This window comes from Lissotriton vulgaris, chromosome 3_1, assembly GCF_964263255.1.
Source record: "Lissotriton vulgaris chromosome 3_1, aLisVul1.2, whole genome shotgun sequence".
Taxonomy (NCBI): Eukaryota; Metazoa; Chordata; class Amphibia; order Caudata; family Salamandridae; genus Lissotriton; species Lissotriton vulgaris.
The window spans coordinates 2,070,446,794-2,070,518,882 of record NC_141689.1 but is presented as its reverse complement, the minus strand read 5'-3'; positions in this window follow the sequence as shown (position 1 = coordinate 2,070,518,882).

Genomic DNA, 72,089 nt, shown 5'->3' with positions numbered 1-72,089 from the left:
AACTGTATGTGGAAAAGATTCCACATATCAGCTAAATTAAAACGAAAGACGTACCGCTAAGGCAGCTGATTCTTGTTGGTTTTCTCAAGGGGTGTGCCAGATTCCTTTAAGAATACCTCCTATTTCAACATGTGGTCCTGAGGGGGTACACATGAAATGGGATTGTTTATTTTGAATCACAGAGAGGGTGCTGGCTGTTAAAATTCACAGTATCTGGTTAGAGTGGGGGAGTAATTATACCTTCAGGTTTGTTTGTGGATGGAAAACTTCTATTGGTTTTTTTTTAAGTGTGCTGCTCAGGATCCCAAGGATGCCTTGGTGTTTAGCCTGTATGGTAGCTACACATTTATTTTGAGACCATCTGGTGGATTCAGTCAGGGTCCTGTTGTGGATAACAAGGAAGCCTTGTTACCTGACTTATGTGAAGGCTAGAGGTGGGTGATGTTTTAATTATGTGAACCCCATCGCCAGCACTGTATTGGGGTTGTGTACTCAGTATGTACATTGTGAGTGTCCCTTTAGGCAGTGTGAGTGTCTCCATGTGAGTTTCTAGCAACCTCATGTTTGGGGGCATAAACACATGCTCATATAAATTGATGGCATCCTCGTGATTGGTGGAAGCATGAATACCTATGTGACTGTGACAGCTTAGGAGGCCATTGTCTGTGTGCCTTGTTTCAATTTTCTACTTTCTTTGCACCTCAATTTACACAGTTATTTTAGGGTAGTTCAAACCTGTGTCTTTCACCTTGCTTTGTACCAACTTCTTGTTTGATCTGATCTGAATCTTCAACTTCTTCTAGCACTGCATATGTCCATTTAGGAGCTGTGTACCTTTTATTTGGAACCCTTTTTCTTCTTGTCTTTCTAACTGTTTCTTCTTCTGATTCAATTTCTTCAACCTGATCTGATACTTCTGTTATTGTCTCTGGTGATTTCTGTTTCAGAGTGTATTTCAGTATTTTAACTCCTTTTAGCCACACATCACCTTTTCTTGCTCGTTTAGCCTGTACTGCCGCTTCTGCCTTGTTGTCAAGATTGTAATTTCTTTTATTCAGTTCTTTCTCTTGTTGTCGTACTTGCTCTTGATTTTCATTCAACACTTCTCCATTGTTACCTTCAACAGCAGTCTTACGAGATCCAGTAGCTGGTGCCCACTTTATTTGACTTTTCTCCTGTCCAAGCATGTGTTCCACACTTTCAGAATCTGCAGCTTCAGACTCTGTAGCTTCACTTTTCTTCAGCTTCTGGCTCTTCTTGTCTCGCCACCAGTCGCTGTCCTTCTTCTTCTTGTCTTTCAAGTGGACTTGGGACTCTTCTTGTATGACTTGCGTGTATCCAATTCGGCAAGCCACCACACTTTACTGCTGTTGTCCTTACCAGTATGATCTTGTAAGGCCCATGCCATCTAGGTTCCAAACACGAATTTCTCATATGTTTCTTCACCAGGATCCACTCACCTAGACTCAAATCATGTGCTTGCTCCTGCTATGTTGTTGTTGCAATCTCTCCAACCTGATGAGACACAGAATGCACCACATCAGCCAATCCTTTGCAATAATCAAGCACTAGATCATCAGTAATATTCATCAGTTGATTTGTTAGTACTATCAGCTGTCTGATTGCTCTTCCCATCATCACTTTGTGTGGGGATAGTCCAGTCTTTTTTATCAGGAAAGCTTCCTAAACACATCAATACCAAGGGTAAAGCATCTGGCCATTTCAGTGTTGTGGATGCACACACCTTAGACAGTCTACTTTTAAAAGTGCCATTCATTTGCTCGACCACACCTAAGGCTTCTGGTCGATAGGCACAATGCAACTTTTGCTCAATTTGTAATGCTGTCCAAATCATCCAAATTATTTCATTATTAAAATGGGTACCTCTATCTGTTTCTAAAGAGACTGGAAATCCAAATCTAGGAAGAATCTCTCTCAAAAGCAGTTCAGCAACTGTTAATGTATCACTCCTTCTTGTTGGATATGCTTCTACCCAACGAGAAAATAGACAAACAACACCCAACACATATTTTAGTGCATTACAAGGAAGGGGCTCGATGAAATCGGCTTGCAACCTTGTGAAAGGTCCAGCTGGCTTTATAATTCTGCCCCAACTAACAATTGTTTTCCTCACTGGATTCTTCTGCTGTCATTTTACACATCTTTTGCACAGACTCTCTGCAATGACCTTTAACTTGGGGTTATACCATGACTGTTTGAGGAGTCTAATCATAGCATATCTCCCTATATGTGTAATTCCGTGAGCCCTAGCCGTCTGCGACAGTAAACAATCTGGCATCACTACTCTGTCATTTGTATACACCCATATTTCATCCTCGGACCTCTTTTTGCAACATGATTTGATCCAAAGTTCTTTTTCTTCTTCACTAGCTTCTTCCTGCGACCGTCTAACATCAAATGACAATCTGCATTTTTCTTTTCTGATCCTTTGATAATTGAAACTGAATTTTGTGCACAGAAGTGAGCCACTTGGTCTGTGTATCTGTTTCCACTTGTCACATAATTTCCTGATTTATGGGCTGGACATTTGACCACTGCAATCTCTTTGGGCAATTGTAGTGCATTCAACAAATCTTTTACATCTTTACTATTTTTTATTGGTGGTCCCGAAGAAGTCAGAAATACCTGTTGCATCCACAATTGACCAAAATCATGCACTACCCTGAAACCATATTGACTCTGTAAATATGGTTATTCTCAAATTATTATACAAAATATTATCTCATATAATTATACAGGCCCTGGTCAAAGTGACCAACTCATAAATTTGGGCCTAATTTATCCCTCTTATACAAGATGCTTCAAGAACCATGGCCACTGTACATACAGCATACGTAGCACGCAAAACACCTCTTTCATCCCTCAAACAGGAACCATCCACAAACATAACACAATCTGATTCTGACAACGGTACATTTGTTATGTCAGGCCTTGGTTTCGTGCACAACTCTGTCACATCCAAACAATCATGATCTGCTTTCTCTTTCACTTCTTCACAACATGATCTTGGCAACAATGTCGCTGGGTTTAGTGTTGTGCATCTTGTTACTGTCACATTTTCAGCACCCAGAATCACACTTTCATATCTAATCAAACGACTACTTGTCGTATGTTGGGTTCTGGTACGTGTTAATAGAATTTCATCAGAATGTGGCACTTATACTTTCAATGGATGTCCCATTACAATTGATTCGCTCTGCTCCAAGCTCACACAAGTAGCAGCCACTGCTTTCAAACAACCTGGCAATGCTGCAGCCCCTGAATCCAAGGTAGCAGAGAAATATGTTGCTGGACAGAGCGCTATTCCATGTGTCTGTGTCAAGACTGAAAGTGCACACCCATCTCTCTCACAACAGAACAATGCAAACTCTTTACATAATCTGGCATTCCCAATGCAGGTGCTCGACACAAACTATCTCGCAGTTCCATGAATGCTTTCATGCTTTCTTCATCCAACTGAATCAGATCAACCACATCCTTGTTAGTCAATCTCTGTAATGGCTTAGCTGTCAATGAACCCATTTATCAATTGCCTAGACTATCCTACCATACCCAAAAACATTCAAACCTCTTTCTGCGTTTTGGGAGGTCCCATTTGCAAGATCACAGCAATATGATCTTGTGATACTTTCCTGACTCCTTTTTCAATTTTGTGTCCCAAATATTGAACCTCTTACTGTCAAATCTGTAATTCTGCAGGTGAAAGTTTATGCCCACCTTCTGCCAAATGGTTCAGTAAAGCAATCATATTTGTTACACTTGCCTCTAGTGTTTTTGGTGACACCAATAGATTTTCAATATAATGGACCAAAACGGAGTCTTCTGGCATAACCAATGACTCCAGATATTTTTTGTAGGATCTGATTAAAAATTGAAGGACTCTCTGCATACCCTTGAGGAACTCGACCCCATGCCAGGACACGCTCTCCAAACCGGAACGCAAATAAATACTAGCTATCCAGATCAGATGTAGGGGTATCGAGAAAAAGACTTGACACAAATCAATCACTGTGAACAACTCCGCATCTAAAGGAATTTGATAAAGAATCACTGCTGGATTGGGCACTATCGGACAACAAGTTACCATAATCTCATTCACCTTTCTCAAATCTTGCACAATCCCATACTTCCCACTTGGTTTCTTAATTCCCATTATAGGTGAATTACATGGACTTCCAAGTATTTTCTCTAAAAATTCCTTGCTCAATCATCTGTTCAATTACAGGAGTAACTCCCTCTATAGTCTCAGGGCTCATCTTATACGGTGGTGTTTTCGGAAAGGCTGCACCCTGTTTGACCAAAATCTGTATTGGATCAACACCTTTCATCAATCTGATGTCCTTCCCTGAAAAATCCCACACATCAGCTGTCACTGTATCTTTCAATTCAATAGGCAAGTCATTTGCTGTAAACAAAGGATATAGATCATTCACTTCTGTCCCTTGCTTTGGCACATTCTCAACTGGAGTTTGAAAAGCTATACCATCCAATGTACAATAGATGGTACAATTCATCTTGCATAACAAATCCCTACCTAAAGGTTCACCTGACTGGCGTCACACACCACAAACTGATGCAAATCTTTGAATCTTCCAATATGAACCTCCATTGGTTTAGTTACTGGTTTAGTATGCTTATTTGAAACTCCCACAACTTGGATAGTTTCTCCCGAGAGGGGTAGGTTTGGAATTTCTGTTGTTCTCACAGTAGAACCGGTAGCACCAGTGTCCACAAGGAATGTAATATCATTACCTTCCACTTTTCCATCCATAAAAGGACCAGACTGATTTACCTCTAGAGATGCGCCAAGCACACACTCTTCCTTCCCCCTCAGGCACCGTCATTCAGATGAATATGAATCACTCTCAGAACATTGCAACCAATATTGCTGTACCATTTGTACATTTTGATTCTTACCAACTTGTTCACTCGTGTGAAATCCAGCATTCACACTGTATCTCTGTACTTGAGCATTCACATTATTTGGCATAGGTGATTGAGGCACTTGTACCTGTTGTACCTGTTGTACCTGGGGTATAACTAACTGTTGCTGCTGCAGTGGTTGTTGATTAACTGTGGTAAATAAAGTATTACCCTGTCATAATTTCTATACTTAAACAAAGGGTCATGTATTAAATGAGAGGCAGAGTCCGTGGTATCCGATTCAAAAGGGCTTTATTTCAATAACTCGAGTTAAGGGAGAATCAGTTCCATCACCACTAAGGTTCAGGAAGGGTCTTCTAAACTTTATTCACAGAGTACAATATTTATACATTCAATCTCGTACATAGGGAGGAGCGCTCCAGGCAGAGCAAGAAAAAGAGAGATAAGAGCATGTGGGCGTGTATGAGGGCGTACATGTGGGCGTTCACTTGAGGAGTCATAGGTGAGTCATGGGTGGGTGGATGCATGGAGGGGGTCGCATGGCCAGCTGGAACCTTTACCCTACTTGTGTGCGCGACTTGGTCATGACGTGTAATTGACGTGTAACTGGGGGAAGCTGACTTTCGGTCTAGTAGAGAGGCCTTCAGTGTCAGGACGACCTGCACGTCTGGTATTATCTGATATCTTAGGTCCGGGGATGTATTATCTGAAGCTAAGGTCGCTCAAGCAAAGGTTGCTCATCACCAAGAGCCGGTGTGGGCATATATTTCATATATTTCTTCGTTCATTGTGTGGGGGCCGTGGGCTTTCTAAGGATGTGAGCTCTGCAAATCACTTAAACGGAGACAGAAAAGCTAGGCCCTATCTCTGCAGACGGGTTCTGTTTACCTTCTTCACCAGGCAGGAATGTGATTCTGTAGAGCAAGCAGATAACTGTGTGCAAAATACTGTCTTGGCACCCCGGGCTGGGCCCCTCTCGGCTTAGACAAAAGTATGCAAAAGGTCAGGGATACGGAGCTGCAGCCCTCAGAGTGTCTGGAGGCATGAAACCTTGATTCAGGTCCTGGCTCAGGCTGAGCCACAAAATGGGTTCATCTCGATTTTGAAAGTGCACAATGCAAACACATGCAAACACATGGGTAACATAGGCCTCAGTGCAGAATTAACGTTTCTTTCATGGGAGACTTGGTAACTGACATCCTAATGTGGGACGTAAATGCAGAGGCATCATTATTACAGACATGAGAGGGAAAATGCATGGGTGACATGCATATACACTAAACGTTGGGTACACGCAGGGGACACATTGGCCATGTAAAATTTATTTTTCCTCATTCCCTCCTTGTCCCCTACTGTACCCTTCAGGATACATCTATGTTCATGGTACCGTATATCTGATCATACAGCATCATTTGTTCATCTTTGATCTTTTGTATACGTGGATGGGGAACACAGGCAGTGGCACACAGGCCGCAAATCGCCGGGCCACACTGCTGACAGAGACAGCAGCCGAATATCATAAGCAGTATCATTCCTAGGAACGACAACACTTTCCATCCCCATGCTGATATTACACTCCAGAGCCAACTGGACCAAGTCCATGTGCCTGGGTCTTGATGTATCTCGTGAGCAATCTTGTGGAGCCTTGTTATTGCTGCGTACACAGATGGCGCATTATTCGAAATGAAAACGCAACAACTGGAGCCAATCACTCTACAAGCCCCGCCCCTATATGCCAGGATGACGTCAAGAACAAGGCGGTTCTGAAGAACAACAAGTCTCATGGCAGACTGCTCCTGGGTCAAGTTAGCCAGGGCAGATGCAGTCTCATTCACTACTGCTTCTAGAGTTCTTGTCAACCTGCGTATGAGTTTACTGTTTTGGACGGGACCTATGAAGAAAAAGAATCCTCTATTGAAATCTGTATATTGCTCCCAAACTGTCTCAGTCTGATCAATCACTGGGGAATCGGTCTCCCTTTTGTGTCTAACATGCTCTAGTCGTGAATCTCGATGATAATGGGATGGGGCCAGAAAGACGGGTGGCAGCAGGAACGCTATATAATATGTCCCACTCCAGTCTAAGGGCAGATGCACATAGGCTGTCTGACCGCAAATTAAATAGGTATGGCGGGATGCTTTGAAAGAAGACTTTCCTTTATCATTAAACTCGACTACAGCATTACACTCGCTGTGTCCCATATGTACTGATCCTTTCTTTCTAACGCACAAATCACCTTTTACTGGTAGGACTGAAATAAACGGTGGACCTGTATTCTGCATGGGCTGGACATTTAGCATTGTAAAGTTAAGGGAAGCATTTCCTTGCTCGTACTCTTCATTTTCTAGATCGGTCCCCTTCCTTTGGGGGAGGCCGTCTTCGTCTGGAAAACATACCTCATTCATTACTTTATTCAAGTTTCCCCATATCCAGTCACCCTTGTAAACTGTGGACTTTCTGTCTAATGATGACATTAAGGCAAACCATGCTCCGCACGAACCATTGTGGGAGAGCGGAAAAGGGACAAAGGGCAGAACTCCCTTCGTCTTTTGATAAGGTGGCAGTTGGCCACATACCCAGCAATCTGTTGCATTGCTGGTCTGATGAGAACGGTGCAACATTCGAATGAAAGTATTGTTGCACAGGGCTAGTCGATATGACAGTTCATGGGGTGGCAGATCACTAAATGTATGCTCTACAGTGTCATTAATGGAAAAGTGTATATGTGAGGCAATAGGAGGAAAGAAAACATGTAGTATTAAGCTGATACAGATTATAGTGATGCACAAAAAAGATAGAAAAATCAGAGTTACTATACATCTACTGCGTAATATCTTGCAGTATTTTTCTTTCATTTTGCTCTTTTTACTGTTATGGCTGTTATGGTCTACGATCTTATACATGTCAGGAACCTGTCTAACTGATTCACCACCTAGTGGACTTAAACAATTAAACGCTGTCTGACTTTCTAGATCGTAATTTGGACCTGTACTCTTGCTGTGAAGTCTTTTCTAGCAAAGGGGGCTCAAAGTCTGTACTGTCTTTTGTCTTTATCAAAGTTCCAGAATCTCCAAAGTACTTTTTACAATGGTGGGCATGGAGCCATCCTTTTCTTCCTTCGACCTTGATCGCTGTCCTCGTGGTCAGTAACACTAATTTCGGCGTCTTCCAACGTGGCTCAAGGGGGCTTGATCGATCAAAATTCCGGACGAAGACGAAATCACCAGGGACTATGGCGTGCTCCTTGACTTGGGTGTTGTCAGGGAAGGCGGCGGCAACCTGGGAACGACAAGAGAGTAGTGCAGACATCAAGGAAGCCAGGTAATCTGTAAGCATGTTACTGTCAACATCAGTTATTTTCTTAGGCATAGGCGTACCCCACATATTTGGCGGTCTACCGAAAACCACTTCATACGGAGATAGGCCTGTTCTGGAATGTGCTACCATACGCATGTAAAAGAGGGCAACCGGCAATGCTACCATCCAATCCACGCCTTTTTCTGCACAGATCTTTGCTAATTTCGTCTTTATTGTCTGATTATGTCGTTCTACAAGGCCTGCTGCTTCAGGGTGCCGTACACAATGAAACTTCCAGGTATATCCTAACAGAAGTGACACTTGTTTCATTAATTCAGAAGAAAAAGGCTGACCATTGTCTGAGTACACGACACGGGGCAATCCGTATCTGGGGAAGAACTCTCGCACCAATTGCCTGGCGGTTGTCACAGCAGTATAATCTGGGACTGGATACGCTTCTGTCCATCTAGTTAGTGCACACACAACTACCAAGACATACTTGTAACCTCTACATCTGTCCATTTGGATATAATCCATCTGGAGGACCTCAAAAGGATGGTCAGGAGGATGAAATCCGCCTTGTTCCACCGGAATGCCTTTACCTGGATTGAACTGGCAACAGATCATACAAGTTCTAACTTTTTGTTTCGCTGCTGCACGTAGGTGCTTGTTAAACCAGATATTCTGTAAGCTGTCTAACATTGCTTTCTCTCCCAAGTGTGCTGGACTATGTGCTGTGTTTATAATCACTTGTACCATGGAATCTGGAAGAAACCATGTAGCTTTTCCCTTAGTCATCCAACCTTGGTCAGTCTGGACCCCTCCTTGTTCAGTCCATTTCTTTATTTCATCTGAAGTGGCATGTGTCTGTATATCGAGTACATCCTGAGAAGGATCCCTGACTGTCATACTTTTTGTCAATAATTGTACCTCTGTCTTTTTCGTGTCTGTTGGTGTCTGGGCTGTAAGTTTAGCAGTTCGGTCTGCCAGGTCATTACCCTGGGAAATGGTATCTGTAACTTTCGTGTGTGCTTTGCATTTCAGGATAGCTATGGCTGTAGGTAAATGTATTGCTTCTAACAGAGCCTGAATAAGCGGACCGTGCTGAATTTTGGCCCCATGGGAGGTCAAGAAACCTCTCTCCCTCCACAGGACTCCGAAATCATGAACTACACCGAATGCATATTGTGAATCTGTATAAATGTTCACTTTCAAGTGCTTAGCTCTTATGCAGGCTTGTGTCAGAGCGATGAGCTCTGCTGCTTGTGCTGACAGTATGTCTATTCTTTGTGTCTCTATGACTTCAGTAGCAGTGGTCACGGCATATGCTGCCACTAACTCCCCTGCACTCGTTCTCATGCATGAACCATCTACATAAAGTGTCAGGTCAGGGTCTGTCAGTGCAATGTCCGTCAGGTCTTGTCTTGGTTTCGTCACTGTATTTATTACTTCCACACAGTCATGTGGTGCAGTGTCTACTGTACTTAAGGGCAAAAGTGTAGCAGGGTTCAGAATGTTACATCGTCTGATTTCTATGTGTGGCTGAAATAACGTCAGTTCATATCCTGTCAATCTCGCTACAGTCAAGTGTTGTGTCTGTGTCCTGTTCAAGAGAACTTCCACTGCATGCAGTACCTGTACTGTCAGGGGGCGTCCCAGCACTATAGAGTCACTTTGTCTTATGGCTAGGGCTGTTGCTGCAACTGATTTCAGGCACGCAGGCAGAGCCTGGGCCACTGGGTCAAGTGTACTAGAAAAATAAGCACAAGGCTTGTGCTTTCCTGCTTGATCTTGTGTGAGAACAGATAATGCTGTTCCATCTCGTTCAGTTACGAAAAGCATAAAGGGTTTGCTGTAACAAGGAGTCGCTAAAACTGGCGCTTGACATAAGGCTCTTTTTAATTCTTCAAATGCCAAGGTATGTTCTTGTGTCCAAGGGAGGACAGTCGAAGACGCTGCCTCTTGTGTTGTCAACTGTATGAGTGGTTTGGCTAGATAGGCATACTGGGGAATCCATTGTCTGCAGTATGAAGTGAGGCCAATGAAGGCCCGTACTTCCTTTTGTGTCTTGGGCTGTGAAAGGTTAGCAATTAACTGAATACGTTCTTGTGTCAGCTGTCTACCCCTCTTGGACAGCAAGTGTCCAAGGTATACCACTTGCTGTGCACAGAATTGTAACTTTGAAGGGGACACTTTGTGCCCCTTGTCTGCCAGGAAGTGTAAAACTGTCAGTGATGCATTTTCGCAGTCTGGTTCTGATCGTGCTGTAATTAGGATGTCGTCTACGTACTGGAGCAGTGCAGTGTTGGTAGGCATATTAATACTGTCCAGCTGTCTTTTCAATGCTTGACTGTAAATGCTAGGACTCTCTGTAAAACCTTGTGGTGCTCTCGTAAATTTAAAGCTGCGTCCATTTAAACTGAATCCGAAGAGATACTGGCTGTCTGGATGAATTGGAACGCTAAAGAAAGCATTCTTCAAGTCAATGACAGTAAAGAACGCTGCCTCAGATTCAATAGCAGTCAGTAATGAAGAAATGTCTGGGACTACTGGGTACTGTGGAACTACACATTTATTCAATTCTCGAAGGTCAACAACTAGTCTGTAAACTGGTGGTGCATTAGAGTCTGTTCGTTTAAGGATAGGAATGACAGGTGAATTACATACATTCGAGTCAGTCTCCACTACCACCCCTTGTGCAATGAGTTCGTCAACAATTTTCAATAAGGCCACTACGGCATCATGTGGTAACTTGTATTGTCGTATACGTGGTAGTACTACTCCTGCTTTGAGAGGGACACGGTGTGGTGTTATGTTCATGTAACCTACATCAGTCGGACCTTGTGCCCATAGGTGCTGTGGTACATTCTGGAGTCTGTGGTCAAAATCTGTCAACACATAATGTCCCTTAAAATTGCGTAAGAACAATCGCACTCCTTCCGGAGAACAACAGATAACTGCTCCTAGTTCTTTTAATGTCTTTATACCAAGTAAGTTTTCTGGACATGATTTAGTAAGTAGCAAGTCAGTGGTACGTGACAATGGACCAACCCCCAGGGAGACTGGTTTCGATACTTCATTAACAATAGGCTTTCCTGAAAATCCCAGGGAAACATTCTGTGAGCCCGAGAGGGGTACCCCTGGAACCTCGTCATGACTGATGGTAGTTCTGCTCGCCCCTGTGTCAATCAGGAATTTTCTGTCTTGTCCCAATACACGACTATGTACATAAGGACCCTCTTGATCTACAGGAACCTCAATAAGGGGCAAGCCAACTTCCCTCTCAAGGCTGTTTCATGAGAATGCTTGATATTCTGGATAGTCTGACTGTGTGTACTGATACATTTGCTGTGTGGCATGAACGGGCGGTGGTGGGGGTGGAAAATTCGCTACTGTCTGTTGTGTGCTCTGTGGAGTGCTATTTTGCCTGGGAACGTGTGGTCGTTCTTTTGTCTTGCCTGTAGCTATGTTGTGTTTCAGGACAGCGCATTCATTTACATAGTGACCTGGTTGCTTGCAATAATTACAGTTCCCTTTGACAGGTGTCGTGGCATTTTTGCCATTTTTGTTCGTGTCTGCCGGTACTGTTTGGGCAACCAGCACCTTCATTTTTGTCTCTTTCATGCGTCTCTTTTCCTGATCCTGCTCTTCTCTAATCCTGTTCTGGTGATATTGTAGCATTTGCAACATTTGCGAAGGGCTGTTTGCTTGCCAAATACTCTCAACCTTCAGTACTCTATTCTTGATCTGGGGTAGGGAATTCTCTACTAATTTGCTCACGAAAAGATGTGGATATGACTCACTACTGGGCTTAAGGCCACTATTAATGGCAAAGCATGTCTCGAATCTAGAATAGAAATCACTTGTGTCCTCGTCTGGTTTCTGTTTACAGGCTGAAATAGCATCCCAGTCTTCCTTTTTAGTAATCAATAGTCTCGGCAAAACCTGTATTAGGAGTTCAGGTAGTTCTCTAGCTTTGTCCCCAAGACCAACCCCCGGAAGCCTGGCTTTATCCTCTGTTTCCAATTCTGCCCAACTTAACTTTTTCTCTCCCACCTCCCACTTTTTCATAAATACCTGCAGGCAACAGTACTTTCAATAGTTTCAGAATGTCAGTATACGTATAATCTCCGATGCAGAGAATGTCTTTTAATTCTCGGTGAAACCCCCCTGGATCTTTATCATGGCAGGGCAACATCTTTTTCATTTCCAGTATTTCTAATTTCGTCAAGGGGGTGTAGACATACACTCGTTGAAGTTCACCTGTTGCACTTTTAACGGGATGTACCTCTCGTAGGGGGTTCTGTCTGTCTATGTATAGGTGCTTTCTGTCGTGGTGTGGGGCGGGAAGCATGCATGTGGTCAGAGAATTTAAGTACTTATGTCGTTGATCCAGGATCACATTAATTAAGTCAGTACCTAGGCCTGTCCATCTTTCTAGAAGTATGTCGTCCAGTAATTTATACAAGTGACCGGGATCAGAATATTGACTTTCATACAACGTTATTAAATGTTGGACCATGTAAATACCGGCCAAACGCTGTTCGTTCGGCGGAAGGCTCAAGAAAGTCTGAGCCACTATATCATTGCTATATATGTTAGAATTGGACACCCATTGGGTGGCTGACCGGGCCAATTCCTTTTCGTGTGGGGTGTGAGATCGCTCGCTCTCTATCCGTCGTTTCAGTGCTTTTTCAGTAGCCTGGAATAGATTTTCAAGGGAATATCTTTCTTTAATGGCAGACCCCTGTGTACGGTAGTCGAGGCACTTGGGCCTGTCGAACTGTCGTGCCATGCCTACATAATTCATTTTGTCCTTCGCCTCGTCTGACTCTTCCGTTGATGACTCACCCTTCTCGTCAGACCCTGCTCTGTGTATCGCTAATATTTCCTTTCGTATTTTCTTGTACATGCTATCTGTCTGTCCCTGTTTATCATGCCTACCGGCATCTATGTTATCACTCCATTCTATCAAACCATGCTTTACATCTACGTCTCCTTGGTCTTGTTCCCTGATCAGGCAGTTAATCATAAAACGTAGGATGTAGTTCTTAACCCCCACCTTTCTGTGTTCCATGGCCTGTTCTATACTCTTGGGACCCTGCCCCGTCCTGATGAAACGGTATATTTTATCTAGGTGTTCTTTCATGTCTGGTAGTGTGACCAAATAGTCGACAGCTTGTCTTAATCTTAGTGAAATCACGAGCATTGAGCCCTTTCCTGGTTCTGGATTGTATATACAGTGAGGGATTGCTACATCTACAGTAAACTTATATGGCGTTGACGTTGGCGTTGGCCTTGGTGTTAGCGTTGGCCCCCCTCCCCCTACAGCCCCTGGTCCTACGTCGTCTTTCACGAGCTGCTGGAGCTGTTGGAGCTGATCTGCTGATGGGGGCGGAGGGAAATCTGCGTTTACGAAGTCCGGTGCGGGCTCCTCTAGATAGGAGGAAATAAACGCCTCAGATGCTGTTGGCTTTATTCTACGTACTCTGTAGGGTACAGGTGGTGGCGTTCGCGACCTACGGGGTGTTTCTGAGGGGGTCACTCTAGCTAGTTCTTCTGAGAGGACGGGATAAATACCAGTAACGACAGCATTTCTTTCTCTATCAGCCTGTTCTGCCTTGACCCGTTCCCCCTCCTCCCGCAGTTCTTTTTCTTTGGCTTTTTCCGCTGCTTGTTTAGATCTCTCTGCTTGGTGGAATTCTTTCTCTGATCTCCTATGTGACTCTTTGCGCCATAATTCAATGGCATCTTTCTGAGAGGGTCTTGCTTTCTTTTTCCATAGCGCTTCCTCTACTCTCATAATGCATTCAGAATCCCACGTTCCCGAAATAGGCCATCTGTACATTTCCTCTAAATCCTTTGTGTAATCTACCCATAGTTCTAAATACAATACGGCATCTAGTCCGTGCTTATTATACATGTAATGACCAGGTGTGTCTCTAGGCGGGATGCTAACTGACTCTTCTAGTATGCCTTTCCTAGTCCCTATCTGACGTAATTTCAAAAACAGTGGCATGTTGAAACCAACTTAATGAAAAACGCAATAAACACAAAAATACTCTGACTGAAACAATCATTCACACTACAACACTAAAACATTAAAACAGATACAGTCTAACCTGATACATGGAGTTAAACATGTACTTGAAAACAGTTAACTTTATAGACTGGAATACAGCACAACCATACCGGTCTCTTAAAGAGACACGTCTTTACCGTGCCCACCGAAATGGACACGTCTTTACCGTGTTCGAGTGAACGGACACGTCTTTACCGAGCTCAAATAAATGAACCCGTCTTGAACTTTATGCGTTCCCACTAGTGGTACTCACCGGGAAGCAGAACTTGAAGGCCTCGGAAACTTGATACTGCGCATGCGCCACGGAACAGGTGGGCCTTCGAAAACCTCGGACCTTGCTCTCTCACGGGTTGGGCTCTGGTTGGGATGATCCGCGATCCTCACCGCCTCGTGTGGATGCCTGGTCGCAGTCCGTCTCCTCCGTGGGCCTGAGGGAGTAAGCAGGAAATCCCGCTGGTGTGTACACTTTGAAGTCCGTCACGGCTGCAGAAGGGGGCAAGGGCTGGACCTACATCTCCGGCGCGTGGGGAAGGGGATTTGTCCCTGTTCGGGCGCCAGATTTATGTGGTAAAAAAAGTATTACCCTGTCATAATTTCTATACTTAAACAAAGGGTCATGTATTAAATGAGAGGCAGAGTCCATGGTGTCCGATTAAAAAGGGCTTTATTTCAATAACTCGAGTTAAGGGAGAATCGGTTCCATCACCACTAAGGTTCAGGAAGGGTCTTCTGAACTTTATTCACAGAGTACAATATTTATACATTCAATCTCGTACATAGGGAGGAGCGCTCCAGGCAGAGCAAGAAAAAGAGAGATAAGAGCATGTGGGCGTGTATGAGGGCGTACATGTGGCGTTCACTTGAGGAGTCATAGGTGAGTCATGGGTGGGTGGATGCATGGAGGGGGTCGCATGGCCAGCTGGAACCTTTACCCTACTTGTGTGCGCGACTTGGTCATGACGTGTAATTGACGTGTAACTGGGGGAAGCTGACTTTCGGTCTAGTAGAGAGACCTTCAGTGTCAGGACGACCTGCACGTCTGGTATTATCTGATATCTTAGGTCCGGGGATGTATTATCTGAAGCAAAGGTCGCTCAAGCAAAGGTTGCTCATCACCAAGAGCCGGTGTGGGCATATATTTCATATATTTCTTCGTTCATTGTGTGGGGGCCGTGGGCTTTCTAAGGATGTGAGCTCTGAAAATCACTTAAACGGAGACAGAAAAGCTAGGCCCTATCTCTGCAGACGGGTTCTGTTTACCTTCTTCACCAGGCAGGAATGTGATTCTGTAGAGCAAGCAGATAACTGTGTGCAAAATACTGCCTTGGCACCCCGGGCTGGGCCCCTCTCGGCTTAGACAAAAGTATGCAAAAGGTCAGGGATACGGAGCTGCAGCCCTCAGAGTGTCTGGAGGCATCAAACCTTAATTCGGGTCCTGGCTCAGGCTGAGCCACAAAATGGGTTCATCTCGATTTTGAAAGTGCACAATGCAAACACATGCAAACACATGGGTAACATAGGCCTCAGTGCAGAATTAACGTTTCTTTCATGGGAGACTTGGTAACTGACATCCTAATGTGGGACGTAAATGCCGAGGCATCATTATTACAGACATGAGAGGGAAAATGCATGGGTGACATGCATATACACTAAACGTTGGGTACACGCAGGGGACACATTGGCCATGTAACATTTCTTTTTCCTCATAACAACCAGCTCATTCTGCATCTGTGGATTGAAATTTTGAATCATTCTATTACTTCCTAGCAAAGCCTTACACTTGTTCCTCCAATTTCATAACTGACCGCATTCGTGACATGGACATTTCTTTTTCATCTCTTCTTTTTTACCTTTACCTCTACCTTTTGCCGGTAACTGTATTTAAACAACTCCATTCAGTCCAATATTCATAGGCACTTGACCATTTAGAAAATTCTGATTCTGTCCTTTCATCCGGGAAAACTCAATTTTTTCTGATTTGCTGCTTTCACCTGTTCCCACATCACTTTCTCCTTTAATTTATTTTGTCTAGATTCAATATCATCACTAAAATATTTTGCATACCTCAGTATCTCATTTATTGTCTTATTTTGACAACAAATCAAATGCCGCTGAAATGTATTACTAATCTCAGGTTTCAATCCAAACACAAACTTATAAAACAAAATGTCCCATATCCTTGTCTGTGATGTTCTCAAAACCACTATAGTGTTTGAACACTTGTAAAAGCCTTTCATAATAAGCATGTACGGACTCTTTTGACTATTGGGTCGTCCTCTCAATCTTAACCCAATCAGTTTATTTTGGGGAAATTTTACCCTTTAAATAATCACCTGGTTATATTTTCTCATCACTTCTTCTGATGCTGCTGCAGTTTTATTATCTCTAGGATATTCATCTTTTGGCCAATCAACTGCAATTTTACACTCAGCCCACAAATCAACTGGAACCACAATATCAAACAAGCCCCACACCCGCAGCAGCAATTTGCTCTTTTATCATAGTGGACCAGTCCTAATCCAAAAAGGAGCATAAGGAAACTCAGGCAAAACAAGGACAAAGGTAACAAAGGTCAAATAGAGGACTAAAAAGGACTCAAAAGGACTTAAAGCCCGGCCAGGAGTGAGTTCGTGGCCACAGACTGTCAAACTCATAGCCACATATTGAAATCACTTGATATCATGATGTCTGTACTAGTGTTCTCTAATCTGAGAGTTAAGATGGTTCTGATCAGCTTCCTGGACAGAGCTGGCCTTGTATTCCAGTTAGGGCAGATGTAAACATTTATTAAGATTATTATCTTTGGCTGGCCATTAGCTATTTTGAGAGATAGGCCCACTTCTTGTATTCCTGTAGCGTTGTTGTCTTGTTCCAAGGATTGAATAGCACTGGTAGTGGATACGTATATTGCAAGGCTGCCACTACTACCCCATACTTCGGTTGTTTGGTTGCAGGAGTGAAGTGATTTTTATAGCCCTCCAGATGGTGAGCCTTCGGTGACTAAGTCTCTTGTAATAGGAACATTTCAAAGGAACATAGGTAAGAGATAATGTCCTGGTCACCCTGTTTTTTAGCCAGTCCGTTGATGTGCCAAGAGCCTATCTTGAGCGGCCGGTCAGAGGGTCTGGTTAGATGGCTGCAATGTCAGTGTAACAGTCCGGTTGAGTTGAGATTCCGGACAGCAATGCCCAATTTTTTGCCACTTTAGGGCCAGTGGTTTGTTTTTCTTGACACCCTTCTTTTGCTCTGTGAGAGATTCCGGAGTTATACCTATTGCACCTCTGAGGACCGAGTAAACCAGTCAGGGTTGAGCTGTTGTTACAACCTCATTTGTAAAGCTTTCAAGGACGTATGGGTATCCGGGTTCCTTTGGGGAGGTGATGATGAATCCCCACTGTTTAAAGTGTGTCCCAGGACTTTCTTAGCCTGCACCATAGTTTGCCAGGTTACCTTTATTGTTTAGTTGTTCTGGCCAGGCCCAGGAGCGATGAACTCGATGGATACGATCTCTTGCGATGTGACTTCTCCGAGCGTGTCTATGGCTCAGATTAGTTTGAGAATGTTACCACAATTTAAAATATCAAATTGACATTTAGACTTATTTTCTGGGTAAAGTAACGTACAGGTAGTTGTAGTTTGAAGTTGTGTAGCATTTGGGCAGCCATCCTTTGCTCTAACAGGTGCTTTAATGCCCCTGGTCGAAGGGGTGAAGGATGTTGAATTAGATTCAGTTGGGGCAGATGGAGTGAGCGGATCTTGGGCTGCTCTCTCAAGACCATGAAGAGTGACTGTTGTCTCCCTTTTGTTGGTTAACTGGTAACTATGAAGGGAATGTAGGCCCCCTTCATGGAGGTTAGAGAACAGGCTCGGGCTAACCATTCCAGGGGGAAGTTCAGAAGATAAGTGGGGCTCCTTTTAGCTCGTTGTAGCTGGCCAGTGTCATTGTATGGGCACTTGCTTGCTTAGATTCTGTTGAAGAGATCTTTTGGTGCTTAATGGTCCTGTTCCGATTGGCGGGCATCGTATTCGACCAGATGCTAGGGCCCCACACCAGAATGCTCGGGACTGGATTAACCCAGTTTTGCTTCACTATTTTTCCATGAGTTGCAGGGGGAGACCCAGTTCGCTGTAATTGCTGGGTCCACAGCATCTGGCGGGATGCTCGCTTTGGGGGATTCCTTGGTGTTGGTCTTATGAATCTGATGTGTATGGTAGAGAGAGCTGAACATTTCCTAGTTTGGAACATTGGGTAAGGCACCAAATTGTGGGTCCAAGATTTAAAAAAATGACTACCCTTCCTTCTTTTTGATTGTTTGCGTTTGGGCTGTTCTTCATCAGCAGGGTGTGCCCTGTCAGGTCCTGCTAGGGTGGGTGATTTATCCAAGGAATGCTGACCTCAGGGGAATGTGCAAGTGGTTGCCTTCAGCGTTGTTATCTGTTGCAGGCGATTGCTGTGGGAGTCCGGCCTCAGCTACCCTTTCATCTTGTATCCCTTCTATTTGACTGGTCTGGTGTCCTTTTTCAGTTCTACCCCATCTCCTGGGGTCCCACCTTTGAGTATTTGAGGTTTTGCATTAACTGTTTCTTTCAACTCACCAATTAGCTTTGCCATCACCTCCAGGATTGAGCTTGATTTATCTAGGACCGGAGAGGAATTGCATGTCTGAAAGGGTCCCTCAGCATCAGCCTGGGCCCTTTTTATCAGATGGCTTAAGTTTGTAATCTTTTTTATCTTTTCGTCTATGCTGGCTAAGTACAGAGCCAGGGTATTTAGGAGGCTAATCTGTATCCCCATTTTGGTAGTTTGAAAAGAAATTGCCTCCACCGACTTCTGCAGGATGCCAAAGGTCGTGGCCCAGAGTGACTCTTGTTGTCCTTTGGGTTCCGCTATGGGCATTACTGTGGGCTGTAGTTTTTAGGGACTTCATTTCCGTAGGATGACAACATGATCTCCCATTCCTTTGAGCAGAGATAGGTTAGAACTTTTGCAAGATTTTGGGAGTCTTCTTCAGTGAATGTTGATTGGTTGAGTCCAGATAACTGTGATTTTTTTACTTCCTGGACTTATCACAATATATGGGGGTGTTAGCACCCCCTCTAGTTGGCCTGTTGTCAGCGAAGTGGTGCATAATTTGTGACAAGCTGGTGTCCCCTCTAGTTGGCCAGTTGTTGGCCTCTAGTTGGCCTGTTGTCGGTGAAGTGGAGCATACTGTGTCCAGTGTCTTCCTGCTTCTCTTCTTCCTCTACCTAAGTAATTAAACAGAACAAGTCTACCGCACTCAGTTACAATTTGAGCATGGGCTGTGGTAGGTCTCCCTCCGTCTTTGAGTTTGTGGCAGCGTTTACTGGCTGATCTCTCAGGCTTCACTTTTTTCTCTTGTGCTGGTATGGGTTGACCCCATGGTTTTGTGGCCGAGGCAGCATGGGGAGTGGGTGCACCTTCCATTCGGAGATGCCCACTAGTAAGCTCAGAGGAGCCAGGAGGCTTTCTACTTCTTCGGGTTACCTCCAGCTGTGAGGGTGCTGGATTTAGGACCCCTTACAAATAGTCACTATGGAGCTCAGAGCGACAGGTAGGCCTCTGAGACTTGAGGTGCTGGAAAAATATCTGTCCCTGCCTTTTTTAGGAATTTAAATTGGGATGTAATCTTTCAATCAATCAATTAGTAAATTTGTAAAGCACGCTACTCACCCGCTAGGGTCTCAAGGCGCTGGGAGGAGGGGCAGGCGCCACTGCTTGAACAGCCAGATCTTGAGTTGTTTCCTGAAGGAGAGATGGTCCTGGATCAGCCGAAGGTGGATGGGGAGGGAGTTCCATGTCTTGGCTGCCAGGTAGTAGAAGGATCTTCCTCCGGTGGTGGTTCTGCGGATTCGTGGGACGGTGGCGAGGGCCAGGCTGGCTGATCGGAGCTGACGGTGGGTGTGTAGAATGTAAGCGGCTGTTGAGGTATTTGGGGCCCATGTTGTGGAGAGCCTTGTGTGCGTGGGTGAGGAGTCTGAACGTGATCCTCTTGCTGACGGGGAGACAGTGCAGGTCTCTCAGATGGGCAGAGATGTGGCCGTGATGGGGGATGTCCAGGATGAGTCGTGCAGAAGCGTTCTGTATGCGCTGGAGTCTTTTCTGGAGTTTGGCTGTGGTTCCCGCGTAGACCGTGTTTCCGTAGTCTAGTCGGCTGGTGACGAGGGCCTGGGGGACCGTCTTCCTGGTTTCGGTGGGGATCCATCAGAAGATCTTTCGGAGCATGCGCAGGGTGTTGAAACAGGATGACTAGATGGCGTTGACGTGTTTAGTCATCGTGTGGCTGGGAAAGGGTGACACTGAGACCTGAGGAGCTAGTTGCAGTTGTGTGAGCTATTGAATCAATCCGGAGGCCTTTTATTGGTATTGTTGCTGTTAAATCAAGAATCAGATCTGATGCAAATGAAAGTTCAGGGCAGTCTGCCCTCCTCTTCTGCTTCTTGTGAGCCACCAGAGACCCTGTGAGTTTCCAGAGGGCATGTCGATGCAGAGTGGTTCAGGTAGTCCGAATAAGTGTCACCTTTCTTCCGACCACTGTAGTTTAGAGGTCCAGTAAGCCAGTGCCAGGTGAAGGGGGACTCTTAGTCAGGCTACCAGTGTGGAGGAAGCTGGTTGCACCAGAGTTCTCCTTGTCACTTTCTGCAGCCCTTTCCTTCTGAAGAGGTGTGACAACTCACCCATCTCTTGAGAGGCCCTTAAGGAGGGGGCGCGAGCACACACAGACTTAATAAGCCAGATGTTTGCCTTCTTTGTCATGTGTTGTTGCAAAGACTCCATAGTGTCCCTCATGGGCTAGTTTAATAACATGTTGTCTCAGACTCTCATGTATGAGAATTCTTGACCCTCATAAGATATTGCCTTCTGTTTAACTGAAAGTTCTAATTGTACAAATTTGAATTTCTGGTATTCAAGGCAATTATGAAGAGGTTGGTTATGTTTTCACCATGATTGGTGTGTAATAATATCTTTGAGTATAAGCAAATCCCTGTCACTACTTCTGGCAGCCAAGACTTGTTCTACTGATATGGTAGCTGGGATACTGGATTTCACAATTAAGTTAGAATTAGCATCACCCACTTTAGAAGTTGTGCCATGACACTGTATTGGCACATATGAGAAGTGATCAAAAGACTTTTTGTCTTTTTCTGGATAATATACAATTGTATAATCATACTCCTACAATTGCAACCCTCACCTCTCAATTCGAGGGGATATCTTGACTTTAGAATTATCGAAAATGGTGAGGAATGCTTGGTGATCAGTGACAACTGTGAAACGCTTTATTTATAGAAGCACATGAAAATGCTCACAAGCCCACAGTGAGGCTTTCTTTTTTGGTTGTAAATAGGCCCATTCTGCAGATGACAGATTTCAGCTAGCATAAACCACAATATGTCTTGGGGCATTGAATGTCCATTGTGCTGGGAAAGGATGGCACCCAACCACACTGGGATTGCACTAACAACAACCTCTGTCTGCAATTTTGAATCAAAGTTGCACGCTTGGTTGTCTTAAAGATTTGTTCACATTCACTTGGCCATTGAAATGAGACATTTCAGTTTGTTAAGTCTCTCAATGGGGCACTCATAGTGACAAGGTCACGTGTATATCTTGAACATTAACTGGCCATACTGAGGAAGGATCACAGAATAGTTACATATTTTGGGGAAGAAGCGAATGACAAGGCTTGTACCTTATTTGGATCTAGAGTCATTACCTCATCAGAAAAGATATTAACAACTTGAGTGTAGTTTTATGAAACTCTGCATTGGCAAGTATATGACACACATTTGTAAAAGCTTTATCATGTTCCTTTTGTGTGGCCCCAAAAACTAGTGTCATCACTATAACTGAATACTGAAAAGGTTCTGCAGCTGTCGACACTCAGAAACGTAGCCTTTCATATATAAATAAACCAACATGAAGTAAAAAGATAGCAATGTACTTACAATTCTCTTCCATGTTGAGCTAGTGATACTCTTTGTTTGATCAAGCTGGAAAAAGACTTGACTTGACTTGACTTTAGCTTCATTCAGCTGTTTAATCATTTCAGCAGTGTGTGGACCTGGATGTCATTGTCTTTCAATCAACTTGTTCACTTGCCGCATATCACCAAAGATGCGCACGCTCCTCCACTATCATTTTCTGGCACCACCACTATGAGTGATACCCAGGGTGTCAGACCACTGGATCGCTCAATGAAGTCATGATTTAATAATGCCTCAAGTTCTTTATCAGCAGCCACTGGTGAATGATTTGCAAATCAACAATGTCGTTGAGCAACAGGATGGATATCCTCATTTATGTGACGTTGCACTTTCATGGTGTTAAGTCTTCTAAGTCCATGAAACGAGGATGCAAACAGTTTCATAATGTCATGATAGGCATTAACCTTGTAGTTTACAGAAATCAGCCCCATGTCCACAGCAGTACTGAAACTGAGTAAACATTGCAAGACATGAATTTGTGCTAGTATATTTTTCTTTTTATGCTTTACAGTTGTTGTAAATGAACCTTGACTTTGCAGTGCGGTCGAAGCAGCCCAGGTATACGCATTTGGTTTTCGACGGAGTTAACTGAGGCACTGGAGACAGTTCATAGTTCTTTTCTCCTGGCATAACGTTTATCGACGCTATCTATGATAAAAGTTATGGAGCACCTATTCACTTTCAGTGTGATTTCGGGACAGTGTCCAAATGAAGTTCGCACTTTCACTCTTGACCTAACTGCAACATGTCATTTTTCTGTGCAGTAAGCTAATCCTACATGTGCACATCCTCAGCATTCAGCATTGACATCGCACACCCATCTTCCTCAATGTCGCTTGACAATGACAGACTTTTAGGCAAGGAATTTGCCAACAATCAATGTTGTTCAGTTGTTCAGTTCCTACTTGCCTCAACTGATGTTGCTGTATGGCCTTGTGGGTGTGGTTAGAACATATCTGGAACTTTATGGCACCCATTTTGTTTTCTCGATGTGATTCACTTGTTCTTTCCTCCATTTTGTTTTCTTGACATGACACACTTGATCTTTCCTTTACTATGCAACCCATTACAAATTGGTTCTCTTCCCTGCATCATTTGAATATCTATCCAATAGGAGAACATTTACCCTCATGCAGAGAGGAAAATCCAGTTTGAAAAACATTATTTTTCTTTAGAGAGATTTCTTTGTGACCTTTGACCTTGTATTTCGACTTACTTTTCACACTCAGCACTATTTCATTTTGGCTTGTTCTGGCCTCCATGTTAGCCCTTTCTTCCACTCTGGCAGCCATGAGTACGTACTCCAAGCTGATTATTTCTTTCATCATTCACCTTCTGAAGGAATCGGCTAGACAACAATATATTACCCTGAGAAGCACAGCCTCTTCATCATTAAACTCATTAAACTTGCAATGCTTGATGATCAAATCAAGTCTTTCTACAAACTCCTCCACCGTTTTACCAGCTTTCTGAATTACCTGACTGAAACTGTACCTTTCTTAGTCGAGATTCAGCTTGGGATTTAACTTGGTGTTTCAAGCTTCTTTGATTTACCAGTACGTCAGTTCATCACCTTGTGGTATTTTCTTTATCACTTCTTTGATTCCTTCACCTGCCAAATTATTTAGATATATGATTATCTTTTTGTCATATGCTTCTTCCAATACATCAATGAGATCATCAAAGGTTTTGGTACAGGCAGTCCATCTGTATCCAATATTTAGATTTTCGGTGGTAATGAAGGGAAACGGTGGTTTTAGGAATGCAATAGCATCATAACCTGTGGAACTTTCTGCTACCGTAAGTGGAGCTTGCTCCAGCAGCATCTGCTGCCCTTTTGACCAGCACCTTCATCAAGTAATAGCAGTATAGTGACAAATTATGGTTGTAACTCCCACTCTTTGGTTGTGAGCTGATGACTTCTTCCTGAGCATTGAGTATCAGCTTTGTTTCTTTTACGGGTTCATCACCATCTTCCTCACTTTGCCACCTGGCTCCTACTGCCTTTAGCATTTCTTTGAGTCAGAAATGTTTCCACTTTTGTCACTTTATTGCACCTGGCTATCACTGCATTTAGTGTTTCTATGTTCCTAGTGGTTGCTGCATTTAGCATTGTTCTACAATGTCAGCTCTGTATTTGGCTGTTAGAAACAGGGTGGCAAAGAGAAGAGACACAATTAGGTCCGTATCAAACCATTCTTTTATGTAAATTTTTGTTTGAGAAAGATCAACAATGCTTTCGACTACAACATATACTACAATATATAAGGTGCAATGTGTCCCCAGTGATTTGTGAAGTAACCAAAGAAACAACGTGTGTACATACAAGTGAGCTATACAGGTTACAATTGTGATTATTTACAAGAAAAGAGGCATAACTCAAAAAGATTATTTAGATCAATCATAGAACAGTTGCTACACAATAATAAGCACTGTATGAGTCTTATTCGCCTCCAGTACGTCGACGGCATTTCGACCCTTACAGTGAGGGTCTCATCAGGACAAGGGGTGTGGGACGTCTAAAAAACATAATATATATTGTGGAATTATAATTATATGTAGTCGACTTGAATATTAGTAAATATTCTTGGAAAGGTGAAGTGATTTACCTTGGAAAGGGCCAATAGATGTGAAACCCATGCGTGTTTAAGTAAAATAATTTTACTTACAGTGAACCCGGCCGGGCACTGTCAGAGGGCAGACAAGTAAAGGCATTGAATTAGCCACTTGAGCAAAGAAACAACAGGGATACGTATCTAGAGCGACACAGAATAAACAACTTACCACTGTCATAGACACTTTATTGGTTGTAGTGTTTCTGTATCAAAAACGGACGATGACGCTGCTTGGCAGAATCACTCAAGGTTCTGTGAATGTAACAATTGGGGTCTAAGTATTTGGTAAGTAGGCAATATCTAAATGTTTGTAAGTGCTGAATACTCATCACGTTGTGATGCCTACCTGAGCACGATGTATGCTAGCACAATCGCTAGTTTCAGTAAATGGGTTGTTGTGCAAACGGACGATGCCGTCAGTGCGCGAATTGGCCAGAAGATATCTGCAAATATAAACGATATCTAAGTTTAACTTGGGCTGGCAGTCGCACAAAACTAACAGACATAAATTCGTTTTCAATGCCAGTGCCTACCTGGGCGCTGAAACCACTCGCTCGATCGCCGCCTTCCCGGAATAGTGTGGTGGCTGGCGGGTGACGTCACAGCGTTATAACACGCCCGGCGTAGCGCGCGTGGTTGAAATAGAAAGGAGACTGTGCTCCAATGTTTATGTTTTGCGGAGCCTAGTATTGTTCACGCAAGGGTATAGGTGGGGTTATGTTAGAGAGCGAAGTAATTAAACGATATATACGCCAACTACAGAATAAAGGAAGTAGTAGAAGGAGTATAAGGGCAGGGTTTGGAGGAGTCTTATTTACAAATCCATACATTTCCATATGCCGTTATTATGTTATAAACAACGTTAGATAATCAATGATTTTTACAATACAACCTCATTTCATCATTGCCTACTTCCTCTTAATTTATACATTGATATGGTGTATTCACATGGGATACTTATCACTTGAATGCTACAACAGGGCACATTAACAGAACAGTCTGTGCTGGTAATGCTCACATTATGATATCATTAACAAACATATATATCATAATATCATTAACAAACATATATATATATATATATATAACATCTCTTAGATCTCTGTGACTAAGGTAATATGCAGTTTCTGATACTACAGTACAGCGTGCCCCAAATTGAAAATCTAAGCAATCATAAATCAAGTCAATGTAGAGACAAAACCTCTCCATTCGTCAGCAGAATTCAAACCTTCATTAATTGAATTGATTTTATCTATCCAATGGCATTCACGGCGCTGTAAAATCTGAGTAATATCGCCACCTCTCTCAGGTAATGTTGCAATATCTATCACTTGCCATCGCATTTCATCCGCTGTATGTTTGAATTCTTGGAAATGTGCCACGAGGGGCGCCGTTAGGACAGACTTCCTTATGCGGCTACGATGTTGCCCTATTCTGGCTTTTATCAATTGTTGAGTTTGGCTAATGTAGGGTAGCCCGCACGGACACCATATGCAATACACGACATTCCGTGTATTGCAGTTCGAAAAGAAATCTAATTTATGATCACAATTGCCATGTCTAAAGCTGGTGGTTTTGCAAGTTAGTGGGCAGATCACACAGTTGCCACATGGATGGTGACCAAGGAGAGGGGGAAGATTCCAAGCTGTTTCAAGGCTACTGATTTTCTGAGATGTTTTACATAAAAGAATGGTTTGATACGGACCTAATTGTGTCTCTTCTCTTTGCCACCCTGTTTCTAATAGTGTGATAGGCATTAGGTGCCCAATTTATTATAAATTCATTTAGTGATATGCCACTGGAACCATTGTTTTTCTGGATAAACACTTTACCCTGGTTCCGTTGTGAGTAGGGTCTCCTTTGTTCTTCTTTTTCGCATTTTTGAGCGGTGGCTTCACCGCAAGGGATCCATCCACCTCTGTTGGATTTCCTTTCCCTATAAAGTATTATAGGGTATTCTTCTATATTGGAGACAGGGATGGCAGAGAGAGAGGCACCATTGTATACAGAAGATTACATCAATAAATTGACGAGTGGTCCTTCTTTATTTCCGAATTTACCTGTTAACACTAGCAGCCCCAGACAAGTATTGATTGATAAACTGGAAAAAGCTAAGAAAAAACACGTGCGTACAGAACTGCATGGTCGGATGCTCTCGGACTACTTACGTGCAGGCATTATACCTCAGGGTTTACAGATAAGAAACGTACCAGGGATCTTTAGAGAGGACCCAAAATTTAAAGGCAGTTTCTGTGGAATCTCTGTGACTTGCTCACGCCATTGGATGGTTCTCGGTGTGGAGACCTCCATAGAACATTCTAAGGCTGAGTTAAAAGAGATAGAAGAGCTAGAGAAGGAACTTCTAGGTGGGGACGGAGTAACTGAAGCTAAGACATTGCTTGAGAAATTGAATAAAACTATAGAAGAGTTCAATACTTTTGAACTTAAAAAGAAAGCAGACAAGGTCACAAAGGACATAACAAATTATAACAAGGAGAGAGCCTTCCCCTATCTGAAGGAGGATTACTTCACTACCTTTCCCAATCAAAATAGACAAAATACCTGGGGTCGATTTAGGAGGAACCAGCCGGTCACATTCTCCAAATCATCGGGTGGGTCCAGTGATTCAGAAGGCCAGCCAGGGCCTAGTAATTTCAACCATCAGGGCCAACCTTTTTTAGACAAAGGAGGCAAAGCCAAGAAGAGAGTCTGGCACCAATACTCAGGAGAATGACAAACGAGGAACAAGCACTATCAATGGGGGCCTCAACCATACTAGATTCTAGAGACAATATGGCCACAATACCAATTTTTAATTTGTCTAACCATGTGTTATCATCATCTGAAATCTCCCTACTAAGTAGAGGTCTATCTTTGGTAATTACGGAAAGACCAAACTACTTTAACCTGAAATCAGAGCTGTTTCAGTTCTTTAGAAAGATCCGTTTAAAAATCTTTTTCAGAAATCGTGAATTTAGTACACAAGATTCGACAACAGGGTTAAAATTGCCATCTACCTTTTACCCTACAAATAGTATGATGCCACCAGAAGTACTCACGTTCGAAAAAATGATTTTGGAAGAGATGGAAAATTTGAAAAAAGACAAGCAATTGATACCATATAATATAACACTTCTAGAAAGACAAGCCCTCAATAATTTGAAACAGGATACTTCCATAATATTAAAACCCGCAGACAAGGGTGGGGGGATTGTAATTCAAAATAGGACGGACTACGATACTGAGATTACAAAACATGTCTCCGAAGAGAAACATTACAAAAAATTGAATCGTAATCCTCTCTCCGAGATCAAAGAGAAAATTTTGCAAATCACAAAAGAAGGCTTAGATGAAGGCTTTATCACAAAAAAGAATTTGATTTTTTGAATTCATCTAACCCCAGAACGCCCGTTCTATATACTCTCCCCAAAGTCCACAAAAGTACAACACACCCTCCTGGTAGACCCATCCTATCTGGATGTGGCTCAATTTTAGAGCCAATTGGGAAGTACATTGATTTTTTTATCAGAGACTTTGTTCCTCTACAACAGAGTTATGTGCGTGATACTATGCACATGATTAATTTAGTTGAGAAAATACCATACAATCACAAGACTGACTGGCTTGCCACCCTTGATATATCATCCTTATACACGAACATCCCCCAAAAAGAGATTATCAGTTGTATCAAAGAACTTCTCGACACAAGACCACGTCCACCTAATGTTCCTACTTCATTTATTATTTCTCTGTTAGAAATAGCACTTCAGAGAAATTACTTTGTCTCAAATGGCCAATTTTATGAACAATGCTGTGGCACCAGTATGGGCGCAATTTTTGCCCCTAATCTGGCGAATATTTATATGAACTACGTTGAAGGAGCTTTTGTCTTGAATGTTCTAAACCCATACTATACCAGCATTAATTGCTGGTATAGGTATATAGATGATTTTTTTTAACCTGGATGTGAAGAGAATTTCACCAAATTCATCTCATATCTGAATGCTGTTCAAATCCATTTGACTTTTACTTCAACCATACATAAAGAGACAATTCCGTTCCTAGATTTAAACATCTTGAACGCAGATAATATGTTGATCACATCGCTCCATAGGAAACCCACGGAGAGAAACACTCTGCTATCATATAAAAGTCAACATCCGCGAGCATTGAGGGACGGCCTGCCGTTCGGCCAATTTTTGAGAATTCGTCGGAATTGTGCCCGACGAGAGGACTACATGAAGGAATCAGAAGTTTTGAAAAATAAACTAATACTAAGAGGATATCCCAACAGATTAGTGCGTAGATCACTCAAACGGGCATGGTATTGCCCACGAGAGGAACTACTGATCACTAGACCAAAGAAAGAGATGAACAAAATTGTTTGTGTTACAACTTTCGGTGTCAATACTAACAAGATTCGTAAAACAATTACAAAAAATTGGAAAATAATCCAAAGTATTGACCCCGAAATGGATGTACCGTTGTTCGCATACAAAAGAGCAAAAAATCTAAAAGATCATTTAGTGAGGTCATCCACTGAAAAAACATCTCAGAAAATCAGTAGCCTTGAAACAGCTTGGAATCTTCCCCCTCTCCTTGGTCACCATCCATGTGGCAACTGTGTGATCTGCCCACTAACTTGCAAAACCACCAGCTTTAGACATGGCAATTGTGATCATAAATTAGATTTCTTTTCGAACTGCAATACACGGAATGTCGTGTATTGCATATGGTGTCGGTGCGGGCTACCCTACATTAGCCAAACTCAACAATTGATAAAAGCCAGAATAGGGCAACATCGTAGCCGCATAAGGAAGTCTGTCCTAACGGCGCCCCTCGTGGCATATTTCCAAGAATTCAAACATACAGCGGATGAAATGCGATGGCAAGTGATAGATATTGCAACATTACCTGAGAGAGGTGGCGATATTACTCAGATTTTACAGCGCCGTGAATGCCATTGGATAGATAAAATCAATTCAATTAATGAAGGTTTGAATTCTGCTGACGAATGGAGAGGTTTTGTCTCTACATTGACTTGATTTATGATTGCTTTGATTTTCAATTTGGGGTACACTGTACTGTAGTATCAGAAACTGCATATTACCTTAGTCACAGAGATCTAAGAGATGTTATATATATATATATATGTTTGTTAATGATATTATGATATATATGTTTGTTAATGATATTATAATGTGAGCATTACCAGCACAGACTGTTCTGTTAATGTGCCCTGTTGTAGCATTCAAGTGATAAGTACCCCATGTGAATACACCATATCAATGTATAAATTAAGAGGAAGTAGGCAATGATGAAATGAGGTTGTATTGTAAAAATCATTGATTATCTAACGTTGTTTATAACATAATAACGGCATATGGAAATGTATGGATTTGTAAATAAGACTCCTCCAAACCCTGCCCTTATACTCCTTCTACTACTTCCTTTATTCTGTAGTAGGCGTATATATCGTTTAATTACTTCGCTCTCTAACATAACCCCACCTATACCCTTGCGTGAACAATACTAGGCTCCGCAAAACATAAACATTGGAGCACAGTCTCCTTTCTATTTCAACCACGCGCGCTAAGCCAGGCGTGTTATAACGCTGTGACGTCACCCGCCAGCCACCACACTATTCCGGGAAGGCGGCGATCGAGCGAGTGGTTTCAGCGCCCAAGTAGGCACTGGCATTGAAAACGAATTTATGTCTGTTAGTTTTGGGCGACTGCCAGCCCAAGTTAAACTTAGATATCGTTTATATTTGCAGATATCTTCTGGCCAATTTGCGCACTGACGGCATCGTCCGTTTGCACAACAACCCATTTACTGAAACTAGCGATTGTGCTAGCATACATCGTGCTCAGGTAGGCATCACAACGTGATGAGTATTCAGCACTTACAAACATTTAGATATTGCCTACTTACCAAATACTTAGACCCCAATTGTTACATTCACAGAACCTTGAGTGATTCTGCCAAGCAGCGTCATCGTCCGTTTTTGATACAGAAACACTACAACCACTAAAGTGTCTATGACAGTGGTAAGTTGTTTATTCTGTGTCGCTCTAGATACGTATCCCTGTTGTTTCTTTGCTCAAGTGGCTAATTCAATGCCTTTACTTGTCTGCCCTCTGACAGTGCCCGGCCGGGTTCACTGTAAGTAAAATTATTTTACTTAAACACGCATGGGTTTCACATCTATTGGCCCTTTCCAAGGTAAATCACTTCACCTTTCCAAGAATATTTACTAATATTCAAGGCGACTACATATAATTATAATTCCACAATATATATTATGTTTTTTAGACGTCCCACACCCCTTGTCCTGATGAGACCCTCACTCTAAGGGTCGAAACGCCGTCGACGTACTGGAGGCGAATAAGACTCATACAGTGCTTATGATTGTGTAGCAACTGTTCTATGATTGATCTAAATAATCTTTTTTAGTTATGCCTCTTTTCTTGTGAATAATCACAATTGTAACCTGTATAGCTCACTTGTATGTACACACGTTGTTTCTTTGTTTACTTCACAAATCACTGGGGACACATTGCACCTTATATATTGTAGTATATGTTGTAGTCGAAAGCATTGTTGATCTTTCTCAAACAAAAATTTACATAAAAGAATGGTTTGATACGGACCTAATTGTGTTTCTTCTCTTTGCCACCCTGTTTCTAATAGTGTGATAGGCATTAGGTGCCCAATTTATTATAAATTCATTTAGTGATATGCCACTGGAACCATTGTTTTTCTGGATAAACACTTTACCCTGGTTCCGTTGTGAGTAGGGTCTCCCTTGTTCTTCTTTTTCGCTGTATTTGGCTGTGGCACAGTATGTCTTGTCTCCGTTTCACTGCAGAATTTAGAGGCAGTGACAAACTTTCTGTAAAGCCTTTTCCTTCTTCCAGGCCTTGCACTAGCTGGACTGGTGCTTTGACTCCACATACGCAACCGCAGATTTTCAGTTCAACTTAGGCATATGTGGCACGCACAAGCGGTTTTCTGGGCCACAGCGAACTCTCTGGAAGAGCACTCTCGGTTCTTCAAGTCATGAGGTTTATATAATCCCCTATCTCATCACCAGTTGTATTGTCTTCCCCAGCCCGGGTACATGCAAATGTTCACACCACATTACACGTTCCGATTTCTCAGCATGGAGCGGTTAACTGAACATTCTACATTAAGAATTCTATCACCCACACACACGCTCCTATGTTACTGTTCTATGGAGTCCGTCATGAACCAAAAAGGTCCTGTTTTCTCTAACTCTAAGTTCTATGATGAAGGACAATAGGTGCTGGCACTCCCTATTATAGTCAATGAATTAAGACAAGCTAGAGTTGTTATACATAAAATCACTCTTGGGTTTGTAGGTTGTGAAATAACATGATATCAAGATAGTATGTTTGCATTTGCATTGTCTGCAGAATTGATTTTAGACCTGTATCCTCTCTAATAGCAAGGTACATCTGCAAGTGTTGATCCAAACCCAAAGCTATCCTCTAATATGACATTCATATTTTAATAATTAAATAGAAATCTGCTTTGTTTGATTCGGTGATCTACGACCGTGATCTTCTGATACCTTACTCAATTTAGTATTCTTTTACTGGGTACTGAAGGCATTAGATTCCAAAGCAAATGTAAACACTTTGCCACCAAACAAAAGAAGTGAATATGGCATTTGTCTAGACAACTATATTTCTCTTTATTTGCAAATCAAACCTGTGGCATTCTCTGTTTTTAACATCACATGTAATAGCTTTAAGGGGAGAGAGTGTGGCCTAATGGCTAGGGCGGTAGACTTCAAATCTGGGGAATGCGGTTCGAGTCTCAGCAGGTCTCAGACCAAACTGGCCAAGCACATAATGTATGTCCACCTGTTGGAGGGAGACAGCCTGCAAGACAAAAAACGTGATAAGAAGGTGTGTCCTGTGCACATCAAAGGACAGAGAGAGAGAGAAGAAGAGAGGAGAGGGAGAGAGAGAGAGAGAAAAGAGAGGGGGAGAGAGAGAGAGAGAGAGAGAGGGAAGAAGAGAGGGGGAGAGAGAGAGAGATGACCTAGCGCACCCAGGCCACACTGCTCACCTGCTGTCACTAGTGTGTCTCCAACCACTTGTCGGTACGTATAGCAGCACACCAGGTCACACATCTGAGGCAGATCAGTCATCTGAAACAGAGTCCAGGGACATGATTGCCACAGTTCACACACTTGCACAAGACAACATCGCCAACCTATGCACTCACAGCCAGAGGCATCCCAGGCCCTCCCGCCGCCCATCAAAACATGCCCGCCAATACACACCTGGGCGACACTGCTCACCTTCTGCAACCAGTGCGTACACTGCAAGTCCCACCACATGCCGCTGCAAGCCACAAACCCGTAGTCTGCAGACATGACAACCTCCACACCATGCATCCAGGCTGCACAGGCCACCAGGTCACATGTCTGAAACTGGGACTTGATCACACAATGGCATAGGACATACCAGGGCACCATCGCAGCCTGCACAGCTGCTCAGCCCAATGGGTTCCATTAACTCTGTCGCCCAAGAAGCGGGCCACATTGCGGGAGGACCGCAAAGGATGCTGGCGCGGCCTACACTGTGCTCCAGCAAGGCACACAAATCCTGGGAAGTCCGGACCGCCAGGATGGCCCATCATCGCAGGCTGCACACCCGCTCAGCAGCTTAAGGTGCCAATGACTCACTGCACCCTAAGTCACCTTCCCGTGGTGTGGTGCCTGTGCTGGCAGCAATGCAGCGTCTGCCACAAACCCTGTCCAACCCCAGTCAGCGTCCCGTGGCAGGGTGCGTGTGCTGGCAGCAATGCAGCGTTTGCCACAAACCCTGTCCAACCCCAGTCAGCACCACGTGGTGCTAAGCACGTGCAGGCCACAAGGCCTCAGATCCGTCATCCAGTCCCCAGTGGCAGAGAGGTATGTGACGTAGTCAGCCCCTTACATTTGCAGGGTCATATGGCCTGTGACGCCTGTGCCAGGTGGGTGTGGTGTGCGTGCAAACCTGCCCTCAGGGAGTGGCTGTGACATGTTAACAACTATACCAGTGACCTGCACACCACCAGCGAGTATGCCTGCGATGGGTAGCAATGAGACCCCCTGGGAGTGTGAGCAAAGTGGTCTGGCCAGCCGTACACTGGAACAGGGCAGGGGTTGCAAACATTACTCAGGGGCAATGGGCATGGATCAGTCCACGTCCTGACAAGAAAGTGGCTGGTGCATGTGTCCCTGTTGTGGTTTCCATGGGTCCTGTGACCCAATTTAACATGTAGCACCCTCTGACTGACATCCCTCAGGAGGAGCATCATTGACGCAAGGGAAATCACTGTCCCTATATTCATCCACACATAAATACATGAATGATGAAAGACATGACCCAGCAGTGCCTCACTGGATGTTTATTACACATCCAGTGCTGGTCCTCAGCTGGAACAGTAAAGGGTACTGCAGAATACACCACACTATGCAGGCTCATGGAGGGCCATGTATACACAAAATGGTCTGCCCCTAGTTTGGGTTCCTACAGTATACTACAGATTTTTATTGAGGTGCATCACCAGTGGGGGCATCTCGCAAAAATTGACGGACTGGCCTTACACACTGCCTGGTGTCATGCCTCATCATAGGCTGTCCTTGCCCTCTAAAAACTTTGTTTGATTGAGGGCGAGCATAAACCTGGAGACAGGGATGCACTTCTAAAAGTAAGTGGTGGCCCCTGAGGTAGTGAGAATTGAACACAAGAACTGTGTTTCCCGAGATGATAAACACTTTCCTTAGTCACATTTTGCCCATGTGCAATGTTATACTATGTTTTGCATGGTCAGCAACATCACCTGCCTCTTCTTTCAATTGCTATGTAGGGGAAGAGAAGTAATGGTAAGCCACTCAGAATATTGTTTCGCCCTGCTAAACGTAAAATACAAATAATTATTGGCCTCCAGCTAGTCAGCCCACCACCCTCTGTGCACCTCCATCCAATCCCTTCCAAAGCAACAGTGGGCAACAGCTTTTTTATGTAGTCACTATTTTATTGCAGTGAATAACCAGAATTATGACCTAGTGTTCATGTTAGCCACTCCCAATGTGAGTCATACATAACAACCAGACTTTGGATGGCATTTGCAGCACATCCTACCTTTTGTCTCAATTATACAAACACTCTTTATTGTATGTTTCTTTTGTCACTGCAATTTAGTCTGATTACATGATAAAACTGTTAAATTGGTGCCCTAACTTCACCAGACCCTATAAAAATGTGGAAAGACCCAAATGCTCCTCAGTTGCTTTTGTGTGTACTTAAGCAGATTTATTTAGTCATTTGAATTGTAGAACAATGGATGTAAGTCGCACAAAGAATTTAGTATATATTTTTTTCTTTTTAATCGTTTTATATTTATAAGGCTCTGCATCTTAAACACAGAATTCTCCTGCCAATCATTTGTATGTAATGTTAGGCTTATATTTCAACCATGTGCTGCTCACCAACGGGATAAAAAATGAAAGCACTGCTATATAGCTCTTTCTTGATTTCAAAGTATTTTATTGAATTGTTTACAGGTACAATCGTTATTTATCTATAGGATACAAGTCATTCTTGGTTACAGAGTTTTGGTTACATTTCAGGTTATATACTTGTTCTCCTGTGTGCCATATGTTGTCTTGCTAGGGCGTGAAGAAAGTCTGAGCGAGATGCAATTGTTTTAATTCATCCAATTATTTTGATAGGAAATCCATCTTTTTCATGACTAAGAAGAGATACTGCGACCAAACAAACAAGAGCCAACACATTTTCTAAGTCTATCATAGTGATAACAGATGTCCATGCTTGCTGGCAATGTCCATTGTGATAGAGCCTATTAGTGAACAGAGGAGCTGAAACAATTTTGAGAGTGAGGATGCTGCTATTAGTGTTACAAGAAAACTACAGTGGTTCCGTAGGGTACAAGACTGATGTCTTCACATGAGCATCGGCAAATTAAATAGTATCACTCAATTTAAATACCAAAGGAACACAAACGAAAATTACTTCATAAATATAAGCTACAATCAGAATATTTATTTTAGTTTCTAAGGCTGTCAAAGTAAATAGTGACATATAGTACAGTGAAGTAAGTGCTCAGTTTATGTGGTGACGTGATTGCATTATTTACAGGTGTGGGTAAAATATTTACAAATGATCAGACTGGATTTACAATTAAGGGAAAAAAGGTCAGAGCAAATTAAATCAATGTCTCTGGTAAAAGGCAAAAATGCTCATCATTCTAAACCATGAGACTTGGTGTAGCTGAGCCAACGTGTAACACCGACGTTTCGACCCTGACAACAGGCTAATTAATTGATATGGGGGGGTCTTCTTCAAGGCTAGGGGGTAGTAGACAGCCTAAACATAAAGAGATTCTATCAGGGCGTGTGTTCCAGAACTGCAGTGCCAAGTGGCCAATTGGCAACACCGTCAAATTGAGTTACGCACCCAAATTGAGTTATAAATTACCGCAAGTGAACCTCTTACAATCGAGGCTGGTGGGTGCATAAAGGGAATGGGGGAAGATTAATGTACCCATTCATAGTAACGATTCATCTCATAAAGCCATAGCATGAATTGTGGTCTTACCTGATGAGAATCAGAGACCCACGTTGTCCTGCAAATCGTGATTATGGCAAAATCACTGAAGTCTTTTTAATAGTCTCGGGTACACTCTTCCATTTGAGGCTAAAGCAAAATGCATAGATGAGGATTAGTATACATATTTGTGTAGACAATGAATCAAATAAAGGCATAGTGTGAGTTAAAATCACGGTTTTTCCTGATAAAAATTAGGGACCGACGTGGTCCTGAAATACGTGGTGTTTAAGTTGTTTTCTAAAGTTTTTGTTTTCAACCTCGGGAACAAAGTGAATTATCCCCCTTGGAAGGCGTGCAATTTCTGTTATTTAAAAAAAGGGTATTGTCAAGATGACATGCAATTTAGTGCTACTGCGAGCGGTGCTCAGATGTGATCGCAGAGCTCCAGGAATGTCTAAAGGGGCCCACTCACCTAATGGTACGTCCTCCGGAGGTGGCAGTCTTGAGTGAAATTGCCGTTCCCGGTTTATGTAAGGCTCGGGATTAGATCAATTTGGACCGACGCTCGCAGGCCGCATGTACGTTCGGGTGCTGCCACTAAGTGCAGTTGAAGCTATGACGCTTCCCACAGGAGCCGTGAAAGCAGGGCTTAGGGTGCGTCACAGTTGAGTCCAAAAACAGACAACGTGCTTATATTACTGTATAATCAGCATCATATTTCGAATGTTACATGTGCAATGTTGTTGAGTATGCGTCATCATACTAGTGCATGCAATCACAGGTTATCTTGTGTTTATGGCAGTTAACACATGGTGGTTGAAGCATGTATGAATTACATTCTGTGAGCCATCTTGATAGAAAACAGCATGTCAAGTGTTATTGAAAGCAACGCTTGTGGAAATTATATAATGAATAGACAAGCCCATCAGACACAAGTAGGCTGAAAGCCTTGAGGCCTCAAAATACCAACTGTCCCATTTGTCTGAATGTTTCTTCTTGTTCATTTCGCCCATTTTCGACAGTGTTCAGAACATGCATACATCTACATTCTTTCAAGTTTAAGGGCATGGCAACAGATCCCCCCCTCGGGTGTGGTTGTATCTATTCTATCACCCACCATCTGAGGCTATCTGGTTGATGGCTCATCTCATTAAAGCGCTCAACCAGTGGGGCCCCCTGCACTTTACACCTTACTCTGCTCATATGTTGGAGCACCTTAGCTTTCACCTTTGGCGTGGTCTGACCCACGTATAGTTTGCCACAGGGGCATTGGATTGCATATACAACATTTGTACTGTTACAGTTTGTATGTAGTGGGAGATTGTAAGTCCTGTTCTGATATGTAAAGGAAGTGCCTTCAAGTGTTTGGGGGCAGGATTTGCAGCTGCCACATCTATGATGGCCAGTCAATGGTGGTAGGTTGAGTTGACTTCTGATGTCTAGTGGTTTGGGTGGATCTAAGTATGCCTTGACCACAAAGTCTTTGATGTTCTTTCCTCTCTTGAAAGCGAAGATTGGCGCATCCGTCGTGCCCAGTTCACCCGCGACCAAGTTCCAATATTTTTAAACTATTTTCTTGATTTAGTTGTTTCTAGGGTTAAAGGTGGTAACGCACAAGATGTTGCCTTGGGTTTTACTTGTAGTAGGCAGTCACGGGGGCAATACCATGCCCGCTTTTTGCCCCTTTTGAGTAGTCCCAATGGGGAGCCTCTTTCCTTAAGGCGATCAGTTAGGATCTCCATTTCTTTAAAAAAGTCAGCTCTCCTGGTGCAATTTCTTCGGAGCCTGAGAAATTGCCCATAAGGTATGTGGTCCCTCAGGCTCCTTGGATTGTGTGAATTGTATTTTAACAGAGTATTCCTCTCAGTTGGTTTCCTGTGCAGATCCGTGAACAATATTCCATCTTCTACCCCAAAGGTTACATCCAGAAAGTTGATCATCCCATTATCGTAGGTCATCATGAATTGAATGTTGGTGGATCAATTGTTAAGCCACTCCTTAAAGTCTATCAGGCTTGTTTCAGTTCCAGTCCAAATCATAATCACGTCATCTATATAACGCTTCCAAATGGCAATTTAATTTATGTAAGTGTTGTCTTGGCTGTATAGGTGTTGATCCTCATAAGAGTCCATGAACAGATTTGCTAGACTCGGGCAGGTGAAGCTGAAGCCACGGGGAATGTGAAAAATCCAAGCCTCACAGAAGGAACAAGTGTAACAAGTGAGCCAGATCCATTCAGAAGGAGAATGGTGAAGGTGTAGGTTGTGCACGGTGGTGCATTTTATGGGCACACTGTGACAATATGTTAATAAAGCATGGTGTGGTAGCACCCTGTTCTTTACAGACAGCATGTTTTCCATTGAAATGGCCACTAAATTTGCACAGGCATGCAATTTTAATGCTAAAGTATATAACAGTGTGGAAATTGAGTTTCAGCAACAATTTATTATTTGTGCATCACCAAGTGAAGCGTCTTAATTTATTTTGATCCTAGTAAATCTTTGTTTCCATCACTAACTGTAAATATATCTTTAAATGTTTGTATTTCAATGTTATTGTGGGTTAAACAAATTGAAATCTTACAGCCTTTCTTTGACATTTCCTGTACTCTAGCTAGATTGTCACATAGTTTACTTAACAAAATGATTTTAATTTGCAGTCTAGTCTTAGAAAACTAAATACCAATCTCCATCCTAAAATAAAAAGCTGCAACGTGTTAGAAGATATACCCTCACATTTGACCTGTCTCTGAGTGCACAGTAAATGTAACTGGATGAAAAAAATGTAAAGGCATTTTTATTTTTCATTCACCTTCTAACCTCCAGCATGGTTATTTGGGGGGGGGGGGGCTGCAGCACTTCCAGCACCCCCTACCCCCACTGCCTAAGGCAGTGAATGATTATGTTGCCTGGAAGTAAGCTATTTGTGTTCTCCCCAATGACCAAACGTATTGCTTAAAAGATACACTAAGTTTCAATTGCCAAATACATTTTGCCATCTTATGTTTTGAACGTGATTAACCTTTAGAAGCCACATTAAAATATACAGATAACAATCAGAAACCAGGGATTTGGATACCTTGTAACAGTGCATCATACATTTAAATAATCACAATAATGGCGATGCAATTTACTGCTATATAAACATATATTACATGCTCGTGTGCATTTGCTGCAAAAAATGCTGTGGTGTAGAAAGAAACATTTCATAGCAAACCTTTAAATGTGGAAACATATTTCAGGAGTCCCTGCATAGTATGGGCATTTTCGTTTCAATTACATCTTCCAAGCCACTCTCCAGGCCATTAACATTGGCAGGGACACTAGAATTCTACAAAAATAGAGGATAATGCTATGTGGCAGGGTATTCAAATGTACGGAGCACAAAATGTTAAATTATGCAACATTATGCAAAATAATCCTCATCAAAATTATTTGTAACTATTTGATCTAAAAACATTTTAAAAAATGTTTTCAAGTTATGCAATAATTTGTGTGCAAGTGTAGTAAATCTGCAGTAATGCGTGCCCTAAAGTAACTATAGTTTTCACCCTCGCCATGCATTACTTACGACCTCACATATTACATCACTCATAACTTGTTCTATTGACATCCTTGATAACATGGCTGAGCATCTGAAAAGACAACAATGATGACAGGACTAGTGGGAAATGAGTTAAAGTTACTTATAGTTACTTAAGATAATTAGAATTGAAGTATTCCAGTGTTTTTTTTGTTTCAAATGGTATATTTCCACTGACATTTTTACCTAACTATAATGTCCCTTTAACCAATGTTTTTTTCAATGTATATACACACACACACACGCATGCATGCACACACACGCACACACCATTTTGTAGGGTATACATCTCTTTTGTATGTGCTCCACCACTTTTTTACTTTTGGTACCTGGCTAGCTGTGCTTTAGAACTTTCAGCAGTGAGGAATTTCCAAACAAGTTCTGGCTCAAACGCCTTTCTGAAAACATGATTACCATTTTGATTTCTTGACAGCATTAATCCTATTTATGAAAGCCATCCTTAAATCTACACAGAACGCATAGGCTGCATATCTTTAGAACTGAAATTGGGAACAAACCTGAAGACGTAAACTGGCAGCTAGCTATGTCACAATTCAAATTAGGATTGGAAGTTTAAAAGTGAAACCCAATCCAATGTTACCATAGTAGTATTAAATATTAATTGTTTTAAAAGCAAAGCCCAGTACCATGGTACTCATATTTGGCCTGCAGGAACTTCCATATTTACAAGTGTAACATATTTCTAATTATTGAGAATTAAAATAATTCGTACATTGGGATTTTATATTATATGATGCAAGGATAACTTTTGAAAGGTTGCCCTATTCCTGCTTTTAAATAGGCTAGTTTAACCATGCTGACTATAATCTCCTGCCCTGGCTTTGTTCCTTGCATCTCATCAGAAATGAGCTACTTTAACAAGTTATTTCTCTGATTAGAGGCTACTTTAAAAATCAGGCTTCTTAACTCCAGACTCCTTCCTACTCGATATCCATCTGTAAAAATAATCGCCTGAAGATTTTGGCTGATTTAGACAAAAGCTAACACAAGGAGACAATAGACCCCTGTCGCAGATCATGGTTGAATCCATCATCGTTCTGTAGCTCACGATGCCACGCCAGTTCAGATCCATCCAAATGCAAATCAATCTTGACCCTGTTCCTTATGCGAACAGTCCAGCCGAAATGCCAAGTCAGGACTTTCCTGGAGCAGAAACAAGCACCCTGGGACCTGTTTCGGGGTAACACCCCTGATCAGCCAGGCTAACTTGATTTCAGTTGAAAAGTGAGCAAGAGCCCCATGTCTGGCCATACCATGCCAACTTAGGGCGAACAAGGTCCAAGGAAACCCTGGCTTAGCATTTCGGGCTGGACTGTTCCCATGAGTCACAGGGGCAAGACTGATTAGCATGTAGCTAGGTCCGAACTGGGGAGGCGAAGTGAGCTAAAGAACGATGACAGATTCAACCCAGATCAGTGGGGATGTCTGAAAAGTTTCAGCGCTCTGTCCATCATCTCCTTGGTTTACTTTGTTTGCTTTAAGTTGGCAGGGTATGCCTAGACAAAGTTCCCTTGCTCACTTTGCCACTGGATTCAAGCTAACCTGGCTGATGAGGGGTGTTACCCTGAAAGTGGTCCCAGGAAGCTTGTTTCTATTTCAAGGAAGGCCTGGCTTGGCAGCTCGGGCTGGACTGTTCCTATGAGGCACAGGGGCATGACTTATTTGCATATAGCTGGCACTGGAGTCGGTGGCGAAATGTGCTAAAGAACAATGACAGATTCAACGCAGATCTGTGACTGGGGGTGAGTGTCTGAACATTTTCAGCACTCCATCCATCAACTCCTTGTGTTTGCTCAGATTTAGTCAAAAGACTGGTAGTGTGTCACTGAGTAAATATGACACTCTTCCTAAGGCAGCAATTTGGCTCATATTAGGCTTGAGAAAACGCGATCTTAATAAACAAGGTCTCATTGATTTTTCGAAGTTTCCAAGAGCATCCCTTACAATGGGCATCCTGTCTATCACTGCACTTTTTTGTATTAATAGTAGGCAAGAGGAAGCCAAAACAATGTCTCCCTCACTGCCTTCACACAGCAGGAGCCTTTCTCTAAAGTGGAGGGAAGTTACAAGTTCTTATAATGGGTGTGTCTGACTTTGATTCCAGAGGGTTTGGAGAGATTGGCTTTGGGAGGAGTTATGCAAGAGACAAAAATAATCTTAGATACAGTTCATTTACATCATCATGCAAAGCTGGAAAACAGGCTGTTGGTGCTGTTTTCACAAGAAGAAGATGTAGGGAATCTGACAAAATCATGTAGGGAATTTAGGTGGTTACTGCTCTAAAAATATATAGACACATTTTGTTTTCAGTAAAAAAAATAACTAAAGTTAATGTGAGGTTGTAGTGAGGTGAGGCGCTAAGAGCTTAGTGCATGTTTCACAAACTTCTAGCACTTCACAAAAAAACAAAAACATCAAAATTACATTAACATGATAGTGTAATTCCCCTGGCCTTTTCACTGTATGACCACTTTGATTTCCTGTTTTGGACTTCTACTGTGAAATAATCTTACAAAATGAGTCTCACTCACAGTAAATTCTGTAAAAATAGAGAGTGCCAGTCGCCAGTGTTCACATTTTAAGATAAAGTCTGGTGCTCTGCAGCTATGGTCAAAGGCAATGGGGTAGTTACATATGAACTAAGAAGCACACATGTGTGCACACGTGTGTAGGCTGAGCATGTGAGAATTCTGTTTAGCTCAGCCCGGCATCTGCACCCCTTCAAGGATTGTTGCTGAGCTAGTGAGGCCTAATATTGTGAACGGGCATTCATAGTCTACATCTGTAATGATTACTGAAACGTCTGTGTGGTTTACTGATTCATACCTTATGGGTGAAATCTCTTACATAGCAAATTTTCACCCTATGTAGGCCTAGCAATATCAGGCCAGGCATCAATCATACATTAAACATGTACCCTGCAAGCAGATCCAATATCTGTTTCACCATAACTGCACTCCTCATGGTACTTGCGGAATTGCCATATGTCCCTCCTATTCAGATTTCAGTCCTGAGTCTTCCCTACTGGCAAAGTTAATTACTTTACTGGCTAGCAGGAGGATCAACGTCTTCCCTACACAATAGAGACATTTGCCAGTGATTGGCCGAGTTCCTGGGAAAGGAAGGGGTAGGATGGAAATCTGCATGTCCTAATTAGCTCTTCTCTCTGAACCAGCAAGGGCAAGGCCACTAAAACAAAGAAGGAAGCCAAACCTCTAGAGCACAGCTTTCCAAATTTTCCGAAATTTATGAAAAAGTAGTGGGCAAATTGTGCATTTCCAAGCAAATTTGAGAAAGCAGGAAGGTTAGTAAAGCAATTCCTAATCTGTTCTAACAAAGACACTAACTGGCAAAACTGAGTGTAATTAGGGCTCCCGGTTTTATGGCATATATTTTTTTGCCATTTCCATTGTATTTATCCATATTTATTTTTTGGGCATTTTTTCTGTATTTATCCACATTTATTGTTCCCACAAGCAAAAGATGAAGCCACACCTAGTATTTTTCCACATTTATTTAAATTGACAATGCACACATCCACTCACTTAAACTAGCGATTTGTTGTGGCTTTAGCAGTGCTTTAAATGGTCCGGTACTGAGTAATTTGAAAAGGAGAGTACCTGTGCTTCTCAGTTCTGTTATAAGACACATTAGTATAGAGTACAAGCACTTATCACGAGGAAACATGTGCCAGTGCTTCTGTATTTCCATCTAAAGCCCTCGGGTGGAGGCTGGTTGAGATACGTTGAATCCAGGGCGCATGCCGTGAGCTCGAGATGCTGGGGTCTGCAGGCTGTGGAATTACATGTCATGTCATGAAAATGCGGAGTGGTAACACAGAAAGGGGGATGAGCAACCAAGGGTGCCAGGTGGAAGTGGGCAATAGTGATGGACACTCGAGGCAGAGACAACACATCTGTGTGGGGGGTGGGTGGGCTAAAGGCATAGTGGGCAGAGCTGGGCAACTGTATGGGGCCTGGGACAGGAGGAGTAAGCGGTGTTGGGGGAGGCTACAGCATGATGTTGGTGCCACTAGGTGGAGAAGGGGCAGTTGAGAGCCCAGACAGCACCGATGTGGGAGTACGAATTTGTGCGGACTAGTTACCGTAATAGGGTAGTACTGGAGAGGAAGTACCGGTCTACCGGGCCCGATGAGTGGGTGATGGTGTTCCCTGGTTCTTTTGCAGTCTCAGATATTTACTTTTTATGTAGAGGAAATACACGTACCTTTCGAGTTGAAATGGCGGAGGGCTGGCGCAGAGGTCACTTGAGAGGCAGAGCCTTGGAGATGGTGAATTCTCCGAAGGGCGGGGGAAGCAACAAATGCTCCTACCTGTACACAGATTTTAAATGTGTTTCAGAATATGTGGAGAACTGAAGTTGTCTTTGTTCAATAACATCGTATTTACTGGAAGTATGGTTCTCCTAAATGGAATGGGATGCCTTTATTTTCCAATCAATGTGTACATGTTAGTCATTCTTCAGGTTTAAAAGACAGGAGCGTTGGCCAAGATTGTATGAGAAGCCCCTATGTGTACATATGTACAGTATGAAACGGGTACTTCATGCAGGCGTGCTAAAGATATGATCATGACTTTGCGGCAGTTAACATGGGGAGTTATTTACAGTAACAATGTTTCTGCTCATTTATTTTATTCCTCATTTTAGCATTCTCCTCTGCTTCTCTGCTTCCAGCCTTGTGCTATCAGTTGCAAAGACTGGAATTAGCCATGCAGTGTGTATTTAAAGATTTTGGAGTTTGCATTGAAATATGGGAGTGTACATTTAAATGTTGTGAAGAATCGCTGTATTTTTTTCTATGCGTTCCAGAACCCAAATATTGTTCTCTTTATACAGTGAATAGAACAAGACAGTACTGGCTTCTGAGCTGCTGAAGCCCTTTGAGCACAATGGGCTTTGCGCGCAAGGTATTAACCATTTTGCAACATACAGGTCCCACTTTCAATCTCTGTGCGGTCTCGGTTTTTAACCCTTCCAAAGCTCGGCACATTATCCCATTTGCAGTGCTATGAATCTGCAAGAATCTGGCAACAAGCACTGCACAAAAAACTGTAGTTTGCGGTTTTAACTTCCTTTTATTGTTCCAATGTCCAGGTTGAAGGAGTTAGCTGAAATTCTGGTTGGTTCCAGAGTAACACTATAGGGCATTTGGGTGGAATCCATGCGCTATGTAAGTATTTATTATTTGCGACTTCAGATCTTCAGCAGAGGTGTGTAGCAGAGGTGTGTGTGAGTATGTATGTGTCTGTGTATGTCGCCACCAGTCTGCTCTTGTCCTGAAAAGCTGGTGATTTCTGTTGCGTTTCACACTCTAATTCCAAGACTAGAAAGCTGAGTAACAAGCATTGGCATAGGCCATAGGTCTCGCCTTTGGGACTTTTTAAGTTTTGTCACGCAGTACAGTTTTTGCCAGCTTTCACCATGCTGGCTGTCAAATCAAACACTGACCTGATAAAAAGGAAATTTACGGAACTGATGTACAAGAGCTGCAGGTAAATAAAAGGAATAGTGAAATCAATGAATGAATGAATAAAGTATTACTTAACTTTGCAAACTGCATCACCCCCAGAGGCATACATTCTTTGAAAATGAGAAATGAATGAATTATGTAATGTGTAACTCTGCTAACCGACTCACCTACATGCATGCACTCTGTTAAAGAGTGAAATAATGAATTAATGGATGAATAAACTTGTATTGTGGAAGTACAGTCTGAATCGCGTGGAGGTGTACATTCTTTAAAAAGAGTAATATGAATTAAAAAACCTGTATCATGTAACTTTGCCCACTGAATTACTAGCATAGAGGCATGCCTTTTTCTTAAAGAATGGGTGCACAGACTGCTCTAAAAAGATATGTATTGAGTGTTCTCTCCAGAGAAGAATCTTTGGTAGATGTCATGCATGTTTTTAACGTGCTTGGAGAACACATTTTGAACCATCTGCATTTTAGAAATAAAACAGCCTGGCACACAAAGGTGTATTTGGGTAGTGAATTACTTCAATAGGCCAAAAGGCTTGTTTACAAAAAGCAAGACTGCAGGGTAATGTGTTTGATTTGTAGGCCACCCTTCTCTTTTGTTTTAAAGCAGTGTGAAAGGCTCAGTGATCTAAGCTGCAATGCCCACATTTGCAGAGCCAATAGGAGCTTGCAGACAGCTTTGTAAAATAGTTTTATTAGATTTGCTGCATCATGTGCAGTCCGCGTCCACCTGTTGTTTGCCATCCAGGCCCTGCTCTGGAGTGGTGGGGGCTGACGCAGATGGATTTCAAAGTACACTGCATCAGTGCAGCCCTGGGCAGTCCGAGCTGGGCAGTTTCAGGCCACTCTGTTGCGCTGCAGCAGTAGGCAGTGAGAGTGCGTCATGGTGCATGCAGCACTATCACCCTTGGAGTTCCAGGTGTTCACCCTACTGTGCCAAGTGCGTCCGTGCTCCGGGCAATGATTAACCCCAAATCATCCGCTTTTAATGCTCACATTGATGGAAATGGCAAGAATGGAGATTCCAGTTCATGAATGCCTGCCCTGAATGAGCTTGGAAATATAGGGCAAAGACAGCACATCACTGCTGGAACCTTAGTGTCACTGTGTGTCTGTTCTAGGTGAAACAGCAACAAAGCCTCATTAATATGGAAATGGTCTTCTTTATACCTGTGAAGTGCTCAGGTACGACTGTGAGTGTGCCCAGGAAGCTGTCTCATACGGTGAGGAGAAGGGGGGGCGCCCCCTCCTCCTCGTCGTGTGTGGCAGCCCAGGATGAGACAGCTTCCCGCGCACACGCGCACACACACAGCTGCAGCATACCTCTCTCGCAACACAATTAGGTTTTTCTTTTGGGTAGCAAAAGCTTGCCTTTGTCAACGTTGCCCCAGACCAAGGAAAGGCGCTGTCTAAGCAGCACGACACAGACAGCATGCTGCGCTTCTTACTGAAAGCATAAAATATTTTTTAAAAAGTTTGCCAAGCCACGCCTTTATTTTATTCGGCGCCACTCGACAAACTCTTTTTGGGCATTATGCAAGTCCTGCCTAGCCCCACTCCAAGGAAAGGCGCGGTTCGCCAAACTAACATTTTCCAATATTTTATGCTTTTAATAAGCAGAGCGAAACAGGCAGCATGCTGCGCTGCTTACTAAAAGCATAAAATATTGGTAAAAGTTTGGCGCGCCTATTCTTGTTTAATACCCTGTAGATTAACTGGCTTTCTATGTTTTTAGTGACAAAACCATTGTAGAACCTCATACCGAGTGATAGCCTCGAGGCGGTTTACCGTCAGCTGCTCATGGTCTCTGGTGTACTATTTTAAGGAAATTAGATACTCTTTAGAAGGGGCCCTGGATTCGAGCACAGCAGCAATTTTCTAGTATTTTCCCGTTTTTACATATAAATACAGACAATGGAAAAATTGTTTTACATCTGTATTTATATGTAAAAATCCGTTTAAACGGAAAACCGGGAGCCCTAAGTGTAATCAAGGTTAGGTTTGTCCATGAAACAAGAATATAATCAAGCACACATTGACACATGCCCCAGTGATTTATGACACAAAAAGGGCGGGGGCACGCACTGCCAACCCTTTTAACCCCGCACAAAGTCCACCTGCTGTCTTGCTGAATATGAGTTATACAAAAATCCATTCCAAAACATGATGTAAATATGTGCAAGAATGAAAACCTTTGAATAAAAACAACAGCACTTACTATTTTATTGAGATGAATGAGGTGGATAAGATGAACACAGCTGGTCAATATTTGGTGGAATATTAGATAAAGACACTGATGCAATCATAGTCTTGGATTTCAGCATTTGGAAAGTAATGATGAAGATTGTCTCTGAGCAATGTTAAATGGTCAACAATCAGCGAGCTGATATCACTCAGCAGTTTTGGAAAACATTTCAAAATTTCCTTCGTTCACTTTACTTTTCCAAATTGCTCTTTTGTCTCTCATAGCACAAGAATTGCAAAATGTGAATAAAAACAACAGCACATGTCTTACTTTTTCAATGAGATACATGAGGCGTATAGGATGAACACAGCTGGTCAATATTTGGTTGAATACTTGATTCAGGGCCATATGTATCAAGCCTTTTGTGAATCGCAAAAGCCGAAATTCGCCTATTTTCGGCCTTTGCGAATCGCAAAAGGCTATTTTGCATGATTTGATATGTATGAAACAATCGCATCTTAATGAATCCCAAATACTTGCGATTCCTCAATTTGCCATAGCATTTAAGGAATCGCAATTTTGCGATTCCTTAAATGCTATGTATGAAGCTTTTAAGAATTGCGATTTCAGGTTTAGAAATCGCAAATTACCACCAACTTGTAGTTGGTGGTAATTTGCGATTTCTTGTAAATATGCACAAGTGTGCATTTGTGAGGGTGGCATATGACGCACATACATGCCCATTGGGCATGTATGTGCGCCATATGCACAAACATGTAATTTACAGGGGTGCAACAGGGTGTCCTTCAGACGCCCCTGCACCCTTGCAATAATTCTCAAATTGCGAATTTGCAATTTGAGAATTATTTGGAAATCATTCCTATGGACCTCCTGGCCCATAGGAATGCTTTGGAAATTATTCCTTAATTGCGAATTCGCAAAATGCAAATTCGCAATTAAGGAAGCTTAAGGAATCGCCAAAAAAAAGCGATTTTCTTCATACATACCATTTTGCGATTCCTAAATAACGATTCCTTAAAAATCTCTATTTAGGAATCGCAAAACAGAACTATGATACATATGGCCCAAAGACACTTGCATTTCATCCTCAAGCATTTTCAAGCATCCACGTTTCACTGTCTCTAAGTTCGTCATTGTTGAAAAGAATGCATTCACAAATGTATGTAGTAGAAAACTGCAAGATAATTTTTAATGATTTTTTACCTAGGTTTGGATGCATTTTTGTGACACGAACCCATAAGCTGTCATGCATCATGAACATACTTTGATCATTTTTTATTTCAGCTAATTCTTCTTCTTCAGTAAGAGAGAAGTTCCCAGGTGCTGTTGAAAGAAATGGATTTCTGATCCAATCATAGTCTTGGATTGCAACATTTGGAAAGTATTGATAAACTTTCTCTCCAAGCAATGTTAAATGGTCAACAATCAGTGGGCTGATATCACATTTCATCTGACACTCATCTGTTTTTGAAAACATTTCAAAACTGCCTTCTTGCCCTTTCCTTTCCCAAATTTTAATTTTGTCTCTCAAAGCACAGATTGTATCTACTGCTGTTAAGATATTTTCTCCTTTTCCTTGCATACTGGAGTTCATTTTATTCAAATGTTCAAATATGTCAGCAAGATATGCCAATTTTGCGCAACAAAGTTTGTTTTGAATTAGAGCGCAGAATTCTTGCTGCTTATTGTCCTCAAAAAGTTTAAGCATCATATCACGCAATTCGTATACACGACAAAGCACACGACCTCTTGAGAGCCAACAAACGTCTGTGTGCAGTAAGAACTTTTTAAACCTTGCCCCATTTGTTCACAAATATGAGCAAATATTCTTGATTTAAGAGGTCGGCTTTTAATGTAATTCACCATTTGAATCACTTTGTCTATAACTTCCCTTAATTCATTCCTAATGATTTGCACGACTAGTGCCTCGCGATGTAAAAAGCAATGAGTAAATATGATAGTTTAATTTTCTTTCTTTGCTAAAGCTATAAAACCTTTTGTTGAGCCAACCATTGAAGGTGCACCATCCGTGCATATTCCGACACAATTTAACCAGCACAAATTATTTTCCTTCATGAAGCAATCTAAAGTTTGAAATATATCCTCACCTCTAGTTCTCAATGGAAGTTCTAGGCAACACAGGGATTGCTCAATAATTTTGTCAGTATGAATGAAACATATAAACACCAGTAAATGAGCTAACCCACTGACATCTGTTGATTTCATCTAGTTGCAATATAAATATCATATTGTCATCTTGAAAAATGGCCTTCATTTGCAGCTTAACGTTAGCAGACATAGCTTGACTCTGTCTTCCAATTGTGTTATCTGCCAAAGAGATTTTATTAACTTCAATCTCAAATTCTGGCCCAAACATTGTTCGAACAATAACACAGCAAGATTGCCTTATGGTGGTTTCGACAACAGTGCATGGTTCCTTGTTTTTGGCAATTATTTGAGCAACCAAGGGCCATATGTATGAAGGTACCCATTTGCAATTCTGAATTTGTGATTTTTAGAGAATCGCAAATTCAGAATCGCAAATTGGTATGTATGTAACAAATCACAATTAAATAGCGATTCAGTAAAAATCGATATTTAATTGCGAGATTCCCAATAGCGATTCCTTAACCATAAGACATCGCAATTTTGTGATTTCTTAACGGAAAAAATCGCAAATTTGAGAATTTCGCTAATCTGCCAATCGGAAACTCAGGTGCAGATTGATGACATCACAACCAGGAAGTGTGACTACCCATGCTGCACCTGAGTTGCTGATTCACAGTCAGAGAGAGGAGTAGTGGAGAGTGAATTGTGCAGTTTTCTACAGAATGTCTGAAACTGGAGACATGGCCAGACAGGAAACTCAGCAGCAGCAGCAGGGTGAAGGTGCAAGGAAGAGAAAGCAGAAATTCTCTGAGGCAGAGTTGGCGGTATTAATCCAGGAAAAGGTGCTCAGCCATGAGCTACTATTTGGTAAAAAATCATTGAGGGTTCCGGAGACTCGCAAGAGGCACATTTCGGCTGAAATCCAGTAGAAGGTCAATGTAGTGCGGGTGACACACAGGAGTGTCGATGAACTGAGAAAGCGATGGTACGATCTGCGCCAGCCCTGAAGGTGAGGTTGGCAGCCAGGCTGGAGCAGTCCAGGACCACCGGTGAAGGCACCTCTACAGTATCTGACTCTACACCTCTGGAGGAACTGGTGGAGGGGACCCTGCAACTAGAAAGTGTCATGGGCGTGGCTGATCTCGACAGCTCTGAGCAACAAGTACCAGGACAAGGTAAGAAGTATGCCATCCCACCCCTGACACCCCCCAAACACTCCCAGCAGCTACCTAGGGGCAGGAGTAAATTTGTAGTCCAGAGCAGGTACACAGGTACACACAGCAATGCATTAGCAATGCATTATGGGAGATGTAGTAACATAAACAGTGAAGTGGTGCCTTGTCACCCATCCAGTCCCCAATTGCATGTGCACATCAGGAAAGGAAAGTACATGACACATGTACCCCCAAACAGTGAAATTTATTAATTGCAGAGTGCAGGTGAGAACAGTTAATAAATGTGTGCATTTACGTCCACAGAACCATCTGGAACACAGCATACAGGCAGTGGGACACTGTCCGAAAGTCCAAACTTAGGAGACGTAGGGCATGAGGAGAACACAGATGGGGAGGACAGCCCCGTCATCCCTCCGAGGCAACGCAGGCGACATGTAGTCAGACCACTACCCCAATTGTAGGGCGAGGACAGCGACGTCAATGTGCACCCAGAGCCAACACAGACACAGCAACAAGTCCGTGCACGTGCTGACCAACTCCCACAAAGCACAACCAGGTGCAGGCCTCGCACACCCAGCAGTGCTGCAGATCCGGGGGAGGGAACAGTCTTTGCCGGCCTGGAGATGCATATGTTGCACGTGTAGTGCCTGCAAGCAAAAAACATAAAATCTTTACAGAGAGAAGTGAGGGCGAGCCTTCAGGGGCATGACGGATGAACTGACGAGTGACCTGCAGGCACTCTGTGAAGATCTAAGAGCAGACCGCGCTGCAAGGCGCCGAGAATTGCAGCGCATGGACCTCTACACATGGGCCATGAACCGCCTGTCCCCTGCCACCAATGTCCTCTCCAGCCGCAGCATACACATGCAGCGTGAGGTGGCACACGGAAGCCAGGATGTAGCTAGGGCACTGGTGCAGGTTACATCTGCTGTAGACGAGCTGCGGGCAATGCGTACAACTGAGCCAGGAGTCCTAACTCCAACTGAAGAGGACGCACTGTCAGGGCAGAGCAGCACCACCCCCCCACCCATCACGGAGAGGCACCGTAGTGGCCGAAACAGTCGGCCTACATGCCTAATGAGGAGGACATTGTGCAACCACCAACAGGGGCTTCATCTCGCCAGCGCCGCTTGTGAGGTGCAAAGTTTGTCACCATTGGAAGGGGGCAGCTAGCCACTTGACTTATACACTACCTCCTGTTTACAGACTTGCACTGTGACTTTAACATGTGCAGGAAATATGGAGAGTGATTGTTTGGCATTCAGGCTCTGCCCAAAAATGTATCCTGCAGTTAAGGAATTAAACACAGTTGCACACATGAGATCTGGCTTTGTGTCATACTTTCTTACCTAGAAATAGTTGCGTGAAATCTCAGCTGGCATATGTCCTGGGCCAGGCCCCTCCACGTCAGATGAATCGGATTCACTGAGCTCCACCGGTGTGCCTTTCCTGGTGGCGATGTTGTGATGCATGGCACATGCTACCACTATCTTGCAACTGGTCTGGGGGCTGTATTGTAGCGCCCCTCCGCTCTTGTGAAGGCATTGTATCTGCTCTTCAGAATCCCAAATATGCGTTCAATGGTGCCTCTGGTTGCAATGTGTGCTCCGTTGTATCGCTGCTCCCCAGCGTTGGCAGGATTCAGGTAGGGCGTCAGTATAAAATCCTTAACAGCATATGCACTGTCACCTGTGGGGTGGGATGGATATGGTTAGTCACCGTACTGCACATGCTAGTCTGAACAAATGTGGCCTCTGTTGAAATGCATTTACCTAGTAGATATCCCTCACCAAACTCCCCACTTGTGATTCTACGGTATATCCCACTGTGACGGAAGATGACAGCATCATGAGTGCTGCCTGGGTATTTTGCAACAATGTCTGTTATGTTGTGTTTGGCATCACACACCACCTGTATGTTCAGTGAATGGTAGCATTTGCGGTTCCTGAACACGTACTCATTCTGGGAGGGAGGGGATATTGCAACATGTGTCTCATCTATGCATCCTATGACGTGGGGGAATTGGGCTATTTGGTAAAAGTCCTGCTCGCTCTGTTCTAGTGCTTGTGGGGTGCTTGGGAAGTAAATGTGGTGTTGCATCCTCTGTACCATGGCATCAAGGAATGCGTGGAAAAAGCACAGAAGTGCACTTTGTGACACACCTCCTGCTGTGGCTATCACCCCCTGGAAACTACCTGATGCCAAGAGGTGCAGTGAGCACAGGACCTGGATGTGGGTTGGGATGGATTGTGTCCTGCGTGTGGGCTGTTTAAGGAAGGGTTTGAGTTCCTAAATTAAATCAAGGATACTCTCTTCATCCGTCTGTAGTGTGTGTAGATGTCCTCCTATGTGCACTGGAAGATGGAAATGCGCGCACGGAATATCCTTTCCTGGCGTCTCCTCCTTTGTGCAGCAGCTCTGAGTTGCATCCTGCTGGCTATCACGTACAGTCCAGCCATTGTGGAAAAAAGTCTGTTGCATTCTGGGAGTCCTTAAATAGGTTGCACCTGGTTACCACCTGCTCCTACTTGGTGGTAATTGCGATTCAGTAAATTGCGAATTTCCGGAAATCGTAATTTGCGATTTTGTCATACATTCCATTGCGATTTCTTGATTTGCGATTTCACGTTTACGAATTTTCCACACAAAGAAATCGCAAAATGAGAAATCGCTAGGAAATTTGCTGATTTTTGATGCTCGCAAATTAAGGAATCGCATTTTTTGTGAATTCTCATCTTGCGAGGCACTTTTCCTTCATACATTCGAAATAGCGAATTTTCATTCACAAACGCTGTTTTTTGTGATTCGTAGCGTTTGCAAATGAAAATTGGCTTGATACATATGGCCCCAAGTAACTTGCCTTTTGAGCTTTCTCTGAGGTCTTCATTCTCTTTGTGAATGATGCAGACTGCTTCCTTTTAGATTTTGCAAGGTCAATAAAGTATTCTACCGGTTTTCTGACAAATGGCTGTGTTTTGTGGTAAAATGGCATTTTAATTTATTTGGTACCATACTTTCATTTGCAAGTATTCCCTACAAACTAAACACTGGGGACAAGGATGGTTTTCAGTACCAGAAAATGTGAACCCCAGTTCCATATAAGCTTTAATATATAAACGGGGATTGGCGATTTTCACTTTATACTTCCTATGTACTGAGACAGACCGTTCAGAAAATTCTTGCGTACTTTGCTCAATCGCTGCAACAATTGGTTCTTCGCAAAGGTCATCGTCACCAGCTTTTCGCTTCCGAATTATAAACGTATCCATTTTGAGTTTATGTTTGCCTTCCGGGAAAATGAAGAAATGTGGAAATCTAGAGATAGGAAGAACATGAGATACGAAGTTTAACAATCTTACGCCTTGTTTACAGTCTTCATTCTCTCCAGTAACACTTCAGGATTTGAGGAGTAGATAATCATGTGAAATCAGAGCTCTAAGCAGAAGGTGGCACCGAAGTAGTAACTGCATTGATGCTGGCTCTGGTAGCAGTGTGGCACGCGAAAAACATGCCATTGAAGGTGGAAGCACCACGACAACATTGCCCATGGGAAACTCTAATTAAGTTGGAGGACCACGTTTCAGAAACCTCTAAAATGGTTGGGAAATCAAATTGTTGCCCAAGCCGTGTTGAAAATAATGGCTGCCATCTTTCAAGAATCTAGTTCTAATTTAGTCAATAATATCATTGGGCTTAAGATTGGCCTATAAAACAATAAAGCAAGCACAAGGAGATGGTGGACTGAGCGCTGAAAATTTACAGATACCCCCCCCCCCTCAAGCACAGATCTAGGTTGAATCCATCATCATTCTTTAGCTCACTTCGCCACCTCAGTTCATCCTCAGCTATATGACAATGAATGTACACTAGAAGAGTAAGCAGTAAACACAGCTGGATTCGCAACCAGTTTGGAAAGCCAGAAATATTAACAAAGCATTTCCTTAAGAGAAAAAAAAACGTGTGCTTGAAATGTGACTTTTGGAATGTACAAACAACAAGAGTGCAACACTATCATAATGGCTAACTGAACAGCTCTAGTTTTACAGTTATATTCGCAGAGCTCTTGTGTCCACCAAGAGGTGTGTCCAGGGAAAAGGGCAGCCCACTCGTCTGTGTCCACCCCAAACAAGTGCAGCGGGGTAGCTTAATTCCAACAGGGTTTTGCATCACATCACTAGTGCCAGTGTTTGAGGTCACAATTAACTCCAGTGATCTATTCTTTGGGCACACAACTGCAGCTATATCCCTTATCTGTAAGATTAATCGCATTACGAATGCAGCGGGGAGGGGGAGGTGCAGAGAGGCGTCTGCTGGTGACTAGGAGGTGGATTTATTATAAGACAACAATGTCTTCTTCCCATGGACATACAAATTGAGAAAGTAGATCAAACAGACTTCTGGCCATTAAAAGACTTTTCTAGGTCATTCAGAAAATTCGATGGCCACATGTACTGAATACAAGCTGTGTACTCTGCAGCTAATGTGTTTGTGTCACAATGAGAATTGTAATTTATTTGTATCTTATTGCTACCTTTTATAAAGACCATATTGCTCAAATATATGTTTATCTTTTACTTTTGCATTAAAATGAGTGAACTGATCACATTTGTCTCTATTTTTAATTTACCTTGGTTAGTGTGTGTTAGATCAGGGAGAGTGTGTGCTTTTGTGAAATTGTAATGTGTAAAATATTGCATAGGTGTCACTTGTCTTGTAATTGGGAGAGGGTGTGGGGGGCTTGAGTCCTTGTTAGGGTTGTGGCTAATGCAGTGTACTATAAATCCCAAAAGCAACTTCACAAAATGTTTTGTATTGTATGGATGACAAATCAAATAAGGCAAGATCAAAGGACACTGCACATTACTATGTAGGGGTGGCGAGTAGTGTGGAAAGAGGCCACATAGAAACAGATGAGCATTGTAGGAGTACACAATATGTGTGGAAACCAGAGCATTAAAAATGTGGAGTTATTATAAAACAGATACAAAAATGTATTCATAAGCTATACTTGTTTGCAGTGCACAGGCTCCTGAACTTGCAGTGGGTTTCCATTTAACACCTGCACAGTGCCAAGAATTTCTTGATTATTTGATTTACACTATTTTATCCTCTAAAATAAGTGCAGAAAAGACAGTAAAGCAACAAGATGGTTCATGTTGTGGCAAAGATGAGTGTTTTTAAGATCCTAATATACAGGTGCACAAGTGTAGCTGGGGCATCGTAGATGAGAAAAGTGCCAGGATCCAGATAGCCTAGCCAGGATGGATGGGGTCAGAGAGCAGGTGGGGTGGTAGAGCAGACAAAAAGCACAAGAAATGGAAACAGCAGGTGTGTATAGTCTAAGAAGGGGTTGGGGCAATATGGCCTGTACAGAAAAGAAAAGAATAAAAGTGGGAATCAAGCAACCAGTGTTTTAAGAACTAGAGATTATAAAGATATGATGGCATCTACAACAGCTGGGGTGTGCAAAAGGTCGAAGAGACCAGAAGAAAGGGAGAGTGGGGGGTCATACAGCAGCCAAGAAATGCAATAAGTCAGAAAAATTAGAGCGGCAGGAGGTTGACCCCAAAGAACAAGGAGGGAAGAAGGTCGCAAACAGAAAGCAAAGCACCTCTGTGCACCTCATGACAGTGGGAGTGAGTGTGAGTGATTGCAACACATTGGAAGCAATGCTAGCAAAGCACCTCTGTGTACCTCGTGATAGTGGGAGTGAGTGTGAGCGATTGTGAAACACTGGAATCAGTGCTAGCAAAGCACCTATGTGCACCTCATGATAGTGGGAGTGAGTGTGAGCAAAGGTGAAACACTGAAGCAGCGCAAGCAAAGCACCTCTGTGCACCTCGTGACTGTTGGAGTGAGTGTGAGTGATTGTGAAATCCTGGAAGCAGTGCTAGCAAAGCACCTCTGTGCACCTCATGACAGTGGGAGTGAGTGTGAGTGCATGTGAAACACTGGAAGCAACACTAGCAATGCACCTTTGTGCACCCCATGACTGTGGGAGTGAGCATGAGAGAGTGTGAAACATTGGAAGCAGTGGCCCTGTTGAGACTAGCAGAGCACCTCTGTGCACCATGTGACGTTGGGGGTGAGTGTGAGAGAGCATAAAACATTAGAAACAGTGGCCTTGTTGAGACTAGTAAAGCACCTCTGTGCACCTCGTGATAGTGGGAGTGAGTGTGAGCGATTGTGAAACACTGAAAGCAGGGATGGCAAAGCACCTCTGTGCACTTCGTGATAGTGGGAGTGAGCGGGAGCAATTGAGAAACACTGGAAGCAGCACTAGCAAAGCACCTCTGTGCACCTCATGATAGTGGGAGTTAGTGTGAGCGATTGTGAAACACTGGAAGCAGCGCTAGCAAAGCACCTCTGTGCACCTCATGATAGTGGGAGTGAGTGTGAGCAAAGGTAAAACACAGAAGCAGCGCAAGCAAAGCACCTCTTTGCACCTCATGACAGTGGGAGTGAGTGTGAGTGATTGCGAAATCCTGAAAGCAGTGCTAGAAAAGCACCTCTGTGCACCTCATAACAGTGGGAGTGAGTGTGAGCGCATGTGAAACACTGGAAGCAATGCTAGCAATGCACCTTTGTGCACCCCATGATTGTGGGAGTGAGCGTGAGTGCATGTGAAACACTGGAAGCAACGCTAGCAATGCACCTTTGTGCACCCCATGACTGTGGGAGTGAGCGTGAGAGAGCGTGAAATGTTGGAAGCAGCGGCCATGTTGAGACTACCAGAGGACCTCTGTGCACCACGTGACCTTGGGAGTGAGTGTGAGAGAGCGTAAAACATTGGAAACAGTGGCCTTGTTTAGACTAGTAAAGCACCTCTGTGCACCTCGTGACATTGAGGGTGAGTGTGAGAGATTGTGAAACACTGGAAGCAGCGCTAGCATAGCACCTTTGTGCACCTGGTGACAGCAAGAGTGAGCACTGCTGGCCACTAAAAGGTTATAATAAGGCAATCACTTTTAAGATGGTAAAATGGGTGGGTTGAGCCCTGCTGCAGAGACCTGTGTGCAAAGGTCAGGTCCCAGGTTTCAATGGCTCATTCTTCTCAACTCGAAATAATGAGTAACGGTATATGAAAATGACAGCCTCCTGCACTCGCTTGGGGTCAATTTTGTTAGGAATGTACATAACAGTTCTTTTTAACAAAACTTGCAGCATCAAAGTTTGACTCACGGTTCGAAAATAATGAAACAAAAAACAGCACATCCTGTGTCACAAATGGCGGTGCACGCAATAAGAAAGGCAGCGGGTCATATGCTTAATATAAAGTCCACAGAAAGTGAGCATTTAACCCAGCACCCCCTACATTACATTTCTTTGCCATGATAACTTTACCCGGAAATGTCAGCCGCGGTCTTATTAAAAAGTTAATACCAGTAAAGATAAATAAACTCGAGGTCAAATATGAAAGAAGGAAAAGGAGTTAACCCTTCCCACCCCCTCGTCGATATTGCGTACAGTTATTGCAACATTGAGATGAAAATAACCCTCTAAGTTTTTTCAAGTCTAACAAGAGATCACACTACCCCTCTGCAGACATTTATCTACCCATTCCCCCGAGTAGAGGGAGACTTACCGAGTGAGTGCCTGAGACCGAAGCTGAGACTCGGTATAGCTGAATAGAGCTCCTGACCACGAGGCTCCATGAGGCTCTACGAGGTTCCGCTGCTGCTCCGCTGCTGCTCCGCTGCTGCTCCGCCTTGCACGCAAATACTGAGCGAGGCTCGAGTCGCACTCCCCTATATCGGCCGTCCCTGACGTCATCGCATTGCATCGCGCAGTAATGTGTCGCGTCACACAGTTTGGAAAGCTGTGCTCTAGAGCCAAAGACAAGAGGGGCTCGCTTGAAGTTTTGGTTGGAAGGAATCAGGCAGCTGTGTCAGTTGGGGGCAGAGCTGCAGCAGTCTGGGAAGGTCTTTCCGTAGATGACTTCAGGTCTGCAAGTTTAAGTTTCCCCGAATGCTGTGAGGGAGGTTTGGGGCATGGGTGAAGTGATGATATGGCACCCTACCATTGAGCCCAGATGCTTTCCTTCTAGGACTTTCCACCTCACCTAAAAACCTTTGAAAAAACATGCACAAGAGAGAGACTGCTAAAAACTCACTGGACCTGGGAACAACAATGACAAAAGTCTGTCCAGATGGATTGAGAAACCCCCTGACTCCATGTCAAGGATGGACCTGAGGACTTTGACCCCATCTGGCATCCAGTCACTAGGAGTGTCAGCAATGCAGACCCCCTTTTATCCCATGAGTGATAGTGGTGAGATGGGCCTGCTTGGTGGGACCCTGGAGGGTTTCTCTGGATCTTCTGTGGACTGGTCCAGCAGATGGGTGACCTCCATCAGGAGGGGACCACTGATTCCAGTGATGACGCAAAAGTGCCCTGCAAGATGGCTAAAACTCTATGGCCGGGGGACTGCAGCAGGGAGTGTGCTCTACAGGTAGGCTATCGAGTGACAGAGAACCACGCTCCAAGAATTAATCTAACATTGAGAGGCCAGGAGGCATGACGGAAATGCTCCTGATGGCTAGAACTGTGCCCACCAGGAGCACAACAACATTCATACAGAGTGGTCCTATGGGGCTGGAGAAAATTATCTAAGAAGTTTTGTATCTCGGGCACTGAATAGATGAATGAAGGAAGTAGTGCTATGCTACTATTACTGAAAATAACACTAGGAAGGGCTAAGCCCCCAGGGGTTGCTGCAACCTCCAATATTACATCTTTAATGAGGAAGTGGCATGCGTTGAGCCCGTGTACTGAGGAGACATACGGCCCATGGGAGCTGATCCCCAGCGAACCGATGCACTGGAAAGCAATTCCGGTGGACCCCATCTCTAAGGGGCAGAAACAAAGATGAGCACCGACGCGGTCCTTTTCGTTTGGTTTGCAGCTCCAGTTACCTGAGCCCATGTCTGTGGGAACTCCACACAGAACGCTACGCACCCTCGAGGATGCAACCTAGTGACATGAGTTGTCAGTTTCCATACCGGCACAAGAGCAGTGTCAACCACACTGCTGTAGCCTAAGTTGTGCAATCAAAGAGACAAACACCTTTTATACTTACAAAAAATGGGAAAGAATACGGCGATGCCACAAAAATGGGAAAGAAAAGGCTTTTCCTAAAGCAGCAAAACCGCTAATTTCATTTGCATCCTGCAGCCGCATATCAACCTGTGTGGTGCCCCAGGAAGTGCAGGGGAACCCCAACATTTGTACAAAGTGTTGGAGGGGGCTGCCAGAAATGCAACATGTTGTATATTTATCTTTCCTCTATTTCCATGCTCTACCATGGTTCTTTCCTGTGTCACTCATTCCAGAATGTAGATGGCTCTGCCTCCTCCTAGTGTTCTAGGTGGTGACAGTTTGTGCCTGGCCAGCTTGTGTTGAGGTTGCTCTACGCTTTTCTCCTGCAATAAACCTCCTGTGGTACACCTGTGGTCTCCAGCTATTTACTACAATTTTTGGCGACGTTTATTTGCTGGCCAGTACCTGTGAAGACCTCATCTTGATGTTTGATCCCTTCAAGATTCTGTACCAGAAAGAGCGGAGCATCCTCGACAAGAAACGAACCTGCGGCGTGCTGGTTTCATCAATTTCTCCTTGTTCCGCTTCGATTTGGAAAGAAGACGTCCATCTGGGGAAATTGTGAGTAATTTTACGGATTGGATTGCATCGAGCAGCGGAGCTCGAGCGCAACCAGCGCTGACGTCATTGCTGCCTGATCGGCGTGGAAGCGCGAGCTTCATGGTTGCCTAGGAGACGTCTTTGATCGGCGTGGAAGCGCGAGCTTCATGGTTGCCTAGGAGACGCCTTTCCTTCCGGTGCCTACCGTTACCTGGGAGACGCCTCCTTGCTTTGTTTCTTCTACGCGCACTTCCTGTGCGTTCCAAGCCTCGTTTTGGTGCAATCCTAGCCTCGTTTTCGATCGGCGGCCATTTTGAGCCATCCTAACGCGGATCCAACGCGGATTTTCCTCGTTTTTAATCTAAACTCTTGCCTATTCCTGTCGCAGCGCTCAGACATCGTTTTTTGGACATTTTGTGTGGAAAAAGGTATGTTACTATTGTCATTTTGAACTCAACCTGTTGTGCTAAAATTTTGTTTTCCTCACTTTTGACTCTGCCAACTTGACAATTATGGCACAACAATTTATGGTTACTTTACCCCCTCAATTCTTACCCGAGCCTGGGGTTCCTGACATACCTTGGGAGGACTGGTACATAATGTTTGACAATTACCTGGAAGCGCTGGATGGGCAGGAATTTTCACCCAAAAGGAAAAAGGCTATACTTTTGAGTACTCTGGGCAAGGAAGGGCAGAGGGTTTTTAGATTTTTACCGATCACACTTGGAGCTAGTGGACAAGACATTGATGAATTTAAAGAAGCGGTTGATCGTTTGGAGATCAGATTCGCAAAGGAGGAGAATCTGATTATGAACCGTTATAAATTCTATACACAACGCCAAAAAGATTCAGAAACAATAGATGATTTTGTGGCCAGACTTAGGGAGCTGTCTATAAAGTGCAAGTTCAGTTCTATGAACGATGAGCTCATAAGAGACCAATTGGTAGTCCAGTGTTCTAGTAAAAAAATCCAAGAGAGGCTATGGGCTGCTAAGAACCCGACCTTGAAAGACGCTATTGATCTGGCCAAAGTCATTGAGGAGTCTAGTAAATGCATGAAGGTCCTGGATTCACACAAACCTTCTCCTCATCAGGAAGTCTCTGTCGTTTCTGACAAAGGTGGTGTTGCGGAGTGTGAACACTGCTCTGGAGACAATGTTGCTGTAGTGAAAAACAGACCCAGACCCTCTGCTAAGAAAACCTCAGTGAGCAAGGTCTGCAACAGGTGTGGCAGTAGTAGTCACTCTTCCGACGCAAGGTTTTGCTTTGCCTCAAACAAAGAGTGTTTGAAGTGTGGGAAATTTGGACACTTCTCCAAAATGTGCAAGGCCAAAGCCAGGCAGAGAGTGAATATTGTTGATGACTACGTGGATGATTCTGGAGTTGAGCCCGATAGATTCTTGGTCATTGATGATGTAGATGTCATCTGTGATGATCCAAGACAAACCAGACCCAAAGCCATTTTTATGATTGACTCCCACGAGGTGTTGTTGATGGTTGACACTGGTTCTCGTCATACCATTATACCTAAGTCTACCTTTGATGCCTTTTGGGAGGGGGTGAGTTTACATCCCAGTGATATTTCCCCTAAGGGTTTCAACGGGCAGAAAATTGAAATCCTTGGTTTCTTTGAATCTGAGATTAGCTTTGAGAAGAGGTCTATCTTTGGGAAGGTTTATGTTTCTATTGATGGCCCTCCCATCTTAGGGTGGGTACATCAATATGACCTTTACATCGTCATCAATCCCAGGGCAAAGAACCAAATAATGGTGGTAGATGATGACTCTATTGAGTTTATTCTCTCTGAATTTGGGTCTGTCTTCAGGGAGGAGTTGGGTGAGCTTCGGGGGTATGCCCATCTTATAAAACTGAAGAAAGATAGTTTGCCTGTGCAACATCGTGTAAGGAGGATTCCCATTTCCATCCGCAATGAAGTGAAACTCCTAATTGAGGAGATGCTTCAATCCGGGGTAATTGAACCCACAGAAGCATCAGCATGGGTTTCGCCCGTCGTGATTTCTAAAAAATCAGACGGAAAATTGAGATTCTGTGTGGACCTCAGGTCCTTAAACAAGTGTGTCGTTGCAGACACCTTTCCCTTACCCAACATTACGGAGATGGTCTCCACTCTTCAGGGGGCGAGATATTTCTCCAAACTCGACCTGAAGAGTGCCTACCATCAGGTTAAGCTCCATGAATCCTCGAAGCATCTTACGGCCTTCATCACCCCGGAGGGGATCTTCCAATTTACTCGCCTCCCCTTTGGGTTGATTTCGGCAGCGAGTGTCTTCCAAAGGTTGGTCAGCGAAATTTTCAAGGGGCTCAAAAACGTGGTGTTTTTTCAAGATGATATCTTGGATTGATGATGTTCTTCTGCTAACTGAAGCTTCCTTTTCTAGCTCTGAGTGGGTCGAAGCTATGTCCAGGGACAACGTTTTACAGGAAGTCATCCAGTTGATAAGGTTGGGTTCCCGCAGGGAGAGCTGTCTCCATGTTTCTGTTCGCCCCTTCCTTAAGGTCATTGATGATCTGTCTGTTTGCAATGACAATGTTGTTATGCGTGGCGACAAATTTGTGCCTCCTGTTGACTTGAGACCCAAACTCATTTCTTTAGCCCATGAGGGTCATCTTGGCCAAACCCTGACGCAACAGCGTCTCAAATTGAATTTTTGGTGGCCCGGTATGGACTCCATGGTTTCTTCTTGGGTTGAGGACTGTCATACTTGCAAAGTGGGGGAGAAGAGACTTAAGGTTTCTGCGGGGTCTGAGATGGGTGTGCTGCAGTTCCCTGAAATTCCGTGGCACACCATCTGTCTGGATTTCATAGGTCCCATGGCTGAGCTACCTCTTTCCCAGAGGTTTGCTGTCGTAATCGTGGATTGCCACTCAAAATGGTTGTCTGTGGAGTTTCTTAAGGATATCCCCACGGCCACTACTATTAAACATCTTAGTTCCTTGTTCTTTAGGGAAGGCTTTCCTAGCGTTCTTATAACTGACAATGGTACGCAGTTGGTCTCGCATGAGATGCAAGCCTTTTTGTCTGAATGTGGCATTTCTCACCATAGGACTTCCCTCTACAACCCCCAGGGGAATGGTCTTTGTGAACGCCTCAACAGGTTAGTGAAAGGTACCGTTCAAATGGCCCTCTCCAGTGGTTCGTCTGTCTCTTCCCTTGTTAGTGAAATGGTCTATGCGTATTGCACCACTCTTCACGGTTCTCACCTCAAATCCCCTTTTGAGATGATGAGGGGTAGGGTTCCCAGCACCAAACTCATTCCATCTTGGCTCAAGGACTTGGTCTCTCAGTCCCTCTTGGGTGGTGTGTCCAGAGTGGTTCCTAAGTCTCCTTGTAAGAGTACTGTGACTTTACCCGTTAAGAGTGTCTCTAGTAAGAGTTCTGTGAATCTGTCCTCTAAGGACCTTTCATGCAAACCTGTTGTTGGTGGTAAGTCTTCTGCTAAAATTGTTTCCTGTAAACTCGCGAAAGGCGACCTGGTCAAGGTAAAGTCTGGTCGTGTTTCAGGAGGCTTGTCAAAATTCCGTGGTCCTTTTCTTGTGAAAATGGTCTACCCTCACTATGTTGTCCTCTCGAATGGGGAAAAATGGAATCTAAGGAGGGTTGCCCTCTATCAGAAAGCTGGTCTCTGTCCTGGTCCTGCTTCCTCTCCCTCTGTGCCTACCCGGGACCTCTCCGCTTCAGGGTTCATGTTTATTCCCTCTCAGGTTCCGGATCCGGCTCTTGCTGTGCCTGCCCCCGTTAATGCCTTGGTGAGGGGCAATGGTGGAGGGGATGCTCCTGACCCTGTTGTTGCTGTTCCCAACCCTATTGCTGATTCCAGTTCCTCTTTACCTGTTCCCAGACATCAGAGGTGCCATAGACCCCCTTCTTATTTGAATGATTTTTGTTGCGATTAAGTTTTAGAGGGGTGACGTGTGTCCCTTTCTATGCCTAATTTTATTTATCTCAACTGATGTTTGCAATGCCTGTTTTATGCTCTTCAACTGTTGTTTGCAACTTATCTCAACTGATGTTTGCAATGCCTGTTTATGCTCCTCAACTGTTGTTTGCAACTTTATCATCATTTTTGCTAATGCTTTTAGGTCTCAAGTTAAGTTTTCTTTCCATGACATTTCCATCTTTTTGTGTTAAGTTTCCTTTTATCTTGTGTTTTTATTCTACGAGAGGAGATGTGTTGTATATTTATCTTTCCTCTATTTCCATGCTCTACCATGGTTCTTTCCTGTGTCACTCATTCCAGAATGTAGATGGCTCTGCCTCCTCCTAGTGTTCTAGGTGGTGACAGTTTGTGCCTGGCCAGCTTGTGTTGAGGTTGCTCTACGCTTTTCTCCTGCAATAAACCTCCTGTGGTACACCTGTGGTCTCCAGCTATTTACTACACAACACTCCCCCCAGCTACCCAAGGCAGATCAGTTGGTCAGTCAGTCAGTTCTAAAGCCGCAGTGGAAGCAGTGGGAAAGTAAAAAAAAAGACTTGCGCTCATTTTTTAGAATGCATATTTTGTTGAATGTTGGTAAAGTCCACATTGACTTCAATGGTGTTTAATGGCATTAGTTGTATGTGGTATGTGTTGTCCTTTTAATATTTTAATGCCACCTTCACAAAGAAACCAGCACACAACAAGTATGAAAAACCTTGAGGGATAAGAGGGCGGCCCATGCCCCCAGCAACCTCACTTACTCCCCAGCTAGCACCCTATCATGGTGCTGGCGGGAGCCAGCCATGTTTTTTTTCATGGATGCCCCAGCCTCACACGAAGCATCTACCCACACCAAATGCTACTGAGGGCAATGGGAAGAGGCCCATGGCCCTGTCAGCCCTGCTGTATTCCCTCCCAATGCCCATCCTGGTTGCTGGCAAGAGCCAGCTCCAGTTGTTCACTCCCATCCAACAGGAGTAACTTTCCTTTCTGCTCCTGCTGGGCAGGAGCAATGAAGTGTTTCCGGTTTGTGCTCTTGTGTGCAGGGAACAACACAGTATCCTGTGAGATGGGGTCCCCAGGATGCTGTTTTGCAGTCGGACCGTGTAGGATGGGGTCCCTGGGGCCATTATTTGGCTCAGGGATGTGGGCCCAATGCCTACTCCCCAATTATTCAGTAACTCATTAAGTCCTGGGGGTGGGGTCCTTGGGGCCATTAAATGGCTCTGCAATGGGGGTCACATGGCACCTCCCCAAATTAATGAGTCCTGGTTTACTTTATTTTTAAAACAGTACAGCAAAAACTTTTTTTTTGCCTCTTGGACGAGTAATCCGACCCTAACCCCCCTATGTTATTTATTTTTCAGGACACTTGGGGTGAGTCCCTGAGGCCTAAAACAGCTGCCAAACATATTTGTTGATGTGAGTATGCGCATCAGATTTCAACTTGTGATCTGGAGGTTGTCATCTCTAGATATCGATAAACTCTGCATCTTCATTTCTCGAAAACTACGGAAGGTATTTTCGAAATCAAACATTTGTGTTTAAAGATATTCTCAGTGTGGACTTGTAGGGGCGTAAAAAATAGATATATTTTGACTCTCGTGGTCAAGGTACTCTCTGATTGGACATATTAAAGTGGACTATTCAATTCTGATTGGCTAGTCACAACCTGAGCAATATGTTTTGACAGCCATTACAGGACTCAGGAAAATGTTCCTGGGAACCTGAAAAGTAATAAAAAAAATAAACAAATGTAGATAATGGGGTAGAATGAATACACCTTGATCTCAGAGAGCACATTGGGGGCGGGGGGAGGGGGCCAGACACCCCCAGTTGATTGGTTGGTCACAATATGGAAACACTTATTTGCAGCCAATACAGGACTCGTGCAGCCCATTGAGAGAAAATCTGCTTCTGAGGGTCCCAAAAGAAGCACATATAAAGGGTGATTACAGATTATTCACAATATAAATCATTTCTTGGTGATACAATACTCATTTTAGGACGTGTGTTGTGTTTTACAGTGATTCTATCGTTTGAAAACTGCTGATGCCCTGCTGGGATTTGATGAACCAGGGCAAAACTGTTTGCTTTCATTTTTTTATCATTGAGGTTATGGAAGGCACACCTGAACTTAAAACAGGAACATATTTTCATTAATTGTATATGTATATATAAATATATATTAGGCCTTAGAGAAATCTTAGAGCAATTTTATTTGCAACAGTAATCAGAATAATTTTGAAAATGAGAAATTCCCTAAGCAATGTGTTTATGCCCAACCATGTAATTAAGAGTAATGTGGTGCAAAATCGTGCAGTACATGCACAGGATCAACAACGAGAGCCTGAGCCACTGCTCGCTGCAGCTGCTCATGTTCTGTTGCATTTAGCACTATTTTCATAGAGCAAAATGCATTCTATGGTCCGTTTTGAATGTGGAGGTGTATTTTGAATTAAGAAAATTGCGCAAACTTTCAGATTACACTTTTCGCATATTTCTTCATAATTTTGCACTAATTCTATGTAATCATGCTTGGGAACATTTTGCGAATTAATCACATTTATATTATACTTATTATCCATTCATATTATACATAATCATCCATACAATACACACCCAAGGAAGCAGTACTTTGAGATCACCTACACTAAGGACTTTCCAACAGAGGAAAGGCTTGTGGTTAGTGCAGAGTGTGGGTGCTGATTGGATTCACTGCAATATCTAGAGAGATGGCGGCCACAATGGATCGTCGGGTATAAATTCCTTTGTTGTGCTTCGTGTTCTTGCAAGGCAATTTTTGCTACAAGACTGCTGCAGTCATACTTTCAAATATCAATTCCTCCATTTCCCTAAGGATTACATTCAGGACTTTTTTGGCATATTTATAAGCCCCTAACACCACTGGAGCATCGCTTTTTTTGACACTGCAGTGGTGTTGCGCCATTCCCCATATTTACATGGTGGTGCTATGCCACTTTATGTGGCTTCACACCACCTTGTAAATATGCCTATTTCCCCAGCAGTCTGCTGCGGCAAAGGGGAGGACAGTGGTTGTTACTGTGGGCGTTTCATCACAACACCCATTGCTTTTTTATGCTGCCCCAGCTTTGCAAGGCTGAGGCACCGCTAACAACTAAGGCCAGGTAATACCTGCTCTTAAAATGGCGATACAAGGAGAAATGTTTATTTTCTTCTCGTTTTGTGCACTTTCCTTGTGTGCAGCATTCTGCAGCACACATAAAAAGGGCAAATCGTAATTATTGATTGTTTATGTGCTGGAAGGTATCCCTTTAATTTTTTTCACATTGAGGTTATGGAAGTTGCACCTGAACTTAAACTAAGAAAATATTTTCATTAAATGTATATGTAGATATAAATATATATTAGGCCTTAGAGAAATCTTAGAGGAATTTTAATTACAACAGTAATCAGAATAATTTTGAAAACAAGAAATTCCCTAAGCTATATGTTTATGCACAACCATGTAATTAAGAGTAATTTGGTGCAAAATCGTACAGCACATGCACAGGATCAACAACGAGAGCCTGAGCCACTGCTCGCTGCAGCTGCTCATGTTCTGTTGCATTTAGCACTATTTTCATAGAGCAAAATGCATTCTCTGGTCCGTTTTGAATTTGAGGGTGTATTTTACATTAAGAAAATTGTGCAAACTTTCAGATTACACTTCTCGTATAATTCTTCATAATTTTGCTCTAATTCCATGTAATCACGCTTGGGAAATGTTTGCGAACTAATCACATTCATATTATACTTATTATCCATTCATATTATACATATCATCCATACAATACACACACAAGGAAGCAGTACTTTGAGATCATCTACACTAAGGACTTTCCAACAGAGGAAAGGCTTGTGGTTAGTGCAGAGTGTGGGTGCTGATTGGATTTGCTGCAATATCTAGAAAGATGGCGGCCACAATGGATCGTCGGGTATAAAATCCTTGTTTTGCTTTGTGTTCTTGCTAGGCAACTTTTTTCTACAAGACTGCTGCAGCCATAGTTTCAAGCATCAATTCCTCCATTTCCCTAAGGATTACATTGTGGGCTTTTTTGGCATATTAATAAGCCCCTAACACCACTGGAGCATCGCTTTTTTTGACACTGCAGTGGTGTTGCGCCATTCCCCATATTTATATGGCGGTGCTATGCCACTTTATGTGGCTTCACACCACCTTGTAAATATGGCCATTTCTGCAGCAGTCTGCTGCGGCAAAGGGGAGGGCAATGGGTGTTACTGTGGGTGTTAGATCAGAACACCCATTGCTTTTTTATGCTGCCCCAGATTTGCAAGGCTGAGGCACCGCTAAAAACTAAGGCCAGGTAATACCTGGTCTTGAAATGGTGATACGAGGAGAAATGTTTAATTTCTTCTCGTTTTGTGCACTTTCCTTGTGTGCAGCATTCTGCAGCACACATTAGAAGAGCAAATCGCCGTTATTGATTGTTTATATGCTGGAAGGTATCCCTTCCTGCACATAAATAATCGCAACACTGTGCAAGAGTTCCCGTGCTGCCATTAAGCAGCTTTTTTTAGCACCAGAGGTAACGCAGGGGTGCTCCATATTTTTGTAAACACATCTCATCCCTGAGTTTTTTGTAAGTACGTGGCATCCCTGTGTTTTGAAAATGTTGGAGCATGGCATTCCAAATTTGGCATAAGACCGCGCTCCTGCATTTTCTTGTAACAATCCTCCTTAGGTTCTCAGAGAAGTATCATGAAGCCATGTGTGATTTGGAAACAATGTTAAACTATTTTATATTTTGTCTATTTTTATCTAGTATCCAGGAAATACCAGTACCCCCTCAAAGCAAATACCACTAAGGCATATCATTTCACAATTACAATTATGTTTAGTGCTCCATTGGCAAGTTATTAAAGTTGTAATGTAGAGAGCCATTAAAACCTCCAATTATCCTCGGCACCAGGAAGAATGTTGAGGCCTGTGCCTATGTTGTCTATTTTGTTCTTTTCCCCTATCTCTTCTTCCAATACTCTCTTTTATGTCTAGCGTATGTAGTCCCTGCTGGGGATGATGAGAGACAGAACATAACATAACCTCTGTCACATTCAAGTCACTATTAAGCTATAGATCTCAATTCTGCTGTGGGAGCAACATGGAACCAACCAGCCATATTCCTCATCAACTGCACCAAGCATGTCCAACACTGCACAAAGTATTGACATCAATAATGGAGGAAGTGGGATTGGTATGTGTCAGAAGGGACACAAGAAGCATTGTTGAATTTTAGTCACAGAGCTTGTTTCGTCAGATACAGCTTCTCTCAGATTTTCTGCATTCGCTCACAAGTGAAGTCCTTATTATACTAATCAGTAAGGTTACCGGAAAATTAGGATACTCTCCACCAGAGAGCCAGGACACACCTGAAGTGCATAGACCAAGCACAGATTCCTGTCATCAGTAGAGAATAAATCCAATAACCTAGCTATGCCAAGGGTGTGACTTCAATAGATTGTTGAATCCTCAGATTCTCTAATAGATCCTGAAATCTTGGGATCCTCAGAACCCGAATTAGATCCCCAAAGCCCAGGACCCTCAAGTTCTTGCTAATCAGATGAGGCATACATGAGGCTTTTGGGGTCTGCATGAGGAAAAGGTTGATTGAGCTGGTGACTGAGGGGGTTGCAACTTGTCAAAACACATGGGCAGACTTTAATGTGGAAATATTTAACATTGTTATCAGAAAGAGAGTGAGCAGGCAGTAGCAAGTAAAGAGTTCTACATTGCTTCAAGGGACTAATGATAAACATAAAAGCAGAGGACCAAAATGAATTTATTTGTGGGCTTTGTATAGCACCTGAATCACCCCAGAAGAGGTATCTCTGCGCTGTGGAGATGCGGGGTTAGGCTGACACAAAAGTGTCTAAAACAAAACAGTTTTAAGAAGCCTTCTGAATAGGTCCCTGAAATAGATGTATCTAATGTAAAGTTCATCAATTCAGCTGGACAGCACCTGATTAGCAAAGTATCTAAACATTAGAGATGATAGTCCAACAGAAAAGTAGGAGCAAAGAATGAGACATGCCCATTATAAGAAATCCAGCAGACATACCTGCATTGTTGCTGTATTTATGTTGCACATGCAGAAGGTGAGGGTTTTCAATTGTCACATGTCTGATCATCGGTATTTTTTAGAAATTGAGCCTATGTTTATGCCCTGTGTCCCACAGAAACAAAAATAAATCAATGCTTTTCACTAATTCTCTTGTACTAACAGTTCATCCCTCTGCAGCCTCTGTCAACAGTTACTTACACAGCTCCTGCTGTCCAGGAACACAGTTTTGGTTCATGAAGTACCAAAAAACTATAGATGGAAGCAAACCATAAAATATCAAAACATTATCCTTTTAAAGCATGCTGGAAGCATTGTGTTTTTTTTCCATTCCTCATGTATTGACCCTGGCCCACCTTCACCCCACATCTCAAATTCCATGCCATTACCCTCACCACTGGCATATTACATATTGCAAATATTCTCATGATGAAAAATGACGCATATAGATTAGTGCAATCAAGTTTATTTTGTTGGGAAGTAAGAAAAATAACTTCACTAATGTACTTTTGTGAAAGGTCACAAACAAGAATTGTGAAATGGGAGAGTAGCAGTAGTCAGTGGTGCCTGATTCCCTTATGCTGCATAGGATTGCCACCTGGGACTAAAGGGAGCCTTTCCTGGTGGTGCCTATGTAAAACAGAGCATAATTTGGCGTCTGAATCAGGATGCAAACTGGGGCAAGTGAGTAGGTGGTTTGGAGAAATGTTGCAGTTGCTTGATATCTTCAAGATATACTAGAGTCAATATATGGCTCTGCTAGATAGACTAATTCAAGGGACCAAGGGTTTTCAAGACATCATCTTGAAACCTGTCATTCCTCTCTATCATGAATTACAGATGTTCTTGTTTCAAATCTAAAATACGCTGTAAGAATCCAGTTAATTATTTATTTGTGAAGTTTTATATAGTGCAAACTTGGCCCGAAGGCATCAGAGCACTTTACATAGAATATAGCGGACACAAAAGTTACACATGGGGTAAATACCATTACATGGGGGAATCACAGTACATATTGACTGTGTGAAAAAAACAAAATCCATGCAAACATGTTTTTCAAAAAATTATTCTTTATTACACATTTTATTTTATACATAACACAGCACAGAAAAGGAAAAACAGGAAAGAGGCAGTCACCCAACCCCCCATATCCTCCCACCACCCTGATACAAACCAACTACAAATGTCATCATTTTAGGGAAAAAGCAAACCTTGATGATAACACAATATATACATTAAGCCAGATGTGTAATTGACCCATCTATTCATTTTCATATGATATCCCACCTATTTGAATCAAACCCCCTGAGCAACAA